Here is a 72,089-nt window from a genome sequence, read left to right on the forward strand (position 1 = left end):
AAAATTCGAGATACTTCTTTCATAGCCAGAGGACTGTGAGTCCCTCCTTGATGATTGATGTATGCCACAGTTGTGACATTGTCTATCTGAAAACAAATTAACAACTCTCTCTTCAGAAGAGGCCAAGACTGAAGAGCTCTGAAAATTGCACGGAGTTCCAAAATATTGATCGGTGATCTCACCTCCTGAGATTCCCAAACCCCTTGTGCCGTCAGAGACCCCCACACAGCTCCCCAACCTGTAAGACTTGCATCTGTTGAGATTATAGTCCAGGTCAGAAGAACAAAGAAGCCCCCTGAACTAAACGATGGTGATCTGTCCACCACGTCAGAGAGTGTCGTATAATCGGTTTAAAGATATTAATTGAGATATCTTTGTGCAATCCCTGCACCATTGGTTCAGCATACAGAGCTGAAGAGGTCGCATGTGAAAACGAGCAAAGGAGATCGCATCTGATGCAGCAGTCATAAGACCTAAAATTTCCATGCATAAGGCTACCAAAGGGAATGAATGTGACTGAAGGTTTTGACAAGCTGATATCAATTTTAGACTTCTCTTGTCTGACAAAGACAGAGTCATAGACACTGAATCTATCTGGAAACCTAAAAAGGTTACCCTTGTCTGAGGAATCATTGAACTTTTTGGTAAATTGATCCTCCAACCATGATCTTGAAGAAACAACACAAGTCGATTCGTATGAGATTCTGCGAAAATGTGAAGACTGAGCAAGTACCAAGATATCGTCCAAAATAAGGAAATACCAATACCCTGTTCTCTGATTACAGACAGAAGGGCACCGAGAACCTTTGAAAAAATTCTTGGAGCTGATGCTAGGCCAAACGGTAGAGCCACAAAACTGGTAATGCTTGTCTAAAAAGAGAATCTCAGAAACTAAAAGTGATCTGGATGAATCGGAATATGCAGATATGCATCCTGTAAATCTATTGTAGACATATAATGCCCTTGCTAAACAAAAGGCAGGATAGTCCTACAGTTACCATCTTGAATGTTGGTATCCTTACATAATGATTCAATATTGATAGATCCGAAACTGGTCTGAAGGAATTGACCTTCTTTGGTACAATGAAGAGATAGAATAAAACCCCAGCCCCTGTTCCAGAACTGGAACTGGCATAATTACTCCAGCCAACTCTAGATCTGAAACACATTTCAGAAATGCTGAGCCTTTGCTGGGTTTACTGGGACACGGGAAAGAAAAAAAAAAAAAAATCTCTTTGCAGGAGGCCTTAACTTGAAGCCAATTCTGTACCTTTCTGAAACAATGTTCTGCAACCAGAGATTGTGAACGGAATTGATCTAAATTTCTTTGAAGAAAACGTAATCTGCCCCATACCAGTTGAGCTGGAATGAGGGCCGCACCTTCATGGGTACTTAGGAGCTGGCTTTGGGTTTCTATAAGGCTTGGATATATTCCAAACTGGAAATGGTTTCCAAACTGATACCGCTCCTGAGGATGAAGGATCAGGCTTTTGTTCCTTGTTGTGAGGAAAGGAACGAAAACGATTATTAGACCTAAATTTACCTTAGATTTTTTATCCTTTGGTAAAAAAAGTTCCCTTACGTCCAGTAACAGTTGAGATAATAGAATCCAACTGAGAACCGAATAATTTATTACCCTGGAAAGAAAGGGATAGCAAAGTAGACTTAGAAGACATATTAGCATTCCAAGTTTTAAGCCATAAAGCTCTTCTAGCTAAAATAGCTAGAGACATATACCTGACATCAACTCTAATGATATCAAAGATGGTATCACAAATAAAATTATTAGCATGTTATAGAATAATAATAATGCTATAAAATTATGATCTGTTACTTGTTGCGCTAAAGCTTCTAACCAAAAAGTTGAAGCTGCAGCAACATCCGCTAAAAATATAGCAGGAGTAGAGACAGCCCCATTAACCTTAGGGATTTTGTCCCAAAAACTCTAATCTGTCAGATGGCACAGAATATTATTGCTTAAAACGTTTTAGAAGGAGTAAATGAATTACCCAAATTATTCCATTCCCTGGAAATTACTTCAGAAATAGCATCAGGGAGAGAAAACACTTCTGGAATAACTACAGGAGATTTAAAAACCTTATTTAAACGTTTAGATTTAGTATCAAGAGGACCAGAATCCTCTATTTCTAATGCAATTAATACTTCTTTAAGTAAAGAACGAATAAATTCCATCTTGAACAAATACGAAGATTTATCAGCATCAACCTCTGAGACAGAAACCTCTGAACCAGAAGAACCATTATCAGTATTAGAATGATGATGTTCATTTAAAAATTCATCTGAAAAAAGAGAAGTTTTAAAAGACTTTTATGTATACTAGAAGGAGAAATAACAGACATAGCCTTCTTAATGGATTTTAAAAATAAAATCTCTTATGTTATCAGGAACACTCTGAGAATTAGATGTTGACGGAACAGCAACAGGTAATGTAACAGTACTAAAGGAAATTTTATCTGCATTAACAAGTTTGTCATGACATGCAATACAAACAACAGCTGGAGAAACAGATACCAAAAGTTTATAGCAGATACACTTAGCTTGGTAGCTCCAGCACCGGGCAGCGATTTTCCTGAAGTATCTTCTGACTCAGTTGCAACGTGGAACATCTTGCAATATGTAATAGAAAAAACAACATATAAAGCAAAATTGATCAAATTCCTTAAATGACAGTTTCAGGAATGGGAAAAAAAAAATGCCAGTGAACAAGCTTCTAGCAACCAGAAGCAATAAATAATGAGACTTAAATAATGTGGAGACAAAAAATGACGCCCATATTTTCTAGCGCCAAATAAGACGCCCACATTATTTGGCGCCTAAATGCTTTTGGCGCCAAAAATGACGCCACATCCGGAACGCCGACACTTTTGACGCAAAAAAACGTCAAAAAATGACACAACTTCCGGCGACACGTATGACGCCGGAAACAGAAAAAAAAATTTGCGCCAAAAAAGTCAGCGCCAAGAATGACGCAATAAAATTAAGCATTTTCAGCCCCCGCGAGCCTAACAGCCCACAGGGAAAAAGTCAAATTTTTTAAGGTAAGAAAAAATGATTGATTCAAATGCATTATCCCAAATATGAAACTGACTGTCTGAAAATAAGGAATGTTGAACATCCTGAGTCAAGGCAAATAAATGTTTGAATACATATATTTAGAACTTTATAAAAAAGTGCCTAACCATAGCTTAGAGTGTCACAGAAAATAAGCTTACTTACTTACCCCAGGACACTCATCTACATGTTGTAGAAAGCCAAACCAGTACTGAAACGAAAATCAGCAGAGGTAATGGTATATATATAAGAGTATATCGTCGATCTGAAAAGGGAGGTAAGAGATGAATCTCTACGACCGATAACAGAGAACCTATGAAATAGACCCCGTAGAAGGAGATCATTGCATTCAAATAGGCAATACTCTCCTCACATCCCTCTGACATTCACTGCACGCTGAGAGGAAAACCGGGCTCCAACCTGCTGCGGAGCGCATATCAACGTAGAATCTAGCACAAACTTACTTCACCACCTCCATAGTGTATCTGCAAAGTTTGTAAAACTGATTTGTGGGTGTGGTGAGGGGTGTATTTATAGGCATTTTAAGGTTTGGGAAACTTTGCCCCTCCTGGTAGGAATGTATATCCCATACGTCACTAGCTCATGGACTCTTGCTAATTACATGAAAGAAAGCATTTGATTCTATAGTTTGGAATCATCTATTTAACTCAATGGAAAAATTTAGATTTAGTGGCAGCGTGAAGAGGACCTCCACATCGGATTGATGACATACCATATCTCCTCCATCCCTTATCCGAACCAAACTAATACATGAACTGCCTGACTCACTACTGCAACTACAACTGATGTAACAAGCTACCCCAACCTTATGTCTCTGCACCCTAAACCTGTAGACTGTGAGCTCTCTGGAGCAGGGCCATCTTCCTCCTGTACCAGATTTGTTTAGTTTTATGTTTTGTATTTTTATCAAAATGTTGTCATTGTATACCCCTATCATTGTACCCAGCGCTACGGAATTTGGCGGCGCTATACAAATAAATGATAATAATAATAATAATGGACTTCCTGCCTGGACCTCCACCTTGGACTTCCGCGCATCGACCACTCAACCCCCGCAGTGATGAAGATGCCGGTCCCGCGATGGATGAAGATGGAGCCGCCTGGATGAAGATGGAGCCACCGGGATGAAGATCGTTCAAGCGGGACTTCAGCAACTGTGAGTACCTAAAGAGGGGTTAGTGTTAGGTTTTTTAAGGTTTTTTGGGGTGGGGGTTTTTTTAGATTAGGGTTTGGACATTTCTTAAAAGAGCTGAATGCCCTTTTAAGGACAAGAAAAAGAAATGAATGCCCTTTTAAGGGCAATGCCCAGACAAATTCCCTTTTCAGGGCAATTAGTAGATTATGTTTTTTTTAGAGTTAGGTTTTTTACTTTGGGGGGTTGGTTGGGTGGTGGGTTTTACTGTTGGGGGTCTGTATTTTTTTCAGGAAAAAGAGCTGATTTCTTTAGGGCAATGCCCTAAAAAGGGCTATTGGTAGTTTATTGTAGGCTAGGGGGTGTTTTTATTTGGGGGGGGGGCTTTTTTATTTTAATAGGGCTATTAGATTAGTTGTAATTTTTTTATTTTGGATCATTTCGCTTGGTATTTTTCGTAATTTAGTGTTTTTAATTTTTTGTAATTTAGTAATTTTTTAGTTTTGGGAATTGTAGATTTAATTTTTTTGTAGGGTTAGTTTTTTTTAATATGTATTTTAATTAATTTTATTGATAGGTATTTTAATTTCAGTCTTATAGTAATGTTAATTTAATTTATAGTTTAAACTTATTTTTTTTTTTTATTTCACAGATAGGTTTTTATTTATTTTAAGATAATGATCTTGGAATTTTAATTTAAAGTGTCAGTAAACCTAAAAAATAATGTCTGACAGCAGGAGGGAGCTGCACTTAATGCTATGTCGCGGTTGGGCCGGGCTGTGACTATACAGCTGGCCCGATGTGCTGAGTAAAAAAAACAGACCCGCTCAGCAGAGAGCGAGTCTGTAAAAGCGGCATATTTTTAAAAAAATCAAAGGGAAAAAAAGCTTTTATAACAATAGCACTAAAATAATGTTAAATCATGCTGCACTATGTACAGAATTATATAACATTATTTTTTAGGTTTACTGTCCCTTTAAAGTTAGGGGGTTGTTAGGTTTAGGGATTAATAGTTTAATTTAGTTTTTGGGGATGTGGGGGGCTGGCGGTTTAGGGTTTATTAGGTTTATTTAGTTGTAGTGATGTGGGATGCCAGAGGTTTAGGGGCTAATAATTTATTTAGTGGTGGCGATGTCAGGGAGCGGCGGAATAGGGGTTAATATATTTATTATAGTGTGGGCAATGTTGGGGTGCGGGGGAATAGGGGTTAATAACTTTAGTATAGTGGCGATGATGTCGGGGAGCAGCAGAATAGGGGTTAATAACTTTAATATAGTGTTTGCGATGTGAGAGGGCCTCGATTTAGGGGTTAATAAGTAGTTTATGGGTGTTAACATACTTTCTAACAGTTTAGTTATGAGTTTTATGTAACAGTTTTGTTGCGTAAAACTCAGAGCTACTGCTCTCAGATGGTGGTACAGAACTTGTCGTTATAGGGTGTAACGCAAGCTTTTTTAGCCTCACCACAAAACTTGTAATACCAGCGCTATGGGAATCCCATGAAAAATACTCATTTTTTTAGAGTGCGGGACTGACGTTGCGTTACAGGCTAAAAGCCTTGCGGTACAGCTATACCGACAAGACTCGTAATTGCTGTGTTGCTGTTTTAATGCTGGCCATTTTTCCAGCATTAAAACACGAACCCAAAACTTGTAATCTAGGTGTCAGACTTTAAAGAAGTACATGACTATTTAGTTTATCTAGGGATAAAAAATTCAGTAGAACCCAAAAGATGTTATGACCTTAATTACAAGTCAATAATAAACCAGATGGTAGAGGAACTTAAAAGATGGAAAAAAACTGCCACTCAATTTAAATGGCAGGATTAGCATGGTTAAAATGGTTAGTTTTCCTAAACTTTTATATATTCTTCAAACTGTTTTTCAACTGATGAAAGCAAAATATATAAAACTAATAAATAAGAGCATCAACACTTTTATGTGGGGTGGTTGGAAAACTAGGGTCAGATTTAAGTCCCTGTGCCTGAAAAAGAGTAAATTTGGATTAGCAGTACCCAATATAGAAGTTTATAACTTGACTTTTTTGAATAAGATTATAATAGATTGGCTACTGGGAACAGATAATTTTACATTGCTGGAATTAGAGAACATTTTGATAGCACTATAGGATCTGAAAGCTCTTCCACATGTTAATATAAAAAATGTATGAAAGGAAATAAAAAATATTGATATTCTAAAGAACCCATTAATTGCAAGCACATAAATTGTAAACTACTGGACATTAAATTTAGGTTCTCCAGATACCTGCCAATCCTGAATTTAAAATTGGTATAACCTCAAAAACATTCCAAGTGTGGAAAGAAAAAGGTCTATAAAACAGTAAAAAGTGTAAATTTGAATTTGGCTTAATAAATAAAGTCTGTCTAACATATTTACAAATAAGAAATTATTGTATGGAAATAATTGGCTCTTCAGATTTGATAACTCAATTGCAACCAGTTAACACAGTATTTTCTAAATTTAAACAGAAACAATTATCTATTAGCTATTTTTATAATAATATATAATAAGCATAGAAGGTTAAGAGCAGGGATAGGCACGAGCCAAGGCTGTGGCGGACATTTTCTAAAGTAAAAACCTTTAGTGAAGGACACCAAGGTACATTTACAATTAAAACTATTATTTTATAGAGCTGAATTTTATTATACAGATGCAGAAGATACACATCCAGTATTTCACTCAGGCTTTATTTATTCCATATAATAAAGATAGGGATAGTGGTAATGGAAGTTGTATTTAATGATTCCCCGTCAAGTATTAGCTTACCACAATTTAACCAATAAAAGTAGTCACCCAAATTGGGGACAATAATACTAATATCTGATATAATGAAGTATAGACTAGTAATACCAGGGGAGGGTGCTCACTGTTCAAGTAAATGTAGAAAAAATAGGAGACAAGCGAACAGAAAGTAGAGCACAAGCAAAGGGAGACTAGTATAAGTGGCTATTCAGTGGGTATATAATATTAAAACTTAACATTTATTATTAAAAAAAATGATAAAAAACTACTATATAAGTAGTGATTAATACTTAGATTAAAACACAAACAAATAGTAAACGGCTGTATATCCACAATGACCCCAGAATGTATACCATAGAAACTCAGAATAGAGTAGGAGGGATTTTTAGGCAGATATACACCAAAAAATGGTTCACGGATTGCACCAAAATCTATCTAAAAAAGAGGATTGACCTCAAACAAAATTATCTAGTGCAATACTGGACCAGTGTAGGTCTGTCCAAAATATTCCCTATGACAAAATTAGTATAGTGACTAAGAGGGGAAGTGTAGGTAGCAAGATTCACATAGTCCATACATTCAGCATATTACACAGACCCATTTGTATAGGCAAGAGTGAAGTGTTCACAAACACAAATTAAACCAAAAATACGATCAATGAAAGGTAATATGGACAGACCTACACCGGTCCAGTATTGCACTAGATAGATTTTGGTGCAATCCGTGAACCATTTTTTGGTGTATATCTGCCTAAAAATCCCTCCTACTCTATTCTGAGTTTCTATGGTATACATTCTGGGGTCATTGTGGATATACAGCCGTTTATTATTTGTTTTTGTTTTAATCTAAGTATTAATCACTACTTATATAGTAGTTTTTTATCTTTTTTTTTTTTTAATAATAAATGTTAAGTTTTAATATTATATACCCACTGAATAGCCACTTATACTAGTCTCCCTTTGCGAGTGATCTACTTTCTGTTCGCTCGTCTCCTATTTCTTCTTCTTTATTTATTCCATAACTTATCACCCAATATTGCTAGCAGTCTCTTGACAAGCCACTAATTTTATTCTCACTAAATATTTTCCCTTTCCTATTATTTAATCAGAAAGAAAAGATATACTAAGGTTATGATTCACAACCTTACTATGACCTAGATTTGGAGTTTGGCGGTAGCCGTGAAAACCAGCGCTAGCGGCTCCTAACGCTGGTTTTAGGCTACCGCCGGTATTTAGAGTCACTGAAAATAGGGTCTAACGCTCACTTTTCAGCCGCGACTTTTCCATACCGCAGATCCCCTTACGTCAATTGCGTATCCTATCTTTTCAATGGGATCTTTCTAACTCCGGTATTTAGAGTCGTTTCTGAAGTGAGCGTTAGACATCTAACGACAAAACTCCAGCCGCAGGAAAAAAGTCAGTAGTTAAGAGCTTTCTGGGCTAACGCCGGTTTATAAAGCTCTTAACTACTGTACTCTAAAGTACACTAACACCCATAAACTACCTATGTACCCCTAAACCGAGGTCCCCCCACATCGCCGACACTCGAATAAATTTTTTTAACCCCTAATCTGCCGACCGCCACCTACGTTATACTTATGTACCCCTAATCTGCTGCCCCTAACACCGCCGACCCCTGTATTATATTTATTAACCCCTAATCTGCCCCCCACAACGTCTCCGCCAGCTACCTACAATAATTAACCCCTAATCTGCCGAGCGGACCTGAGCGCTACTATAATAAAGTTATTAACCCCTAATCCGCCTCACTAACCCTATAATAAATAGTATTAACCCCTAATCTGCCCTCCCTAACATCGCCGACACCTAACTTCAATTATTAACCCCTAATCTGCCGACCGGAGCTCACCGCTATTCTAATAAATGGATTAACCCCTAAAGCTAAGTCTAAGCCTAACACTAACACCACCCTAAGTTAAATATAATTTAAATCTAACGAAATAAATTAACTCTTATTAAATAAATTATTCCTATTTAAAGCTAAATACTTACCTGTAAAATAAACCCTAATATAGCTACAATATAAATTATAATTACATTGTAGCTATTTTAGGATTAATATTTATTTTACAGGCAACTTTGTAATTATTTTAGCCAGGTACAATAGCTATTAAATAGTTAAGAACTATTTAATAGTTACCTAGTTAAAATAATTACAAAATTACCTGTAAAACAAATCCTAACCTAAGTTACAATTAAACCTAACACTATACTATCATTAAATTAATTAAATAAAATACCTACAATTACCTACAATTAAACCTAACACTACACTATCAATACATTAATTAAATACAATTCCTACAAAAAAATACATTTAAATAAACTAACTAAAGTACAAAAAATAAAAAAGAACTAAGTTACAAAAAATAAAAAAATATCTACAAACATAAGAAAAATATTACAACAATTTTAAACTAATTACACCTACTCTAAGCCCCCTAATAAAACAACAAAGCCCCCCAAAATAAAAAATGCCCTACCCTATTCTAAATTACTAAAGTTAAAAGCTCTTTTACCTTACCAGCCCTGAACAGGGCCCTTTGCGGGGCATGCCCCAAAAAGTTCAGCTCTTTTTCCTGTAAAAAAAAAACATACAATACCCCCCCCAACATTACAACCCACCACCCACATACCCCTAATCTAACCCAAACCCCCCTTAAATAAACCTAACACTAAGCCCCTGAAGATCATCCTACCTTGTCTTCACCTCACCAGGTATCACCGATCCGTCCTGGCTCCAAAATCTTCATCCAACCCAAGCGGGGGTTGGCGATCCATCATCCGATGGCTGAAGAGGTCCAGAAGAGGCTCCAAAGTCTTCATCCTATCCGGGAAGAAGAGGCGATCCGGACCGGTAACCATCTTGATCCAAGCGGCATCTTCTATCTTCATCCGATGACGACCGGCTCCATCCTGAAGACCTCCACCGCAGACCCATCTTCCTCCGGCGACGTCCAACTGAAGAATGACGGTTCCTTTAAGGGACGTCATCCAAGATGGCGTCCCTCGAATTCCGATTGGCTGATAGGATTCTATCAGCCAATCGGAATTAAGGTAGGAATATTCTGATTGGCTGATGGAATCAGCGAATCAGAATCAAGTTCAATCCGATTGGCTGATCCAATCAGCCAATCAGATTGAGCTCGCATTCTATTGGCTGATCGGAACAGCCAATAGAATGCAAGCTCAATCTGATTGGCTGATTGGATCAGCCAATCGGATTGAACTTGATTCTGATTGGCTGATTCCATCAGCCAATCAGAATATTCCTACCTTAATTCCGATTGGCTGATAGAATCCTATCAGCCAATCGGAATTCGAGGGACACCATCTTGGATGACGTCCCTTAAAGGAACCGTCATTCGTCGTTAGTCCGTCGGGCCAGCAGGATGTTCCGCGTCGGAGGTCTGCAAGATGGATCCGGAAGAAAGAAGATTGAAGATGCCGTTGATAGAAGACTTCATCCAGATCATGGACCTCTTCAGCTCCCGCTTGGATGAAGACTTCATCCGGATCATGGACCTCTTCAGCTCCCGCTTGGATGAAGACTTCAGCCGGATCATGGACCTCTTCAGCCCCCCGCTTGGGCTTGGATTAGGACATCGGAGGAGCTCTTCAGGACGGATCGGTGAACCTGGTATGGTGAAGACAAGGTAGGAAGATCTTCAGGGGCTTAGTGTTAGGTTTATTTAAGGGGGGTTTGGGTTAGATTAGGGGTATGTGGGTGGTGGGTTGTAATGTTGGGGGGGGGTATTGTATGTTTTTTTTTACAGGCAAAAGAGCTGAACTTCTTGGGGCATGCCCCGCAAAGGGCCCTGTTCAGGGCTGGTAAGGTAAAAGAGCTTTGAACTTTAGTTATTTAGAATAGGGTAGGGCATTTTGTTATTTTGGGGGCTTTGTTATTTTATTAGGGGGCTTAGAGTAGGTGTAATTAGTTTAAAATTGTTGTAATATTTTTCTTATGTTTGTAAATATTTTTTTATTTTTTGTAACTTAGTTCTTTTTTATTTTTTGTACTTTAGCAAGTTTATTTAATTGTATTTATTTGTAGGAATTGTATTTTATTAATTTATTGATAGTGTAGTGTTAGGTTAATTGTAGGTAATTGTAGGTAGTTTATTTAATTAATTTATTGATAGTATAGTGTTAGTTTTAATTGTAACTTAGGTTAGGATTTCTTTTACAGGTAAATTTGTAATTAATTTAACTATTTTAGCTATTAAATAGTTCTTAACTATTTAATAGCTATTGTATCTGGTTAAAATAAATACAAAGTTACCTGTAAAATAAATATAAATCCTAAAATAGCTATAATATAAATATAATTTAGATTGTACCTATATTAGGATTTATTTTACAGGTAAGTATTTAGCTTTAAATAGGAATAATTTATTTAATAAGAGTTAATTTATTTCGTTAGATTTAAATTATATTTAACTTAGGGGGGTGTTAGTGTTAGGCTTAGACTTAGCTTTAGGGGTTAATCCATTTATTAGGATAGCGGTGAGCTCCGGTCGGCAGATTAGGGGTTAATAATTGAAGTTAGGTGTCGGCGATGTTTAGGGGTTAATACTATTTATTATAGGGTTAGTGAGGCGGATTAGGGGTTAATAACTTTATTATAGAAGCGCTCAGGTCCGCTCGGCAGATTAGGGGTTAATAAGTGTAGGCAGGTGGAGGCGACGTTGTGGGGGCAGATTAGGGGTTAATAAATATAATATAGGGGTCGGCGATGTTAGGGAACCAGATTAGGGGTACATAGGGATAATGTAAGTAGCGGTGGTTTACGGAGCGGAAGATTAGGGGTTAATAATAATATGCAGGGGTCAGCGATAGCGGGGGCGGCAGATTAGGGGTTAATAAGTGTAAGGTTAGGGGTGTTTAGACTCGGGGTACATGTTAGAGTGTTAAGTGCAGACGTAGGAAGGGTTACCGCATAGCAAACAATGGGGCTGCGTTAGGAGCTGAACGCGGCTTTTTTGCAGGTGTTAGGTTTTTTTTCAGCTCAAACTGCCCCATTGTTTCCTATGGGGGAATCGTGCACGAGCACGTTTTTGAGGCTGGCGGCGTCCGTAAGCAACTCTGGTATCGAGAGTTGAAGCTGCGTTAAAAATGCTCTACGCTCCTTTTTTGGAGCCTAACACAGCCTTTATGTGGACTCTCAATACCAGAGTTATTTTTATGGTGCGGCCAGAAAAAAGCCGGCGTTAGTTTTTCGGGTCGTTACCGATAAAACTCCAAATCTAGCCGTATATCTTTTCTTTCTATTTAAATACTACTTATAATAAACCTCAGGTGCTGGTTAAAGGGCTTTACCTTTGCATATAAAGCTCCAGGGACACAGTGGCTTCTTGAATCTTCCCTCCCTCTCTGTCTCACTCAGAGTCATTTTCTGGTACTAAGCGGCATCATGTAGGAGTGGCCCCAACCATGCAAAACGTGGCGCCGCGTGTGTTAAGGAGGAGTCAGGACCAGTATTCATCTGTCTTACTCCTCCCTCCCCACAGCAAAATGGGCGGCTAGTTACGGACACCAGTGTCTGTGTACGGACACCTTGCCTATTCCTGAGCTCGAGACAATGTAACTATTAGTTATATTGTAGCTAGCTTAGGGTTTATTATATAGGTAAGTATTTAGTTTTAAAGGAATAATTTAGTTAATCATATGAATTTTTATTTTTATTTCTTTTCATTATATTTAAGTTAGGAGGTGTTAGGTTTAGGGTTAGACTTAGGTTTAGGGGTTAATAACTTTAATATAGTGGCGGCGACGTTGGGGGCGGCAGATTAGGGGTTAATAAATGTAGATAGGTGGCGGCGATGTTAGGGCCAGCAGATTAGGGGTTAATAATATTTAACTAATGTTTGCGAGGCGGGAATACGGCGGTTTAGGGGTTAATATGTTTATTATAGTGGTGGCAACGTTGATGGCGGCAGATTAGGGGTTAATAAGTGTAGGTAGGTTATGGCAACATTGGGGGTGGCAGATTAGTGGTTAATAAATATAATGTAGGGTTCAGCGATGTTGGGGGCAGCAGATTAGGGGTTCATAAGCATAATGTAGGTGGCGACGGTGTCCGGAGCGGAAGATTAGGGGTTAATAATTATAATGTGGGTGTCAGTGATGTCGGGGGCGGCAGATTAGGGGTTAATAAGTGTAAGATTAGGGGTGTTTAAACTCAGGGTTCATGTTAGGGTGTTAGGTGTAGACATAAAATGTGTTTCCCTATAGGAATCAATGGGGCTGCGTTAAGGAGTTTTTTACGCTGCTTTTTTGCAGGTGTTTTTTCGGCCGGCTCTCCCCGTTGATTCCTATGGGGAAATCGTGCACGAGCACGTTACACCAGCTCACCACTAATGTAAGCAGCGCTGGTATTGGAGTGCGGTAATGAACAAAATTTTGTTCAACGCTCACCGCACAGAAAAATTTGCTCAACGCTCACCGCACAGCCTCTAACGCAAAACTCGTAATCTAGGTGAGAATATTTTCTTCTAGAAAAACTAAGGGGTAACTGGCAAAATATATAACGTGAGGATTGGGGTGAGATGGGAAAGATAGGGGTGAAGGTGCTTGGTGTAGGGGGGGGGGAGAAGAGAGAAAAAATGTATACATTTTTTTTTCTGTTTAGTTATAATGAGCCCATGAGGGTGGAAAGAAAAAACACAATTTCAGCATTAGAGTTAAATAGTTAAAGGGACACTGAACCCAAATGTTTTCTTTTGTGATTCATATAGAGCATGCAATTTTAAGGAAATTTCTAATTTACTATTATTATCAATTTGTCTTCGTTCTCTTGCTATCTTTATTTGAAAAAGCAGGCATCTAAGCTATTTTTTTGGCTCAGTACACTGGACAGCACTTGTTTATTGGTAGGTGAATTTATCCCCCAATCAGCAAGAACAACCCAGGTTATTCACTAAAAATGGGCCGGCATCAAAACTGGCATTCTTGCTTTTCAAAGAAAGATACCAAGAGAATGAAGAAAATGTGATAATAGGAGTACATTTGAAAGTTGCTTAAAATTTCATGCTCTATCTGAATCACGAAATAAAAAATTTGGGTTTTGTGTCCCTTTAAGGATGGTAGGAAGGTTAAAGGGAAGATTGAGTAGGGTAGAAAAGAGAAAAATATGTAAATAACTTGAAATTAACAGATATTGACACAAAGGATGGTCATGTATAAGTTTGTTTGAAAATGTGCTGTTAACCAATTATGTTGTTTGTTATTGAAAGGAAATGTTCAAAGTAATGATTGTAATGTTCTATATTTGCATCAATAAAAAAGAAAGTGGTGGTCCCTAAAGTTTATGCAGCAGAGAATGACTGCAGTCACTAATATGTACTTCTCTTATTTAGACATATCCAATTTACAGCCATAGCCTACATTACCTAAGCTCCCCTCAAATGAGAATGAAACAAATTTGATAATAGAAGTAAAATGGTAAATTGTTTAAAATGTAATTCTCTATCTGAATCATGAAAGAACCGTACTGAATGTGTTCTAATATTGTGATTATACTGTACCAATAGCATATTTGGTACAATGCAATCAAAATTTAGATCGATAGATAGATAGATAGATAGATAGATAGATAGATAGATAGATAGATCGATAGATAGATCGATGATAGACAGATAGATAGATAGATAGATAGATAGATAGATAGAGTACTGTTCAAAAGTTTTAGGCAAGTGTGAACATTTTTTGGAAAGTAAGAATGCTTTCAAAAATAGAAATGTTAATACTTTATTTTTATCAATTCACAAAATGTAAAGTGAGTAAGTAGAAAAAAAATCTAAATCAAATCAATTCTTCTAGGTACACTTACACACAGTTTTTTAAAGGAACTCAACTGGTAGGTTGTTCAAAACATCTTGGAGAACTAACAACAATTCTGTGAATTTAGGCAGCATCAGTTGATTCTGTCTCGTCATGTAATCCCAGACAGACTTGATGATGTTGAGATCAGGGCTCTGTGGGGGGCCATATCATCACTTTCAGAACTCCTTGTTTTTAATGCCAAAGATAGTTCTTAATTACTTTGGCTGTATGTTTTGTGTCATTATCATGCTGCAGAATAATGTTGAGGCCAATCAGATGCCTACTTGATGGTATTACATGATGGGTATGTATCTGCCTGTGCTTCTCAGCATTGAGGTAACCATTAATTCTAACCAAATCCTCAACTCCATTTGCAGTAATGCAGCCCCAAACTTGCAAGGAACTTCCACCATGTTTCACTGTTGCATGCAGTGAACAAACTGCCTTCTGTTACAGTCAAATATTTAAACTTTTTATTCATTAGTTCCTCCTGCCATTTTTCTGCACCCTTGTTCCTAGGTTTTCATGCATATGCCTTGCTTGCATGTCAGAGGTATGGCTTTTTTTAGACATCAGATGAGTGTACCAGAGTCACACTGGTTATTTGCCAAAACATCAAGAGAGCATGATGTTTATTTCATCTGCTGCACTGTTTCCTTGGCCGACCACAGCATCTTCAATCCTCAACATTCCCTTTTCTTTGTAATTCTTCAGAATAGCTTGGATAGCACATCTGGAAACCCGTCTGCCCTGACATTTCTGCCTGGGAGAGACCTTGCAGGTGCAGTATAACTATCTTGTGTATTGTTGCTGTGCTCAGTCTTGCCATGGTGTATGACTTTTGACATTAAACTGTCTTCAGCAACCTCACCTTGTTAGCAGAGTTTGGCTGTTCCTCACCCAGTTGTATTCTTCCTACACAGCTGTTTCTGATTCAATTAATTATTGTGTTTTAACTTGTTTAATCATGCACTTGACTAAATGCCTATAAAATCCCTGACTTTGTGCCAAGTGTACCTAGAAGAATTGATATTGTTTTGGAGACAAAGGGTGGTCAGACCAAATAATGAGAGAGAGAAAGAGAGAGAGAGGGAGAGAGACATATTTAAAATAAAAATAATATTTCTTCTGAGTGAATAACAATTTTATTTAAAGTATTTTTTAACAGTCCATTGGCTTTAGCAGACTAGGCTTAGCACACCTTAGGGCTAGAGCTGGAGCAAAAGCAAAAACAAGGTTTTGTAAAGCGCCCCATAGAGTTTTATGGGGAGACAAATTTAGCACAGCTATGTTATCCAAACTCCAGATGTTAGGTCACTTAAGGCTTAAACAAAAACCATTTACTTAAAACTTGTAATATGAACGAAAGAATTGGAGCTCGATTGATTAGTGCTTATATTTTTTAGCTCCCCGTGTAATTTAGCCCTAAAATTAGATAACCTCATATTTATAGAGGAACTAACTCAAGAAGTGTAGGAAGAGGAAAAACTATAATTTTCAGATTGCAATTACTGTAAAGATGGCAAAATAAATTAAAAAAAGTTATTTCGCTAGCTAAAATGAATATTTTATAGTTAACTGAATTTTGAGTTAATGTCCCGTTAATGTTGTGTTAAAAATTACACCATGGTTAGGTTTATTTAATTTATTTGTAGAATTAACATGTTAACATAACTTAAAAGAGTAAAAGACAACAGATAATAATGGTAATTATGCTTATTAATGTATGCATTGTTTAGTGTACATTAGTGTACTATACCTTGGTACTTATCATAAAATACAATGGGCCCCATTCTGCAATGTTTCCAGGCAGAGAACATTCAGAACTAGTAATGCAGCATCAGCGAACAGAAGAATAGATTACAGTAGAACACTCTTCTGCAATCCCGTCTCCTGCTTTCGCTCAACCAGTTATTTGAAAGCAGAGGTTATCAATCACCCCAGTCAAAACAGGCCGGGGTAATTTAACTCTACAACTTGCTTCTTAACGTCTTAAGTTTGGCTGAGCAAGCCTGTATTACATGGGCTCTGAATCTGTGTACACAAGTATACCTTAGGAAGGTAGTAAGATCAAATATTATATGCATGTTGTGGTTACAAACTACCTGCACGTTTAGAAAGTGCATGTACAGTACAAACACTCCAATCAGAATCCTGCATTCCTGCTGAAATAAGAATAAGATAAAGGCTAACCAGCATTTGTTTTAATGGCACATATATTGCAAAGTTGCACTGCAACCTACTGGGGCATTGACCTTAAAGACTTTATTCTGAAGTTAAAATTCCATAATATAACTGAAAACATTTATTATATGCCTATACATCTCATTTAAATGCTTGTTTACAATTTTTTTGAGTGTAAATTTGATCACAAATATACAATTTATTACCAGCTTAAATTAAATGTTGTATGCAAATTAAAGGCAATAAGGTAAACAGCTGATTAAACGTCATACACAAAAAAGGTCAGAGACCCGTAGAATTGATATAATTATAAATATGTAAGACTAATCCCAGGCTATAAAAGTTAAAATTTATGATATCTTTGGAATGTTATGGTCTGACTCTTGATCCTTATTCAGTGATGTTGGTTGCCAGATGGAAGTAATGGGCATAAACTAGCAAATCTAAGGATTTACAACTTTTTATTGCATCTTGAACAATTTAAATAAGACTCAGTGAAGCAGAGTCACTATATGAGTAAAACTTGAGTTGGAAGGAAACACCTTTATAGCAATTTATTTTTAGATTGTTTGCTGTGAGATTTACTATGGAACTACAGTCGTTGTCAACTTGTTCCATAAATTCTACCATTACCAAATGTAATGAAAATAGCATCATTTGTAATGGCACATCTTGTTTACAACCTATTGATAATTTCAATGCTATTCTTAATACTGTATTAAGTACTGTCATTACAATTATGTTGGCTTTGGTTATGTTTGCCATGGGCTGCACTGTGGACATAAAAAAGTTTTGGGGTCACATAAAACGTCCTTGGGGTATAGCAGTAGGCTTTCTGTGTCAGTTTGGAATAATGCCTCTTACAGCCTTTGTATTATCTCTTGCCTTCGATATCCATCCTGCTCAAGCTGTTGCAGTCTTAATCATGGGATGCTGTCCAGGAGGAACTAGTTCCAACATTTTGGCATATTGGGCAGATGGCGACATGGATTTAAGGTAAGAATTCTCAAACATGTTAATATGAAAAAGTAAAGAATATTTAATAAATGTTCAAGAGAGGCTTAACCATATAATTATTAGATTTGCTCCATTATATGCCCTATCTACCTAAAGAATATATAGATGCCGAACTCCATATAATTTTACAAGGCATCACAAGTATACATTTATATAGTTTGTTATTGTAAATGGATTTGCAGATTTAAAATGATGACATGATACTTAAAACATTTCTCTATTCCATCTAAAAGATGATCTTCAAAATGTTTTACAGTGTTTTGTTTTTTTGAATAATGTATATTCCTGTGTTGAATACACCAACCTTTTATGTGGGACATTGTTCCTTTCAGACAGTAAACAGCGGCGGTGGAGTCCCAGGACTTACCCGTGTATAATCATGCACTTCCTGTTAGTTACTTCCAATTTAGACAGTTTTTACTTTGTTCGTGGTAAAAAATTGTTAAACAAATTTTCCTGACATATTTTATTTATATGGCACAATAGTTCGGTTTGATATTTAAAGTGACATGAAACCCAAAAAAATTATTTCATGATTTAGATAGAGAATACAATTTTAAACAACTTTCTAATTTATTTCTATTATCTAATTAGTTTCATTCTCTTGGTATCATTTGTTGAAGGAGCAGCAATGCACTACTGGTTTCTAACTGAACACTTGGGTGAACTAATGACAATTGGTATATATATGGATCCACCAATCAGCAGCTAGAACATAGGTTCTTTGCTGCTCCTGAGCTTGCCTAGATAAATCTTTCAGCAAAGTATAACAAGAGAAGGAAGCAAATTAAATAATAGATGTAAATTGGAAAGTTGTTTAAAACTGCATCATCTATCAGAATCATGAAAGGAAAAAAAAATGTGTTTCATGTCCCTTCAAGTTTGCCCTCAAATACCACACATTACCCAATTGTATATACATTTCCTATAGTTTAAAAAAGTATAGATATGTTTGTGTATATATTTCCATAGGCAATACATTTTAAGTTAATGTGAAATGTAGCATATCAAAGTACTGAAGGTATTGTGTAAAAACACTGTCTGCAGTAGCTTACGACAAACTGTCCACATATGCACAAAGTAGCCATAAAACTTACTAATTTAGTAAAATATTTACAGATGTAGCACACTGGGTTATAGCTTCTAAAAATCAAATATGACTGCACTAAAATAGGGATATACTGTATATATATATTGTAACCTGAACCCTGACTATACAGCTGGATGATTCGCACTAATACATCAAAACAGTTGTTGACTTCTGGAGAATTTGAATGTGGCAGACTATCGAATGGCTGCAAAACATTTTATAACATCAAAATTAAAAGTAAGATATAAAAAAATAACTGCGCTTAATATTATAAACATTTGAGGAACAATTCATTTGTAAGTATTCAGTATGAATAGTGATAATTATTAAATGATATAGGCACATTTTATTTTTCTGCCTAGTTTTTTTCTGAACTTAAAAAATAAAGGTTTATTTCCAAAATATTCATTAGGCTGATTTATTTTGCAGCATAAGCATGACGACTTGTTCAACCTTACTTGCCATGGGAATGATGCCTCTGTGCCTCTTCCTTTATACCAAGAAATGGGTTGATTCTGATTCCATAGTGATTCCATATGAAAGCATAGGTAAGATATTAAATGTTATCTTTTATTGTGGTCTATGTCCCAATGGAAATGCTTTGATTGACAATGGTCTAATAAAGACCACTCTTGTTTATTTGAGAGAAAAAAACAATGATCTAATGCATGAGAAAATAATTGTGGTTTACACCAACCCTTATCTGGTCTTTTCATATTATAAAGGCTTTTTACATTGTGTTTGTATTACTTATTCTTTCAGAGAATAAAAATAACAATAACATATTTTTGCCTGCGATCTTAAACCACTTTAGGTAATAGTTGAGACTGCTTATAAATAAATGATAATAGCTATCTTCCATTTACTAAATGCCATTGGAATTTGTCAGCTGTTCTGGTGTTCACAGGTAATAACTATAACTCCAAAAAAAGAAACACGGCACCTAGTTAGCAACTATTTGTAGGAACAAAATATGCAGTGTATTATTGTACTTTAGGATATTATCTTCAAAACAATAGTTAAAACTCAATATACATTACACAATACCTTTAGGTAACACTAGGGTCAGGTAACTCTCTCGTTAGCCCCTCAGAATTCTGGTCATGTAGAGCTGTTCCTTCAGAATTTTAAAATTTACAAATAATAAAAAATACTCAGTCCCACTGTCACCAATGATTTAAAGTATAACAGAGGCGCCACTCCTTAGGATGGTGATGATTCCAAAAGAGAAGGGGTATGATGCCATGGTCAGCTCTTCAACAATAAATGGCGTCTATAGACATGGAAAAAAAGAAGAAAGAAGGTGCTCCAATGGCATAGTAACTCAGGGTGTGAGAGCCCCTCAGATGTCAAACCTCCCTCCACATGTAGGCTACTCACAATATGTTGACACTTATCAAAAAGTGCAAAATAGTGTAGTCTGGGTCCTCAGGAGCTCCCCAGCTAACTCATTCACGGTCACAATGACAGCCCAATGCATGCTTTCCACCAGTAATCAGGATAATGCAGGCTGAAAAGACTTACCAAGCTGGAACTTGTAAGTCAGTTTATTAAAATGTTAAGAACATATAAAATACAAGCTCCTTGAGGAAGCAAGGTATCCATGCAAAACGCATTCAGCTTGCATTTTATATGTATTTATTTATATTTTTACATCAATGGGTCAGAAAAAAAAACTAACACCTGCGATCATGGAATGAAACGGCTACTTTGCATTGAAGCTTCAGTGTACGACGGGGACTGTATGAAGAGGATGCTCTGCGCTGGATGTCTTATCCATTCCACGCCACCGAGATGAAGATAGAAGATGCCCCCAAGATGGATGAAGATGTTGCGGTCTGGATGAAGACTTCTCGTCGCCTGGATGTCCGGACTTCAGCAAACGTGAGTAAATATTCTTGCGTTAGTGTTAGGTGTTTTTTTTTCAGATTAGGGTTTGGGCTTTTGAAAAAGAGCTGAATGCTCTTTTAAGGGCAATGCCCATACAAATGCCCCTTTAGGGGCAATGGGTAGCTTAGGTTTTTTTTAGAGTTATTTTTTTTATTTTGGTGGTTGGTGGGTTTTACTGTTGGGGGGACTTTGTGTTTTACAGGTAAAAGAGATGTTTAACTTAGGGCAATGCCCTAAAATGGCGCTTTTAAGGGTTATTGGTAGTTTATTGTAGGCTGGGGGGTGTTTTATTTTTATAGGGCTATTAGATTAGGTGTAATTGTGTTTTTTTATATAATTTTGTTTATTATTTTTTGTAAGCTTACTCGGCTAGATTTTTTGCGGCCAAAGGGGTGCGTTAGCTACGCGTGTTATTTCCCCCCGCACCTTTTAAATAACGCTGGTATTTAGAGTTCTCTGAAGGGCTGCGTTAGGCTCCAAAAAGGGAGCGTAAAGGCATATTTACCGCCACTTCAACTCTCAATACTAGCGTTGCTTACGGTAGCGGCTAGCTTGAAAAACATGCTTGTGCACGATTCACCCATAAGAAACAATGGGGCAGTTTGGGCTGAAAAAAAAACCTAACACCTGCAAAAAAGCAGCGTTCAGCTCCTAACACAGCCCCATTGTTTCCTTTGGGGAAACAGTTTCTAAGTCTGCACCTAACACTCTAACATGTACCCGAGTCTAAACACCCCTGACCTTACACTTATTAACCCCTAATCTGCTGCCCCCGCAATCGCTGACCCCTGCATATTATTATTAACCCCTAATCTGCCGCACCGGACACCGCCGCAACCTACATTATCCCTATGTACCCCTAATCTGTTGCCCACAACATCGCCGACCCCTATATTATATTTATTAACCCCTAATCTGCCCCCCCCAATGTCGCCGCTACCTTACCTACACTTATTAACCCCTAATCTGCCAACCGGACCTTGCCGCCACTATAATAAATGTATTAACCCCTAAACTGGCTCACTCCTGCCTCGCAAACCCTATAATAAATTTTATTAACCCCTAATCTGCCCTCCCTAACATCTGCGACACCAAACTTCAAGTATTAACCCCTAATCTGCCGACCGGACCTCGCCGCTACTCTAATAAATGTATTAACCCCTAAAGCTAAGTCTAACCCTAACACCCCCCTAAGTTAAATATAATTTTATTCTAACTAAATAAATTAAATCTTATTAAAAAATGAATCCTATTTAAAGCTAAATACTTACCTGTAAAATAAACCCTAATATAGCTACAATATAACGAATAATTACATTGTAGCTATTTTAGGATTTATATTTATTTTACAGGCAACTTTGTATTTATTTTAACCAGGTACAATAGCTATTAAATAGTTATTTACTATTTAATAGCTACCTAGTTAAAATAGTTACAAAATTGCCTGTAAAATAAATCCTAACCTAAGTTACAATTAAAACTAACACTACACTATCAATAAATTAATTAACTAAACTACCTACAATTACCTACAATTAAATCACCTAAACTAAATTACAAAAAACAAACACTAAATTATAAAAAAATAAAAAAAGATTACAAGAATTTTAAACTAATTACACCTACTCTAAGCCCCCTAAAAGAATAACAAAGCCCCCCAAAATAAAATAATGCCCTACCCTAATCTAAAATAAAAAGTTAACAGCTCTATTACCTTACCAGCCCTTAAAAGGGCTTTTTGCAGGGCATGCCCCAAAGAAATCAGCTCTTTTGCCTGTAAAAAAAACATACAATACCCCCCGAACATTACAACCCACCACCCACATACCCCTAATCTAACCCACCCAACCCCCCTTAAAAAACCTAACACTAAGCCCCTGAAGATCTTCCTACCTTGTCTTCACCCTGCCAGGTACCATCCGATCCGTCCAGAAGAGGGTCCGAAGTCTTCATCCTATCTGGCCAGAAGAGGTCCTCCAGAGGGTCCGAAGTCTTCATCCAGGCGGCATCTTCTATCTTCTTCCATCCGGAGCGGAGCGGGTCCATCTTGAAGCAGCCGGCGCGGATCCATCCTCTTCTAACGACGTCCTAACACCGAATGAAGGTTCCTTTAAATGACGTCATCCAAGATGGCGTCCCTCGAATTCCGATTGGCTGATAGGATTCTATCAGCCAATCGGAATTAAGGTAGGAAAAATCTGATTGGCTGATTGAATCAGCCAATCAGATTCAAATTCAATCGGATTGGCTGATCCAATCAGCCAATCAGATTGAGCTTGCATTCTATTGGCTGATCCGCGCCGGCTGCTTCAAGATGGACCCGCTCCACTCCGGATGGAAGAAGATAGAAGATGCTGCCTGGATGAAGACTTCCGACCCTCTGGAGGACCTCTTCTGGCCGGATAGGATGAAGACTTCGGACCCTCTGGAGGACCTCTTCTGCCCAGATAGGATGAACACTTCGGACCCTCTTCTGAATGGATCGGATGGTACCCGGCTGGGTGAAGACAAGGTAGGAAGATCTTCAGGGGCTTAGTGTTAGGTTTTTTAAGAGGGGTTTGGGTGGGTTAGATTAGGGGTATGTGGGTGGTGGGTTGTAATGTTGGGGGGGTATTGTATGTTTTTTTTACAGGCAAAAGAGCTGATTTCTTTGGGGCATACCCCGAAAAAAGCCCTTTTAAGGGCTGGTAAGGTAATAGAGCTGTTAACTTTTTATTTTAGATTAGGGTAGGGCATTTTTTTTTATTTTGGGGGCTTTGTTATTTTTTAGGGGGCTTAGAGTAGGTGTAATTAGTTTAAAATTCTTGTAATCTTTTTTTATTTTTTTGTAATTTAGTGTTTGTTTTTTTTGTAATTTAGTTTAGTTGATTTAATTGTAGGTAATTGTAGGTAGTTTAGTTAATTAATTTATTGATAGTGTAGTGTTAGTTTTAATTGTAACTTAGGTTAGGATTTATTTTACAGGTAATTTTGTAATTATTTTAACTAGGTAGCTATTAAATAGTAAATAACTATTTAATAGCTATTGTACCTGGTTAAAATAAATACAAAGTTGCCTGTAAAATAAATATAAATCCTAAAATAGCTACAATGTAATTATTCGTTATATTGTAGCTATATTAGGGTTTATTTTACAGGTAAGTATTTAGCTTTAACTAGGATTATTTTTTTTAATAAGATTTAATTTATTTTGTTAGAATAAAATTATATTTAATTTAGGGGGGTGTTAGGGTTAGGGTTAGACTTAGCTTTAGGGGTTAATACATTTATTAGAGTAGCGGCGAGGTCCGGTCGGCAGATTAGGGGTTAATACTTGAAGTTAGGTGTCGCAGATGTTAGGGAGGGCAGATTAGGGGTTAATAAAATTTATTATAGAGTTTGCGAGGCGGGAGTGAGGCGGTTTAAGGGTTAATACATTTATTATAGTGGCGGCGAGGTCCGGTCGGCAGATTAGGGGTTAATAACTGTAGGTAAGGTAGCGGCGACGTTGGGGGGGCAGATTAGGGGTTAATAAATATTATGTAGGTGTTGGCGATGTAAGGGGCAGCAGATTAGGGGTACATAGGGATAATGTAGGTGGCGGCTGTGTCCTGTCGGCAGATTAGAGGTTAAAAAAATTTATTCGAGTGGCGGCGATGTGGGGGGGCCTCGGTTTAGGGGTACATAGGTAGTTTATGGGTGTTAGTGTACTTTAGAGCACAGAAGTTAAGAGCTTTATAAACCTGCGTTAGCCCATAAAGCTCTTAACTACTGACTTTTTTCTGCGGTAGGAGTCTTGTCGGTAGAGGGTCTACCGCTCACTTCAGCCAAGACTCTAAATACCGGCATTAGGAAGATCCCATTGAAAAGATAGGATACGCAGTTGGCGTAAGGGGATCTGCAGTATGGAAAAGTCACGGCTGGAAAGTGAGCATTAGACCCTTTCCTGACTGACTGTAAATACCAGCGGGCGGTAAAAAGCAGCGTTAGGACCCCTTAACACTGGTTTTGACGGCTAACGCAGAACTCTAAATCTAGGCGACTGTTTTTTATTTTTTGTAATTTTAGATTTTTTTATTTTTCTCGTAGTGTTAGGTTTTTTTTAATTTGTAATTTCGATGTTTTAATTGGTAGTATTTTTTATTTTATTAGAATAGTAAGGTTAGTTTAATGTTAGGTTTATTTTTATTTCACAGGTAAGTTTTTATTTATTTAAATATAGTTATATTGTAATTTTTATTTAAAGTTAGGGGGTGTTAGGTTTAGGGGTTAGAAGTTTAATTTAGTGTTTTGCAATGTGGAGGGCTGGCAGTTTAGGGGTTAAAAGATTTATTTAGTGGTGGAGATGTGGGAGTCCATAGGTTTAGGGGTTAATAGGTTTATTTAGTTGCAGAGATGTGGGAGTCTAGAGGTTGAGGGGTTAAACACTTTATTATAGTGTCGGCGATGTTGGGAGCGGTGGAATAGGGGTTAATAACTTTATTATAGTGGCGGTGATGTCGAGGAGTGGCGGATTAGGGTTTAATAGCTTTATTATAGTGGCGGCGATGTTGGGGAGTGGTGGAATAGGGGTTAATAACTTTATTATAGTGGCGGTGATGTCGGGGAGTGGCAGATTAGGGTTTAATAGCTTTATTATAGTGGCGGCGATGTTGAGGAGCGGTGGAATAGAGGTTAATAACTTTATTATAGTGCCGGTGATGTCAGGGAGCGCCGGAATAGGAGTTAATCATTTTTATTAGTGTCAGCTATGTCGGGAGCATCACATTAGAGTTTGACCCCTTAGTGCCCACAGCACTTTTCCATTTTCTGACCGTTTGAGACCAAGGCTATTTTTACATTTCTGCTGTGTTTGTGTTTAGCTGTAATTGTCCTCTTACTCATTTACTGTACCCACACATATTATATACCGTTTTTCTCGCCATTGAATGGAATTTCTAAAGATAACATTATTTTCATTATATCTTATAATTTACTATAAAAAAAATCTATAAAATATCATGAAAAAATGGAAAAAAAAAACACTTTTTCTAACTTTGAGCCGCAAAATCTGTTACACATCTACAACCACCAAAAAACATCCATGCTAAATAGTTTCTAAATTTTGTCCTGAGTTTAGAAATACCCAATGTTTACATGTTCTTTGCTTTTTTTGCAAGTTATAGGGCAATAAATACAAGTAGCACTTTACTATTTCAAAACCACTTTTTTTCAAAATTAGCGATAGTTACATTGGAACATTGATATCTGTCAGGAATCCCTGAATATCCGTTGACATGTATATATATTTTTTTTATAAGACAACCAAAAGTATTGATTTAGGCCCATTTTGGTATATTTCATGCCACCATTTCACCGCCAAATGCGATCAAATAAAAAAATTGTTCACTTTTTCACAAACGTTTACAAACAACTTGTGCAATTATGGCACAAATGGTTGTAAATGCTTCTCTCGGATACCCTTTGTTCAGAAATAGCAGACATTTATGGCTGTGGCATTACTTTTTGGTAATAAGAAGGCCGCTAAATGCTGCTGTGCACCATACTTGTATTATGCCCAGCAGTGAAGAGGTTAATTAGGTAGCTTGTAGGGAGCATGTAGGGTTAATTTTAGCTTTAGCGTAGTGTAGTAGACAACCTAAAGTATTGATCTAGGCCCATTTTGATATATTTCATGCCACCATTTCACTGCCAAATTCAATCAAATAAAAAAAAAAGTTCACTTTTTCACTAACTTTGGGTTTCTCACCATATAACAAGTATGCACCACCCTTGTAATATGCCCAGCAGTGACGGGGTTAATTAGGTAGCTTGTAGGGAGCTTGAAGAGTTAATTTTAGCTTTAGTGTAGAGATCAGCCTCCCACCTGACACATCCCACCCCATGATCCCTCTCAAACAGCTCTCATCCCTCCCCACAATTGTCCCCGCTCTCTTAAGTACTGGCACAAAGTTTGCCAGTACTAAAATAAAAGGCTTTTTTTCATTTTTTCTTTCATTTTTTTTTTTTTTATATATTCTGCTGTGTATAATGTCTCCTTAGCCCCCAACCTCATTGATCCCACCCAAAGAGCTCTCTAACCCTCCCCCCACTAACTATTCCCCACCATTTTGGGTACTGGCAGCTGTCTGCCAGTGTCCACTTTGCACTTAAATGTGTGGGGGGTTTTTGTTTTTTTTAAATAACCACTTTTTGCTGTAGTGTAGCTGCCCCCCCCCTGCATAACCTACCCCCTCCCCCTCCTAGATCTATTTAGAAATTATTTCCCCCCTACTCTCCAACCCACCACCTTGTCCCACCACTTTGAATTTGTAAAGCCAGATCGCGGGTGCGCACCTGCACACGCGCACACCCGGCGATCTTTTCCGACTGCTGGCCGGAAGATTGCCAGCAATGGACCGCCCACCCGCCTCCCTGTAGCTGCTCCCACCCACCAACGATCGGCACCATCGCTATCAATATTGAGGCATCACTGCAATACCTTAGAAGCTGCTGGAAGCAATCAGGATTGCTTCCAGAGCTTCAAACACCAGAGAACGTGCCAGGCATGCCCTTGGTCGTTAAGTGACCTCCAATGGAGGACATGCCTGGCACGTCCTTGGTCGTTAAGGGGTTAATAAATTTATTTAATAGTTGCAATGTGGTTGGGCGGCAGATTAGAGGTTAATAGGTTTAATATAGTGTTTGTGATGCGGGAGGGTGGCGGTTTAGAGGTTAACAGGTAGTTTATGGGTGTTAGTGTACTTTTTTAACACTTTAGTTATGAGTTTTGTGAAACATTTTTGTGGCTTAAAACTCATAACTACTGCTTTCAGATGGCGGTAAGGATCTTTCGGTATAGGCTGTAACGCAAGCATTTTAGTGTCACCGCACAACCTGTAATACCGGAGCTATGAAAATCCCAGACAAAAACATAATTTTTGCGGAATGGACATTGCATTACAGGCTAAAATGCTTGCGCTACAGCTATACCGACACGACTCGTAATATGCGTTACTGGCCATTACACTGAAATTACATTTTAGAGTTAAAAGCCATAACACAAAACTCGTAATCTAGCTGTAAGAGAATTAAATTAAATATTTAGACAAATGTTGGAACAAAAGGAAAGGAGCAGCAGTAAGTATATCTTTATATAAAAAAAAGTCTAGAATTATATCGAAAACATTCTCAGTTTATAATCTAAAATCTGAGACATTAGGAAAAAAGTGTGAAAGCTCACAGACTAGGGCAGTATGCTGAATGTTTGAGTATGAGAATGTTTTTGGAGTGAAAAACAAAATAACAATCTCAGAGAAATGTAAGCAGTAGAAGAAGGAAAACGAGGGAATGACTTAGCAGTGGGAGATGCAGGTGTACTTCAGAGCAGTTTTATAATAGTAAACCTACAAGTAATGGATGGGATGATAGATAAAAATATAAATAAGGGCATCATTCTTCCTCCTCACTGAAGTGACCTTCATTACCATTGGTGGTTCAAGATAAAAGCAAAATATACCCATGAAACAAACATTCTGTTTCTGGAAAAACATAATTTATGTTAGAACTTACCTGATAAATTCATTTCTTTCATATTAGCAAGAGTCCATGAGCTAGTGATGTATGGGATATACATTCCTACCAGGAGGGGAAAAGTTTCCCAAACCTCAAAATGCCTATAAATACACCCCTCACCACACCCACAAATCAGTTTAACGCATAGCCAAGAAGTGGGGTGATAAGACAAAAGTGCGAAAGCATAAAAAATAAGGAATTGGAATAATTGTGCTTTATACAAAAAAATCATAACCACCACAAAAAGGGTGGGCCTCATGGACTCTTGCTAATATGAAAGAAATGAATTTATCAGGTAAGTTCTTACATAAATTATGTTTTCTTTCATGTAATTAGCAAGAGTCCATGAGCTAGTGACGTATGGGATAATGACTACCCAAGATGTGGATCTTCCACGCAAGAGTCACCAGAGAGGAAGGGATAAAATAAAGACAGCCAATTCCGCTGAAAATAATCCACACCCAAAATAAAGTTTAAATCTTATAATGAAAAAAACTGAAATTATAAACAGAAGAATCAAACTGAAACAGCTGCCTGAAGTACTTTTCTACCAAAAACTGCTTCAGAAGAAGAAAACACATCAAAATGGTAGAATTTAGTAAAAGTATGCAAAGAAGACCAAGTTGCTGCTTTGCAAATCTGATCAACCGAAGCTTCATTCCTAAACGCCCAGGAAGTAGAAACTGACCTAGTAGAATGAGCTGTAATCCTTTGAGGCGGAGTTTTACCCGACTCGACATAAGCATGATGAATTAAAGATTTCAACCAAGATGCCAAAGAAATGGCAGAAGCCTTCTGACCTTTCCTAGAACCGGAAAAGGTAACAAATAGACTAGAAGTCTTTCGGAAATTCTTAGTAGCGTCAACATAATATTTCAAAGCTCTAACTACATCCAAAGAATGCAATGATCTCTCCTTAGAATTCTTAGGATTAGGACATAATGAAGGAACCACAATTTCTCTACTAATGTTGTTAGAATTCACAACCTTAGGTAAAAATTTAAAAGAAGTTCGCAACACCGCCTTATCCTGATGAAAAATCAGAAAAGGAGACTCACAAGAAAGAGCAGATAATTCAGAAACTCTTCTAGCAGAAGAGATGGCCAAAAGAAACAAAACTTTCCAAGAAAGTAATTTAATGTCCAATGAATGCATAGGTTCAAACGGAGGAGCCTGAAGAGCCCCCAGAACCAAATTCAAACTCCAAGGAGGAGAAATTGACTTAATGACAGGTTTTATACGAACCAAAGCTTGTACAAAACAATGAATATCAGGAAGATTAGCAATCTTTCTGTGAAAAAGAACAGAAAGAGCAGAGATTTGTCCTTTCAAGGAACTTGCAGACAAACCTTTATCCAAACCATCCTGAAGAAACTGTAAAATTCTCGGAATTCTAAAAGAATGCCAGGAAAAATGATGAGAAAGACACCAAGAAATGTAAGTCCTCCAGACTCTATAATATATCTTCCTAGATACAGATTTACGAGCCTGTAACATAGTATTAATCACAGAGTCAGAGAAACCTCTTTGACTAAGAATCAAGCGTTCAATCTCCATACCTTTAAATTTAAGGATTTGAGATCCTGATGGAAAAAAGGACCTTGCGACAGAAGGTCTGGTCTTAACGGAAGAGTCCACGGTTGACAAGAGGCCATCCGGACAAGATCCGCATACCAAAACCTGTGAGGCCATGCTGGAGCCACCAGCAGAACAAACGTGCATTCCTTCAGAATCTTGGAGATTACTCTTGGAAGAAGAACTAGAGGCGGAAAGATATAGGCAGGATGATACTTCCAAGGAAGTGACAATGCATCCACTGCTTCCGCTTGAGGATCCCTGGATCTGGACAGATACCTGGGAAGTTTCTTGGTTAGATGAGAAGCCATCAGATCTATTTCTGGAAGTCCCCACATTTGAACAATCTGAAGAAATACCTCTGGGTGAAGAGACCATTCGCCCGGATGTAACGTTTGGCGACTGAGATAATCCGCTTCCCAATTGTCTATACCTGGGATATGAACCGCAGAAACTAGACAGGAGCTGGATTCTGCCCATACCAGTATTCGAGATACTTCTTTCATAGCCAGAGGACTGTGAGTCCCTCCTTGATGATTGATGTATGCCACAGTTGTGACATTGTCTGTCTGAAAACAAATGAACGATTCTCTCTTTAGAAGAGGCCATGACTGAAGAGCTCTGTAAATTGCACGGAGTTCCAAAATATTGATTGGTAATCTCACCTCCTGAGATTCCCAAACCCCTTGTGCTGTCAGAGACCCCCAAACAGCTCCCCAACCTGTCAGACTTGCATCTGTTGAAATTACAGTCCAGGTCGGAAGAACAAAAGAAGCCCCCTGAACTAAACGATGGTGATCTGTCCACCACGTCAGAGAGTGTCGTACAAACGGTTTTAAAGATATTAGTTGAGATATCTTTGTGTCCGATGCAGCAATCATAAGACCTAGAATTTCCATGCATAAGGCTACCGAAGGGAATGATTGTGATTGAAGGTTTCGACAAGCTGAGATCAATTTTAGACATCTCTTGTCTGTCAGAGACAGAGTCATGGACACTGAATCTATCTGGAAACCTAAAAAGGTTACCCTTGTCTGAGGAATCAATGAACTTTTCGGTAAATTGATCCTCCAACCATGATCTTGAAGAAACAACACAAGTCGATTCGTATGAGATTCTGCTAAATGTGAAGACTGAGCAAGTACCAAGATATCGTCCAAATAAGGAAATACCACAATACCCTGTTCTCTGATTACAGACAGAAGGGCACCGAGAACCTTTGTAAAAATTCTTGGAGCTGTTGCTAGGCCAAACGGCAGAGCCACAAACTGGTAATGCTTGTCTAGGAAAGAGAATCTCAGAAACTGATAGTGATCTGGATGAATCGGAATATGCAGATATGCATCCTGTAAATCTATTGTGGACATATAATGCCCTTGCTGAACAAAAGGCAGGATAGTCTTTATAGTTACCATTTTGAATAAATATGAAGATTTATCAGCATCAACCTCTGAGACAGAATCCTCTGAACCAGAGGAACCAATATCAGAATCAGAATGATGATGTTCATTTAAAAATTCATCTGAAAAATGAGAAGTTTTAAAAGACCTTTTACGTTTACTAGAAGGAGGAATAACAGACATAGCCTTCTTAATGGATTTAGAAACAAAATCTCTTACGTTAACAGGAACACTCTGAGTATTAGATGTTGACGGAACAGCAACAGGTAATGTAACATTACTAAAGGAAATATTATCTGCATTAACAAGTTTGTCATGACATTCATTACAAACAACAGCTGGAGGAACAGATACCACAAGTTTACAGCAGATACACTTAACTTTGGTAGATCCAGCACCAGGCAGCGTTTTTCCAGAAGTATCTTCTGACTCAGTGTCAATCTGGGACATCTTGCAATATGTAATAGAAAAAACAACATATAAAGCAAAATTGATCAAATTCCTTAAATGACAGTTTCAGGAATGGGAAAAAATGCCAGTGAACAAGCTTCTAGCAACCAGAAGCAATAAATAATGAGACTTAAATAATGTGGAGACAATAGTGACGCCCATATTTTTTAGCGCCAAAAAAGACGCCCACATTATTTGGCGCCTAAATGCTTTTGGCGCCAAAAATGACGCCACATCCGGAACGCCGACACTTTTGGCGCAAAAAAACATAAAATGACGCAACTTCCGGCGACACGTATGACGCCAGAAACAGAAAAAAAAAATTGCACCAAAAAAGTCAGCGCCAAGAATTACGCAATAAAATGAAGCATTTTCAGCCCCCGCGAGCCTAACAGCCCACAGGGGAAAAAGTCAAATTTTAAGGTAAGAAAAAAATTGATTTATTCATATGCATTATCCCAAATATGAAACTGACTGTCTGAAATAAGGAACGTTGAACATCCTGAGTCAAGGCAAATAAATGTTTGAATACATATATTTAGAACTTTATATAAAAGTGCCCAACCATAGCTTAGAGTGTCACAGAAAATAAGACTTACCCCAGGACATGTAGTAGAAAGCCAAACCAGCACTGAAACAAGAATCAGTAGAGGTAATGGTATATATAAGAGTATATCGTCGATCTGAAAAGGGAGGTAAGAGATGAATCTCTACGACCGATAACAGAGAACCTATGAAATAGACCCCGTAGAAGGAGATCATTGAATTCAAATAGGCAATACTCTCCTCACATCCCTCTGACATTCACTGCACGCTGAGAGGAAAACCGGGCTCCAACCTGCTGCGGAGCGCATATCAACGTAGAATCTAGCACAAACTTACTTCACCACCTCCACAGGAGGCAAAGTTTGTAAAAACTGATTTGTGGGTGTGGTGAGGGGTGTATTTATAGGCATTTTGAGGTTTGGGAAACTTTGCCCCTTCTGGTAGGAATGTATATCCCATACGTCACTAGCTCATGGACTCTTGCTAATTACATGAAAGAAAAATGTATTTATGGCCAATTTAGCATCCCTTTAGCCTCTCATACTAAAAAATGCAATGTCTCTTTCAGGAATATCGCTAGTAACTCTTGTGGTACCAGTTGGAATTGGGATGTTTGTAAATCATAAATGGCCTAAACAAGCAAAGAAAATTCTCAAGGTGAGAGCATATTTTCCAACTTTTCCCAGTCTTCTAACTATAGACAAAATATCTTTCCAGTCATCTATTCAGTCATATATTCAATTCATATGTATTATTCAAGTGTGTGTGTATATATATATATATTTATATCTACTGTATATATATATATATATATATATATATATATATATATATATATATATATATATATATATATATATATTATAGCAACCACTTAAGTGCTTTGTTCTCCTGTATAGGTTGGTTCAATTACTGGAGGCATTCTCATCATTATTATAGCTGTGATTGGTGGTGTTCTATACAAGGGATCCTGGGCTACTTCGCCTAAATTATGGATTATAGGCACAATTTTCCCAGCTGCTGGATACACATTGGGCTTTTGCTTGGCCTGGTTATCTAACCAATCCTGGAGAAGGTATACATTGCACTTACAAATAAAGAGTATACATTAAATAACATAACAAATTAAAAGAGCATGTATAGTTGTATACAGGGATGGAAGGTATGTAAAAATGTACCTTCAAGAACTGTATAATGCCATTATATCCTATTATATTGGTAATGTAAGATTTTAAGTTCTCTTTTTGCACCTAAAATAGTGCAGGCTTTTGGTTTATGTAGGTGACAAATTAAACATTTACTCAAACAAGTTCTTTATGGAAATAATCTTTGTATTTTGCATTTGCTTTAATTATTAATTGAAACACAGTTTAACCCATATTTAAAGCTTCTAATTCACAAATGTCTACTTTTCCACATTTAAAATAAGAGGCATTTGTTACAGAAAAACACTTGGCTTTCTCTGACATTTATGTTTAGGGGCAAGAAAATTGACCCAATTGTAAGCCAGTAAGTCAAGCCTTAAAGGGGACAGTAAACATCTTGTAATAACAAGACATTTCTGTTGTCTTCCTATAGAATAACATATAAACCAAGTTAAAACAATTTTTACTCCAATTGTTTTCAATAGCCCCGCCACACACACAAACACACACAGTTTAGAGGAACTAGTTTTGGCTTTAGTGTGCAAACAAAAAGGTTAGCCACAGTCATAATAATAGTATAAAGTACATTGTTCTGCAGTTGTTATCAATTGAAGCCTATTTGGGAAATATATGTAGCATGCTTAGTCTTGAAAAGGCAGCAGAGATTTTAAGTTATAACATTTCGAAAATCCTCAATTTTCAGAGCTAATAAAATAAATTACTGTATATTGTAAAGTTATATTATTACAAATAACTAAACATTATGGGGCTGATTTATTAATGGCTAAATGCATCTTTATGCATCTGTTTCCGCGTGAGCCTTTAGACCGCTGCTCCTTAACTCGTCCACCGCTACTGAGGTCATATACGATTGGGTTGATTGGCACCCCCTGCTAGCAGCCGCAAATCTGCAGGGGGCGGCATTGCAAAAGCAGTTCACCAGAACTGCTTGTGTAATGAAAAATGCCGTCAGCATATGCTGTCCGCATTTATCAATGTGTGGCGGACATGAGCAGGATAATAAATCTGTCCCTTTATATTAAAATAGCAAGGTGTTTACTGACCCTTTAAATATAAAGTTTGAGGTTAACAGCTAATCACTGCTTTTATATTCAGTCAAATTAGTTGTATCTCTACATATTTATAACTATTTTAAAAATAAGACTTATAATTGAATCTTTGATCTTTTAAACTGTTATGTGAAACTTACAATGAAGAATACAGAAATGGTTGATTTTAAATCATTTTGCTTAACAAAATAGAACAATAATTTGCAAGTACATAAATTGCACTGATTCCAAAAAAAGAGACTATGCTTTATTCTATATCTAGGTGTCGTACGGTGGCACTGGAAACTGGCATGCAAAACACACAGCTCTGTACTACCATAGTACAACTTTCGTTTACTCCTGAACAACTTAACTTGATGTTCACATTTCCACTAATCTACAGTATTTTCCAGCTTGTATTTGTGTTTGTACTATTATTAGGTAAGTAATAATGGTAAAAGGTAACATCTTTAAATCCATTGTGTTGGTTGATATGTTACATTATGAATAACTAGAGCAGGGGCTGGCAGTTTTTCATGAGTGCTGTGCCAAAGAAATACTATAATGTGACCATTTTTCTGAAAAAATGGCAAAACCAGGTTTGCCCTGTGCAATGTCTTTAGTCCCTTAGCCACAATAACATAAGTTGCAGTGTGTTATTCCCCTTTATATAGCAAGCTTAATATGAACTACAGGTACAGGTTGCTAAATGCGGTTAGATGCACTCTCACTCACCCCGCTCTTCATGCGGCAGCCTCACTTGGTCTGTCCTCCCGGATCTGACTCCTTTCAAAGCAGAAGGAAGAGGTCTTACCTGGTGTAGAGTGTCCGCTTGCAACCTCCACAGTCGCGGTTCCTATTGCGTCCCAAATTTCACAGCTCGCCTGGTCACAGCTGCACCTGATGCTGCCTTCCAATTTGGGATGTGATCCTGAGAGCAAACTCCTTCCTGTTTGCAAGTTACATGAAGTAGAAAAGAAGAGGCGGATCCATCCAATACTTCCAAACACTGTGAATTTATTGTAGCAAATTTCTTTCACAAACAATTGTTGCAAAAAACTTCAGAGACACACACTTAAAACCATAGGAGCTGATGTGATGTCCGGTTTCAGTCTTACATGTTTCAGCAGATCCTGACCGCCTTAATCAGAGAACAATGATTAAAGCGTTCAGGATCTGCCGAAACATGTAAGACTGAAACCGGACCTCACATCAGCTCCTATGGTTTTAAGTGTGTGTCTCTGAAGTTTTTTGCAACAATTGTTTGTGAAAGAAATTTGCTACAATAAATTCACAGTGTTTGGAAGTATTGGATGGATCCGCCTCTTCTTTTCTACTATAATGTGACCATGTGTGCCAGCCTTATTTTTTTTTTATAAGAAAAATAGAGACTGAACATTACATTGGACTCGTGGCTCGGCAACCATTATGTTAGTCACATATCCACATCAGATCAGACCCTTGTTCCCTATAGCTCCTCTGTCACCCTATAGCCATATCATATACAAGTCTTAGTCAGCTGGCCCTAAAGTTTCTGTTTCAGCCACTAAACTTAATTTACCCCAAACCTGCCCAGTTGCAGTCTGTTGCTTTGGGTCACCAAGCATGTAGTATGCTTTTTCTCAAGTAATGTGCATGGTGCCTTTGTTGGGGAGTAAATAAGAACAGCACAGTTGTGCAAAGTATCCATGGGCAGTGTTCAAATATTTGCATCTATCTACATTTTACATAAATGTTTTTTTTTTACATATATCCAGAATGTGTGGCTATTCTCTTGTGTCTTCCTCTACACTAGTTAATGCAAATAGCAAATTTATTTTGGACTGATCAAGAAAGGGAAATATATTTATGAATGATCCAAGAAAAATATAAATTACATGACCAAAAGTATGTGGACACCAGACCTTGTTGTGAGCTTGCTGGACATTCCATTCCAAACTATTGCTACAAAGTTGCGAGCGTCCAATTGTCGAAAATGCCTTTGTATACTGTAGCATTAAGATGACCCTTGACTAAGGGGCCTAACCCAAACCCTGAAAAAACAACCACAGACCATTATGCCTCCTCCACCCAACTTTACAGTAGGCACTACGCAATCCAGTATGTAGTGTCCTCCTGGCATCCATCACACCCATATTCTTCAATCGGACCGCCAGACAGTGGCATAATCACTCCAGAGGACACAATTCCACTGCTCCAGAATGCAGAAGCAGTGTTGATGTGAGGCTGGTGTACAGTTGATTGGCCATGAAAACCAATTTCATGAAGCTCCTGATGCACAGTTTTTGTGCTGATGTTGCCTGCAGAGACAGTCTATGTAGAGAGTGATACAACAGAGGATAGGCTATTTTATGGCCTACATGCTTCAGTACTTGGCAGCAGTTTGTATGGTTTACCACTGTGTGGTGGGGATGTTGCTCCTATGCACTTCTACTTCACAATAATAGCAGTTACAGTTGGCCAAGACAGATTGTAGAAATTTCCCAAACCATAGGGTGACATCCTATGACAGTGCCATGTTTAAAGTCCCTGATTTTCTCAGTATGACCCATTTTATTGCCAATATTTGTGTATGGGGACTTATGGCTGTGTGGTAGATATTATGCATATGTTAGTAATGAGTGTGACTGGAACATCTGAACTCAATCATTAGTAGGGGTGTCCACATACTTTTTTTGCCATATAGTGTCTATAGTTCAAATAATTGGTCAAGAATGAGATATTCAAATACAAATCAAAACTCATAAAATGATCAATGCTCTTTTCAAATCAAAATGGTCTGTGATAACAGATTAGATAGACAGACGGGAATACAGACTGATAGATAGATAGATAGATAGATATGGACAGATAGATAGATAGAGATAGATAGGATTTGTATTGTGTATAACTGGTTAACTGTAAATCTTTTTTTCTCTAACAAAAAATACTTTTTGCACAGGATACCAACTATACTTAAGATACTATGGGAAAAAATCAGAAGATGACATAAAAGAAATAGAAGAAAACAAACCTGACTCATCATACGAAAATACAAATGGAGGGTTTGAAATTGATGAGAAACCTAGCGCTAGCAATGGAGACATCACTGCAAATTCCTGAACTAACCATTGACCTCTTAAACTTTTACAGGACAAAAAAGGATCAGTTGGTGGCAATTTATGTTCTGCCTAATGACATGTACTACATATCAATTATCAAAACCAGTATATTTTGTTAAAGGGATATAATGCTGCTTTAAGGAAATGCACAAATGTGTTAAGCTCACAGTTAAAGCCATCAAGATTGACAGTGAATTGCTATTCTGGAGCTAACTTTAAAGGGACATTTTATCATGTCATTTAAAATAGCTGATTTTACCAGTTGAATAAACCCAATATACAGCCATAATTAGCATTTCAAAACCTAACTATTAGGTATTTGGTCTATTTAAATAGGTGTGTCTTTGAGAACACAAGGTAATGGATTTAATGAAAAAATCAGATATTTAAAATACAAAAAAAGACATAAATTGTACATACATTGTATACTCTGCAGAATTTATAACGTAATTTGAAACACATTGTACAGTGTAGTGTCCCTTTAATATTGTGCTTAACACTCTTGCTCTGGTTCAAAACATAGGTATAGGCAAATAACAGGGCAATAAGAAAATGTTCTAAGGCATTATTGCCTTTAACTTTTTGTAACTTTATTTGTCTTTAATATACAAAGAAAAAAAAACAAGCTTATCTTCTACTTATTATGTAAATATTGTAAGAAAGTGTATTTGAATTTAATTTATGTTATTAGTCTATTAAACATTTAATTATTTTATCACTAATACTAGTCAAGTTTGCTCCTTTGTTCTTTTTAAAAAGTACATTTTTTTTAAGTACATTTTAGTTTTCCTGTCTTAATTAAACGGAAATAGAAGTGTAACATTAAACAAAATCAATTTACTGATATAATCAAATGTACTTATTTTATTTAGCATACCTAGGTAGGCAACAGTTTTGGCTACAGCATTTGTAATAATATTAAAGGCCAAGGCCAAGAGAAAGAGGAATATAATAGAAGTCAATTATCATTTTGAAAAATTGTACACTCCATCATAAAAGTTTAATGTTTGACTTCCATGTCACTTAAAACGGACATTGTACACTAGATTTTTCTTTGCATAAATCTTTTGTAGATGATCCATTTATATAGCGCATCTGGGAGTGTTTTTTGTAACAATGTATAGTTTTGCTTATTTTTTGATAACATTGTGATGATTTTCAGACTCCTAACCAAGCCTCAGATGTATCAGTATCAGATGTAGACGGAAGTCTTCAGATTCCTGCTTCTTCCTGTTTGTGTCATATTTTTTTCATATGCAGGGGAGGGGGGGGGGTGTCTTTTCTTCTTGCTTTCTCATCCTCTTTCAGTGGGTGTCCCAGCCTAACCTCATCAACAGTGCTAAACTGGGAATGTCTAAGTAAGTTTTTAAAAGGTTTTATACTGGATTTTTAGATCAGTATCTTCTTTAGCTAGAGAACATATCTCCATAAAAGATGTTTTAAATAGCCAGTCATCAATGTTTCACTTGGAACAAGTCATCCTGGCACTTGCATTTCTTGTGAGTTTCAATATCAATTTAATTAAAGGGACACTAAACCCAAACATTTTCTTTCATGATTCAGGAAGAGAATACAATTTTAAATAACATTCCAATTTAATTCTATTATCTAATTTGCTTCATTCTTTAGATATTCTTTTTTTTAAAATTGCAATGCACATGGGTGAGCCAATCACACAAGGCATCTATGTGCATCTACCAATCAGCAGCTACTGAGCATATCTAGGTATGCTTTTCAGCTAAGAATATCAAGAAAATGAAGCAAATTAGAAAATAGAAGTAAATTAGAAAGTTGTTTACAATTGCATGCTCTTTCTAAATCATGAAAGAAAAAATTTGGGTTGCATGTCCCTTTAACTTATTTCCTATGAATAAACATTCTAGTATGTCTAATCACTTCATTTTTATATGTCCCTTTAACAAACTGTAGCCAACAAGCTTACAAGCACAAATTAGTAAAACTGCCCAGCGTCATGTTCTCTTTCAGTATTGACCTCCTTTATGAAATGTGTCTTTGTTTTCCAGTGTTATTAAAATTGTTTAATGAAGCATAGTCTTAATATAGCACAGTTGTGTTACCCAGATTAATGGAGCAAGGTTTCACATTTACTGCTAGATATTTCATAAAAGTTATCAGATTTTCCGATCTAGCAAAGTGTCATTTATTGTAAGGATAAAAAATTTACAGTAACATTTAATCAAAACAGATTAAATGACCAACATCATATTTTTTAATGTGCATTAATTTGTGCACTATTATAAGGATAAGGATTGACAAGGTCATTCATTATACCTGCATATAAAAGTAGCAGCCAAGTATTAAAAGGACATTAATTAAAAGGGAATTAGGTATATCAGCAATTATGCACTGCATTGCAAAAGATTTGCATAAAAAATAAGGGTCAGATTACGAGTGGCGCACAAACAGTTACATGCGAGAGAAAAGGGGTATATTGCGGGTGTTTGCACGCATTGGATGTAGCACTTGTATTGTATATATGCGATCACTTAAGCAAAATTTAAGTTAACACGCCATAGGATAGTTTGTCCTCAAAGCTCTGGTTTTCTGTTTCACGAAACAAAAAAGTGTCATAAAAAACATCAAAAATAAGTTTAAAAGTAGTTTATATCGGCTGTTTGCGCACATCGGGTTTATCGCTCATATTACAAGTTGAAAATAAATGCGATCACTTGAGTTAATGCTTGTCGGGATTAGTTCCAGACCCAGTCAAAATACTTTAAGTGTTGTGTCAGCAAAAAAAAAAAATCTTTCTGTTGTCAATCTATCTAATGTTTAATGACTTCACCTAGATTTTTTTTCTTCAATTTTTGGTCCTGATGCACGCAATATTTATAGCTAGGCAGTGTCTTGCTATGCACTTACCTGGCTATGTACAGATAATGAACCTTGTTCTATGGAATATTCTAAAAAAAAAAAAAAAAAAAAAAAATGACGGGATTACACAAGAGATTCTGGCAGTTACGTAGCATGAAAGATCAGTGTCCACTTCCATCATTTAACTGCGGAACGCTGACAGCTGACTGACATGCAAAATATCCATAATGCAGTCTGCAGCTGCCTGGCCAGTAGTCCCGACTTCCTTCCCGCACAGCAGCGCACGCTATGGTAGGCGGAGCTTGGACTCCGGAGACAGACTGATGTCATACAGTCCTGATCGGGCACAACCCGGCTTAAAAAATAAATAAAACAGAACATTAATGAATTGTTTGTATGTCAGCATTGCCAGTGGGGCGAGTGGGGTGGGGGGAGGGGGCACAGCATTCCATTTGGGTGGGCATTGCCCCCCAATGCCCCCCCTTGGAGCCGACCCTGTCGGGATAGCATCTCAGCTATGGTTGACTGTTTTGCAAAACAAAAAAATGTCACAAAACAAGTCAAAAATAATTACAAAGTATAGTTACACTCCTAGTAACACCATGTAATAAAAATTATTAAAAATATTATTGCACAAAAAATTTATAAGGGCTCACAGATATGAGGACTCACGTGTTAGGAAAAAAGGCAGGAAAAGGGATTTAACATAGAGATACATAGATATACCTATATATATATATATATAGAGAGAGAGAGAGAGAGAGAGAGAGAGAGAGAGAGAGAGAGATATTATATATAATATATGAATACATATGTATATATATATATATGAATACATATGTATTTTTGTATTTATATGTGTATATATGTATTTACAGACATATATACACATAAAAACACACAAATACATATGTACACACACACATATATATATATATATATATATATACACACACATATATATATACTCATATATATATATCTATATGTACACACACACATATATATATATATATATATATACAGTATAGATAGATAAGATAAATATGTATATATATATATGTGTGCATTGGATCTCTTTGCTGTTAAGTAGATGAAAACATGTAAACACATATTTATTTAATATTCATATTTCATAAAGTGTTATAGTGTGTATTTATTGTAAGTATTTAACATTCCAATGTCCTGCACAAATAAACAGAGTTTGAATAAGACAAGTGGTGCTGCTTTCTGGATATTTGTATAGCTATATTGTACCAAATACCATCATATATATGTAGAAATATGTATTTATGAATAAGTAAAATATATTCTGCTTTGTGAAGAACATTAGAATGTGAAATATTAATATTTTCATGTCAGGTTAGTGCACTTGAGAATATGCTATCAGGTTTGCTCACGAGTAGGGTTTTAGGTTTTTTTTCCACTTTTTTGCACCATTGACTTCTAGGGGGAATATGTGAATGCAATCACAATATTCAAAGTTCAGCTTTTTGCACGCATTTTGCTAGAGCGCAAGCAAAAACGTTTCACTTGTCACATACGAGAGCTATCTGATATGTGCAAAAACCTTACTTCTAGCGGAGTTAGGGCGCAAGCAGTAGTGTTAAATACTGCTCCACTTGCAATTTGGACCTAAAAGAGCAATTCAAACTGTAATCTTGCTTTGGAGTGCAGGGATATACTACTTGAAAATCCTCTAGAATATGCTTATCTTCTTTGATGTGGTTAATTACAAAGAGATATAAATAAGATCGGATTGAGATGATTGCACCCCAACTCCTAAAGTGTCACAGATTATGTAGCAGTGATCTTATGACCTCTACTACTTAAAAAGACACTGAACCCAAATATTTTTTCTTTCGTGATTCAGATAGAGCATGCAACTTTAATCAACTTTCTAATTTACTCCTATTATCAATTTGTCTTTGTTCTCTTGCTAGCTTTATTTGAAAAAGAAGGCATCTACGCATTTTTTGGTTCAGACCTGTGGACAGCATTTTTTATTGGTGGATGAATTTATCCACCAATCAGCAAGGACAACCCAGGATGTGCACCAAAAATGGGCCGGCATCTAAACTTAAATTCTTGCATTTCAAATAAAGATACCAAGAGAATTAAGTAAATTTGATAATAGGAGTAAAATAGAAAGTTGCTTAAAGTGCCAGTAAACCTAAAAAAATAATGTTATATAATTCTGCACATAGTGCAGAATTATATAACATTATATTAGTGCAAGTTTTTAATTATAATATCTCCGGTGATTTTTATAAAAATAAGAGGGTTTTCCAGACCCGCCCATGCTCGCTCCTGTTCTGTCTGACAGCAGGAGCGAGCTGCATTGAATGTAATGGCGCAGTCGGGCCGGGCTGTGACTAAACAGCTGGCCAGATGCGCTTTGAGGAAAAACCAGACCCGCTCAGTAGAGCAGAGAGGGCGGGTCTGGAAAATCCTCTTATTTTTATAAAAATCACTGGAGATATTATATAATAAAAAACTTGCACAAATATAATGTTATATAATTCTGCACTATGTGCAGAATTATATAACATTATTTTTTAGGTTTACTGGCCCTTTAAAATTGCATGCTCTATCTGAATCACAAATGAAAAATTTTGGGTTCAGTATCCCTTTAACTACCTGTTCTGAGTGAGATTGAAACAATGTGGCTCTGAAGCAACTATCACTGCTTTTTAAATGGAGCCCTGTGAATAGGCACTACCTCTTACACAGAGTGCAAATAAAACCGTTCTCAAAGATGGAAACACCCTGTATGAAGATGTGAAGTTTCACCCTCCAGCACTTGTAGGCAGTTAAAACAAGAGAACAGATCTGAAGAAAGCTACAGGGTAAAGCAGCAGTACTGTTAGTAGTAATTATTTTGTTGTAGCTGTGCCTGTTAATTGTTAAAAAAAACTACATAGTTCTCCCCTCAAAAAAGATTGATGTATAAATATAATATAGACTGTTATGTCTGTGTAAATATGTCTAAATATGTATAAATGTTTAGCAATAGAAAAAAATGTAAATTATAATAAAAATGTTTTACATAACTTTGTATTTTCTTTCTATTTTGTGGGTCATTCTACTTAAACTAAACTGATATGTGAAGTTTGGCAGGGCCCACTACCCACTTGCTCTCTTTAAATGCTTATTTGCATGTCCTATACCTTTGTTTAGAGCAATGCAGAATCTGTTGGCACACTACAAAAACTGATAATAATAATAATAATAATAATAATAATAATACTTGCCTGTGTATTGAAATACATGAAACTAGGAATCAGGCTCTGTGCACATCCCTTTAGAGTATGTGTTGGAGCACTCACTGTATTGCAGTAAATACTTTTATATAAAATGTTTAGTTATGCATAATGAAATAAATTTGCAATATGTTTTCATTATTTATTTTGCCTCTTTTTATATAATTTAGTTCTGAAAATTTCTAATTGTTACAAATTTAAATGCATCCACCCTGCCGACTTCTCAATGCTAACTCTGCTACATATTTTTCCCTAATTGCCTTTATCAGATAAAAACTGCAAAACAACTCACTTTTATACTAACTTTATTAGTAGTTAGCCTTGTTGCCTACAGACTAAAGCCCTGTATGGCTCCTCCAAATAAGACAAATGGTTTTTAAAAATAATTGCAGTATAAAGGATGTTAGTTTAAAAAAAAAACCTTTGGCTGATGTGTTATTCTTTAGCAACACAACCAGTGGAGGCTTCTTTATAGGGTCAGGTGGGGCAACGCCCCACTAGTATATAGAAAAAAAATATCTTTTAACATAAAATTAGATTGTAAATTGGGACTAATAAATTACAGTTTTGTGGATGGGTGATTTGTTTAAAAGAATGATACAAAAATAAGCTAAAAATTGAAGAGATGTATAATATTTATATTATAGTTATAAGATTTAAGGGCGCTTTTGAAATGTCCCCTGTTTTGAAACCCTTTTACACATGTGCACTTGGTCCTTATAAGGCATTTCTGACATCACCCCATTTAGTTCCTTTATGGATGTCTTGGCTCAGACGAACTAGGAAACACCCATTGGCTGCCTAATAGCACTGCCGGAGGATTATACATGAGGAGGAGGGCCCAAGACATGAAGGGAGCAGAAATAGTGCGCTAAAGAGCTGCAGCAATAATTAGCTTGCAGCGGCAGCACTCAGTTTAGCTAGGAGAATGGCGAAGTAGTCCTGCACTTAAATCATCAGTGATGGTATCAAGAAGTACAGGGGCAAGTCGTTAGAAAAACATTCAGAATCAGTGTATTGATGCAGACTCATGACTGATAGACATGCAAAAACCTCTTACTGGCTCCTGCTTCTAGCTCTGAAACCTCCGGCTTTTCTTCTAACTACACTGAAGGAACATAGCTATGCCAGTTCTCACAGAATTTAGTTAATCTGCTTGCAAGTAGATTAACTAAACTATGTTAGAATTTGTAGAGCTATATTCCTTCAGTGTAGCCAGAATTGCAGCAGGAGGTTTCAGAGCTAGAAGCAGCCTATGGAGCCGGTAAGAGGTTATTGCATTTCTATAAGGCATCCAATAACCGGTGAGAGGTTCAATCAATACACTAATTCTGCCTTTATTTGCATAGGGGCTTTTTATGCAGGCAGAATAGAAACTTTAAAATCACTGCACTGCATGATCTTCAATCCCCTCCCCCCACATTCTTTCTGCCTGAGAGCCGTGCCGAAACCCAGATTGAAAGCAGTGAAAGCAAAGTACAGAGGTAAGGAAAGCCAGGGGTTTGCTAAACTAATTTATGTTATCAGCTTGAAGTTTCTCTGATGTGCCAGCCTGGGCAAGTGCTGTCAGCCTCCTTCTCTGCAGCTTAGAAAGTTGCACAGTTTATACAGAATTTATAGGAGCAAACGTCAGGTAATATTTTTGTGTGAATACAGCTTCCTAATAATACTAATATACATACATATAAATATAATCATACACACACACACATATATATATATATATATATATATATATATATATATATATATATATATACAGTATATATATATATATATATATATATATATATACATATATAGTAACTATAGGGTGTATGTGTGGTGCTCTTGTCTCTCACTATACACAGGTTATGTGTAACAGACTATAACAGCACACAGTGATACACATCACACACTGCCTTCACCTTGTACATAAAGATGTGTTATCATGACCAATAAGGTAACTGCAGGGTGTATGTGTTGCTCTTGTCTCTCACTATAATAAGGATAGTTATGTACTTACCTCACACACATACTATAACAGCACACAGTAATACACATCACAAACGGACCTCATCTTGTACATAAAGATGTGTTATTATGACCAATAAAGTAACTGCAGGATGTAGCATAAAAGCTTGTTCTATGGCTAGTTACCACCCAAGAAGCAGACTCTTTTTGCTCAACATGTGCCTTTCACAGAGAAGAACTTTCCTTAAGCATATCAGTCTGATCCTTACTATATATATATATATATATATATATATATATATATATATATATATATATATATATATATATAGATAGATAGATAGATAGATAGATAGATAGATAGATAAATATAGATATAGATATATAGATAGATATATGCGCACACACATACATATATATATATATATATATATATATATATATATATATTCTCTCTTTTTATCAATCTAGATCAAGATTTACATAAGAAATAAGAAACAAATAAAGCTAATACACTACAAATTTAATCTATATTGTATGATCAGATTACAAAAGCAATGCTGTGATAAAATGGTTTCAAAAGATTTAGAGTTAATATAACTTTAATTGATTGGGATGAATTCATTACTTTAAAATAAACATTGTTACTTGATATATAAATGTATCCATATAATGTCCATACTAGCTTTAGCTGCATATAAGTATTGTTCTCCTTAACATCTATCATAAAGTCAGCACTTCTCAAAAGATTAAAAATGATTTGTTAGTTTAAATTAATCACACTAGCTAAAATTATACCTACTTTTTTATATGTATATTATTCTATGCACTAACAAATAATTATACATAATTAGTTGAAATAAGTCACATTTTTTTCAAACACAGTATATATCTTTTAATAAAAATAAGTAAAATGTTGCACTGTTTTATAAATGTCATAAAAGGAAATATAAAAGTGTTGAATGTTGTAAATAGCATTGTTATAAAAAGAGAGAGAGATGCACTCTTTAAAATGTAGCATTGTCTCTTTAAAATGTAACTATTGGCATGTTTTGCACCTGTGTTTTGCTACACTTACAGCCTATAAAAGGTAGGCCTTAATTATGTGTTTAATCACTTGACTTCAGAAAGGGCAAAAGCCCGAAACATTGCCTATGTCTTACTGCTTGTAATAAAATCACAAAAAAAAGAAACTTGGAGTGCTGCAGCTTATTCTACATTTCTATAATTTACTCTCTCTTTTGGGACAGAAGCAGCTTGCACCCATCAACTAAGGAGAAATTGGTGCTGGACTTTACCTTTAATTTGATATATATATGAATACAAAAAGAGGCCTGGATGGCGCTTATATGCAAATATACGTAAAATTGAGAAAATGTAGCAGGTAGTGATAAAAAGATTAATATACACAATCCTGAATTATATGTGCAAAGTACTAAAGCAATTGAAATACACAATTCATATATATTATAACAGATGAAAAGTTCATATAAAGTATAATATGTAGAAATATAAGATGGTGTAGTCAGATGTGGGATCTTCTCCTATATATCCCCCACTCAGATGTACACTCACATTTAAAACCCTCAATGTATGAGGTATCAAGCAAACCAAAAGAAATATAGACACGGATTGCATCCAATGTTATCCACAAACAGGAAGACCTCTGAGGAAGAAGGGGATTTTACTTACATACAGCCCTTTGAAATGCATAAGGTCCGGTACTATACGGCATTGTGTTTTGCCTGGTAATATTTTATGGACTCAATTGAACTCTGGACTTTATATTGATTTATCTATATGAACTGCACTTTTATATCTATATACATAAGGCGGTCTTCCTGTTTGTGGAGAACATTGGATGCAATCCGTGTGTATATTTCTTTTTGTTTGCTTGATACCTCATACATTGAAGGTTTTAAATGTGAGTGGTATTCCACTAGTTTTTAGATGTTGGATTTAAACATTAAAGTATACAGTGTTGCACTATGAATCTCTTTCTGGTTCTTTTCTCTGTATATATATGACCGGGAGTTTTCATTTGAATCTGCACACAAGCTGTGAAGCAAGACAGACAACTAGGTGCTGATACAGAGTTCTCTACTACTGACATCAGGGGGAGATACAGCTCCGGTGATCAAGTTTTCCATACTCCAGGAGGTGCCATTCTTTCGCTGACACGAATCATCCTTACCTCATATGATTGAGGGTTTTTGAAGTAAGTGTACATCTGAGTGGGGGATATATAGGAGAAGATCCCACATCTGACTACACCATCTTATATTTCTACATATTACACTTTATATGAACTTTTCATCTGTTATAATATATATGAATTGTGTATTACAATTGCTTTAGTACTTTTTCATGCACATATAATTCAGGATTGTGTATATTAATCTTTTTATCACTACCTGCTACATTTTCTCAATTTTACGTATATTTGCATATAAGCGCAATCCAGGCCTCTTTTTGTATTCATCTTTTGATAATAAGCCTGAGGGACTTATTTGTGTTTAATTATCTGGAATAGGCAGCTATATACAAATATTATTATGCTACTTTTCAGAGAAATATCTGGATTTTAAAGGTAGTTTGTGGTTGATTTTTTAAGATAGCGCTGGGAAGTCTTTCAGTTGATACTTGTCTCTGATTGACTGTGAATATTCCTTTTTGTTGCTATATATATATATATATATATATATATATATATATATATATATATAGATAGATAGATAGATAGATAGATAGATAGATAGATAGATGTATATATATATATATATATATATATATATATATATATTTATATATATATATATATATATATATATATATATATATATATATATATATATAAACAAAAGATACAGGACAAATTGTTGATTTAAATAAATGCAACTCTACTGTTTAATGATACTAATATCTAAGGTGGTGCAGACCCTATTAAATATTATCAATCTAAAGACTATAAGAAAAGAAATGGGATATATAAATAAATGGACCATGCAAAAGATAGGGAATCAAGCACTCTTTTATAAATGATCGAGCAAAATTTGCAAATGAATAAAAAAGCAGAAATTCTGATTATAATATTACACAAGGTTACCATATAAAGCCATAGATAATCAATAAATATTTATCACAATGTAATATACCTTTAAGTCACGTGACCAAACACAGTACCCTTTAAGGTGTGCTCATTGTTCACTGATTTTTTGTCTGAGGAAGGGGTGAAAGCCTCGAAACGTCACAAAGTAAACTTGAATTTATAAATCCAGAGAGTGCATTTTCTTCATATATCTATCTATCTATCTATCTCTCTATCTCTCTATCTATCTCAATCTAAAGACAATAAGAAAAGAAATGGAACATATAAATAAATGAACCATGCAAAAGATAGGTAATCAAGCACTCTTTTATAAATGATCGAGCAAAATTTGGAAATAAATAAAGAAGCTGTAATTCTGATCATAATATTACACAAGGTTACCACATAAAGCCATAGATAACCAACAAATATTTATCACAATGTAATATACCTTTAAGTCACGTGACCAAACACAGTACCCTTTAAGGTGTGCACACCTTTAAATCTTGCTGTATTAATTATCAAAATAGTACCCCACTCATACTACACCCATGCTGCACACAGTACCCAAGATCATTCAAGGGATGTTACTGGGAAGGATGATAACTGGGATCTAAGTATTGTGGAGTGCTATTGATGTACAAATGTACAGTAATATCACACATATTTATAGCATGGTCAGCAATATGATAAATTGTGGCAACTATTGCGGAGCATATAATGTTATAGACAACCAAATACGATGATAGTTCCCAAAATGTAAAAGGTCTCTGAGCAAGCAAAGTCAAACCAGGATGACCCTCCACAAATAGCGGACTTGCTCAAACATCGAAAATGAACAAAATTTATTCAGTGTGGCAATACACTTATCTGTATCCTCAATTTGGGATTGTAATCTAAGTAGGGTCGTTCTGAAATCCAGAGTAACACTCCTTAAACTCCACCAACTGCTGCTAGATGCGCTATGAACTGAAACGCCAAAAACACATGGCATGAATGAACAGCGTGCCTTCACTTCCGGGTATGTCACGTGCTTAAGAGATCCAATGCCTATGGCCGTTTCATCCCCAACCTCACATGAAGGACGGGGCTTCCTCAGGGCTGATGGATCTTGGCCCTGCTATTGGTGATTATATTGGCAACAAAACTCCTCCTACAATCAGCATTTAAAATACTTGAGCAACTCAATAAACGCAACATCTATATACAAAGTGATACTACTTGCAAACGAATATCAACATGCATAAACATTGTTATAATAACTGTTTTGTACTTTTTGGATTGGTATTTACCTTGTACAACACTAATAAAGTGGACGATTTTTATATGCATACCATACAAGTGTGAAGTGCCTGCCGTTTTTTTCTGTTCACATTGTTATACAAATGTTGACTAAGAAAATATTGGAATAAGTAACACATGTTTTACTTGTTTAAGTGCGGCGTTCTAATTCTAAATCTAATAATGGGCTAGAAAAAATAATAAAAAAGGTTTTCTAAAGTATCAAATATTCTAATTATTTGAGCAAGAATCAGAGAGTAAAGAAAACGGGGAACAAACATATAGATCCTCTTAGGATCATAATACAGGGAGTGCAGAATTATTAGGCAAGTTGTATTTTTGAGGATTAATTTTATTATTGAACAACAACCATGTTCTCAATGAACCCAAAAAACTCATTAATATCAAAGTTGAATATTTTTGGAAGTAGTATTTAGTTTTTTTTTAGTTTTAGCTATTTTAGGGGGATATCTGTGTGTGCAGGTGACTATTACTGTGCATAATTATTAGGCAACTTAACAAAAAACAAATATATACCCATTTCAATTATTTATTTTTACCAGTGAAACCAATATAACATCTCAACATTCACAAATATACATTTCTGACATTCAAAAACCAAACAAAAACAAATCATTGACCAATATAGCCACCTTTCTTTGCAAGGACACTCAAAATCCTGCCATCCATGGATTCTGTCAGTGTTTTGATCTGTTCACCATCAACATTGCGTGCAGCAGCAACCACAGCCTCCCAGACACTGTTCAGAGTGGTGTACTGTTTTCCCTCCTTGTAAATCTCACATTTGATGATGGACCACAGGTTCTCAATGGGGTTCAGATCAGGTGAAAAAGGAGGCCATGTCATTAGATTTTCTTCTTTTATACCCTTTCTTGCCAGCCACGCTGTGGAGTACTTGGACGCGTGTGATGGAGCATAGTCCTGCATGAAAATCATGTTTTTCTTGAAGGATGCAGACTTCTTCCTGTACCACTGCTTGAAGAAGGTGTCTTCCAGAAACTGGCAGTAGGACTGGGAGTTGAGCTTGACTCCATCCTCAACCCGAAAAGGCCCCACAAGCTCATCTTTGATGATACCAGCCCAAGCCAGTACTTCACCTCCACCTTGCTGGCGTCTGAGTCGGACTGGAGCTCTCTGCCCTTTACCAATCCAGCCACGGGCCCATCCATCTGGCCCATCAAGACTCACTCTCATTTCATCAGTCCATAAAACCTTAGAAAAATCAGTCTTGAGATATTTCTTGGCCCAGTCTTGACGTTTCAGCTTGTGTGTCTTGTTCAGTGGTGGTCGTCTTTCAGCCTTTCTTACCTTGGCCATGTCTCTGAGTATTGCACACCTTGTGCTTTTGGGCACTCCAGTGATGTTGCAGCTCTGAAATATGGCCAAACTGGTGGCAAGTGGCATCTTGGCAGCTGCACGCTTGACTTTTCTCAGTTCATGGGCAGTTATTTTGCGCCTTGGTTTTTCCACACGCTTCTTGCGACCCTGTTGACTATTTTGAATGAAACGCTTGATTGTTTGATGATCACGCTTTAGAAGCTTTGCAATTTTAAGAGTGCTGCATCCCTCTGCAAGATATCTCACTATTTTTTACTTTTCTGAGCCTGTCAAGTCCTTCTTTTGACCCATTTTGCCAAAGGAAAGGAAGTTGCCTAATAATAATGCACACCTGATATAGGGTGTTGATGTCATTAGACCACACCCCTTCTCATTACAGAGATGCACATCACCTAATATGCTTAATTGGTAGTAGGCTTTCGAGCCTATATAGCTTGGAGTAAGACAACATGCATAAAGAGGATGATGTGGTCAAAATACTCATTTGCCTAATAATTCTGCACTCCCTGTATACACTTTTAATTATATATATATCCACAAATGAAATCCTTATTTCATCTTGAAGAATACATAAAGAAAGTATTGTATCAGTGATACAAATATTAAAATGATAACCTACCACTAATATTTAGATGAAACTGGCCATATCTAATTTTTCATTGAGACCCAATGGGGAAAGAGTATTGAGGGTATATATCTATTTACATTCTTTTTGGAGGAGACACTTGTCATTGTCCCCTCCTCTTCCATGTAAAATACCCTTGTCAATTCCTGAAAATCTAAGACAACTGGGATTGCTATTATGTTTTTCCTGGTAATGTCTTGCTACACTACTTGTTTGTACTTCACCTTTAATGTCATCACTGTATTCCTTGATCCAATCTTTAAAGAACCTCTTTGTTTTGCCTACATAGAATCTGGGACATGAGCATTCGAGTAGATAAACCACTCCTTCCGTGTTACAATTAAAAAAAAGTGGTTAATACGGTATTCTTTTTGACAATTACCAGAAAATAATTTCGTCCTTTATATAAATTCACAGGTTACACAATTTCCACAAGGGAAGTTGCCATTTGGTATATATTTATGCAGCCAGTTCCCTTTAAGGGTAAATGATTTAAATTGGCTTTTTACCAGGTTATCTCTTATATTCATGGCTCTTTTAGCAGTCAAATTTGGAAATCTCCCCACCTCATTAGCAATATCATCATCACTTAGCAAAATTGGCCAGTGTTTTTGTAAAATAGACTTAATGGACTGCCAATGACAATCATAGGTACTAGTCATGCGTATGACAGAATCTGTAGCTCTAGTCTTATTGAACAATAAATCCTCTCTATTCGCTTTTTTTGCAAAATTCTTAGCTTGGTAAATCTTCCTTTTAGAATACCCACACTCCAAAAATCTATTCTGCATCATTTTTGCATGTACATCAAATTTCTCTTTGGAAGAGCAGTTTCGCCGAAAACGTAAAAATTGCCCTTTGGGTATTCCTTCAATAAAATGCTGGAGTGGTGACTGCTTGCAAGTAGCAAACTGTTAGTTGAAGTGGCTTTTCTAAAATTCTCAGAAACCAAGAAGTTATTCACATTTCTTATCTTAATATCTAAGAAATCAATTTCAGCTTGACTGTAACTCATCGTCAAACGTATATTAAAACTGTTATGATTTAATTCATTCAGGAACATGAGTAATGAATCACAGTCACCTTCCCAAATCAGAAATATGTCGTCCACATATCTCAACCAGAAATTAACATGTTTCATAAACAAATCGTTCTGGTACACAATATCCATCTCCAATTTGCCTAAATGTAAACACGCGTATGTGGGTGCGCAAGCAGCCCCCATGGCAGTCCCTCTTAGTTGTTTAAAGATTTTGTTATCGAACATAAATACATTATTGTTCAAAATAAATCTCAAAAGGTTAACAACCAACTCAGTATGCTGCTGAAACCTTGTACCTCTGCTGGACAAAAATTCCTCGCAGGTCTTGATACCAATGTCATGGAGAATAGAGGAATACAACCCTTCCACGTCCAGTGTAACCAAAATTGAACCCTGTTCAACTGGCATATCATTTATTTTTCTTAGAAAATCATTAGTGTCCAAAACAAATGATGGTAATGTTACCAGGAACGGACGGAGGGCATGATCAATATATCTACCAATATGTTCAACAAGACTACCAATGCCAGAAATGATGGGGCGACCCGGAGGGTTCCTTAAATTCTTATGTACCTTCAGGATACAATAAAAAATAGGCATAACTGGATTATCTACCAATTCAGTATTTGTTATGGTCCCATCATTTCTGGCATCATTGAGAATCATAAAAAGTTTTGATTGTAAATCAGACATTGGATTGAAACCAAGTTTCAAATACTGGTCCTTATCAGATAATTGACGCATTACTTCTTTATAATACATAGACTCATCCCACAACACAACATTGCCCCCCCTTGTCGGCCGATTTGAACACGACATTAGGGGCCTCTTTAAGATCCTTCAAAGCTTTTCTTTCCTTTTTCGTTAAATTGTCATTGACAATACCAGTAAGTGTCAAACTCTGGATATCTCTTTCCACTAATTTTACAAATAAATTGACTGGAGGCGAGAAAGACAGCTAGGGCATATAAGTAGACCTTTTCTTAAAATGAGGATGCTAAAAATGAAGCATCTTGAGAGTTAGATTCTAGATACAGTTCATTCAAATCATGTAATGCTAGTTTGTCCTCAGTTGTTAGGCTCAAATCTCCAATCACATTTTTTGCTTTGTTTTTAAACATTTGAGAGAGAACCACTCTTCTAGCAAATCTGTGAAGGTCTTTCAAAAATGTAAATTTATCAAATCCATTAGTTAGACAAAAGGAAAGTCCTCATTTGAGAACACTTAAATGACAATTATTTGGGGGGCGGAGCCTGACTGTGCTCAGAGATGGCAGCGTAATCTCTGAGCTCCAGGAGCTAAGAATACAAAACAGGGATTTTAAGCTGTCTGAACAGTAGCCCTGAGACGAAAAACCTCAGCTTATGAACCGGAGATATAACCCTTGCTGATGGAGGGCTGATAAGCTGCAGAGGACACCTAATACCTCAAACACAGAGACGGGCATATGAGGCCTAACTAGGTGCTCTCACACGGAGCCACGTCCGGTACTACAGAGACGGAGATGCAGGGACGCCTCTGATAGGACTTAGCCGCTAACCCAGGCCACCGGACATCACAATAAGAGATGAGCACCCCCGGAGGGTAGTGGACACTAACCGGTTAGCCTGGGGTTTGAAGTGCAAAATAAATGTGACATGAAATCTGGCGGCAAATGGCGGTCTGACGCAGCCACTTTTTTACACAAGCGTCTGCCATAAAACAACAATAAAACAAACCACATGTAAGAAGGGAATATAGATAGTTAGAAAACTGCAAGAGTAACTCACAGCGAACAGCAGGCTAGAGAATCTGAGCCGAAACTAATGTAAGCAAATACGTATGTGATTCATATTTTGGAGGGCTCTAGTGTCAATCACGGCCCACATATATAATTATTGGGACATAAAATAAAGCAACAACTAAGTGAGGCTGCGGTACAGAAATTAAAGGAAAGGAAGATTTGAGCCGATATAACTAAGATAGGCTATGTGCACCACTTCTAAAACGTAAGGCTCTGGCTTCTACAATATTCCACACACGCAGCTACTGGGATACAAAACAGAGTGATGCAGCATTAGAGCTACTGCTCACTAAGTATTAGAGGGAATTGCTTTATACAACATACCACAGTACCACCTTTCAAAGTTAAATACATAGATACCACTACAAGTGGAAGGCAGTAAGACATCTATCAAAATCTTTAATTATATAAGATGGCGGCTAAAAAACTGACAAAAGCAGACAAAGTTTCTAAGTCTCAGAATATCAACCCATATTTCAGACCCACCAAACTTAATAAATCTACAAATGACACTATAAGAGATGAAGATGGTGACTCTGAGCAGGAGACAGATACTGTGGGGACTGAGGGAGACCAAACACCAGCAACAAGAGCAGATCTACGCCTACTAGTCTCAAAACAGGACATAGCAGCTAACTTTGAACGTCTGTGGGAAAAGATAGACTCTATGCACACTTCTGTTACCGACAGTCTCACTGATATTAAGTCTGACATTACTGAATTAGGAGGCAGAATTGAAACTCTGGAAGAACAAAGAGAAGCTATATCAGAAGATCTCTCCTCAGTAACTGAGGCTGTCAACTCCCAACAACAATCTATCAATGAGCTTCAAGATAAAATAGAAGATCTTGAAAACAGGGGCAGGCGAAATAATATTAGAATGAAAGGCATACCAGAAGTGGTCCTGAACAAAGACCTCCACATATACCTGCAACAACTGTTCAGAGCTATCACTGGCGACAAAGATGATTCTACATATAACATTGAAAGAGCCCACAGAGCTCTCAGAGCAAGACCTAAAGATAATGACCCACCAAGAGATGTCATTGTGAAGATGGCGATCTTTCAAGAAAAGGAGAAAATTATGTCTGCATCCCGACAAAATCCAACGTTTAAGTTTCAAGGTACAATTGTCCAATTCTTTCAGGACTTGAGCGTCAGAACCTTACAGAGAAGATTCCAGCTACGACCACTCACAGCTATGTTACGGAAGCACCAGATCCAATACCGCTGGGGGTTTCCCTTCGCTTTACACATTGTCAGAGATGGCAAAACCTTAACTGTAAAAGAGGAAGAAGAAATTCCAAATACCTGTAGGCTGTTGGGCCTGGATCCTCCATCAATCCCAGCGAACATACCGGCTAAACAACATAAAAGCCTTCAACTTTCACAACAAGACACTCTACAATCAAAATGGCAGTCTCCTAATAAGAAAAGACTGAAAAACAGATGACTCTTGCCGATAGGCTTTTGGGTACCATCTTAGAACTAGGGATACATACTGAACTTTGAGGTTCGCTTCAAAATTGTATACATCGAATTCCATAGCACTAATGTCCAAGATTGGGTAAAGTATAATCTACACTGTTTTACCAACCATATTAGAGTTTACTGTTCACAATTTCTAACTGTAAAATCCACTGTTTAAAACACTAGTTATATTTCTAGATGCCGCTCCTTCAAGACGAGTTATCATGAGATTTGTTATCTCTCTATCTAAGAGAGACTTGGTTAATGTATTTCTTTTTTTCTACTTATTATGCATATTGTTTTTTTTTCTTATTGTCTTTTTTTTCTATCAATACTTTATTATGGTTCTGAGTCACATATTATATTGGGGTGTGTGAGAGCGAGGCCTGGGTGGAATAGGGGGAATGCTACAGGACACCAAATAAAGGTAAAACTCTCTTATATGTCGGGAGATGTAACCACATGGCTTGCAAATACTACTAATGCCTAAAATATACTTAGTTTCTCACAATGTGAGAGGATTAAATTCAGACATTAAACGCAGGGTAGCTATGGCTCATTATCTTAGACTGCGCGCTAACGTTCTCTTCCTGCAGGAGACTCATTTAACACATACAAATATTCCTAAATACTGGTCTTGGGCGTTCCCGCTTCACTACCATGCCAACACAGAAACAAAAAAAAGAGGTGTGTCCATACTCATTCATTCTTCTTTAAACTTTATACATGAATCCACTCTAGCAGATCCAGAGGGCAGATATCTAATTGTAAAGGGACAGCTGGATGATTCCGATATTATCTTTTGCAATATATATGCCCCTAATGACAATCAGCACACATTCTTTAAGGATATTTCCCACTTACTAACAGACTGGTCGCAATATAAAGTAGTGTTAGCTGGGGATTTCAACATTAATATGAAAACTATTACTTCCGATAAGAATCTAAAACTAAACAATAAACAAATCCGGCACAACAGGATTATTAAATCAATTCAAGACACCCTCACACCTCATACTCTTATTGACACTTGGAAATTCCTGTACAGGGAGACTAATGACACCACATTTTATTCAGCCGCACACAAGTCATATACGAGAATTGACTACATATTAGTTAGTCAGATTTTACTCCCACTAGTGCTATCATCAGAAATCCATCCATGCACCTGGTCTGATCATTCCCCAATTTCAATCCAACTGAATGAGGTTCTAGACCCTAAAAGATCTAGAACGTGGACCTTTGACCAGTCCTTGCTTAGAGACAAACACACCCTAGCTAATATAAGCGAGCTGCTGAGTGAATTTTGGAGGTTTAATAGCGATTCTACTAAAAATCTGATACACACCTGGGCAGCACACAAAGCGTTCCTCAGAGGTCTACTAATCCAGTTTAAATCTCATTCTTTAAACCATAAAAACACCTTAATAATTCAGCTTCAGAATGATATAAAACAGCTAGAAACTCAACATAAACGTACCCAAAGCAAATCTATTCTAAAAGAGCTGAATATGAAAAAAGATAATCTAAATAGCATTCTAAACTCTATTGCAGCCAGAGCGATACTGAAATTAAAGACGCAATACTATGTGTTCGCTAACAAGCTGGACAAATTTCTTGCACACAAAATACGTGAATGATGTAGAGCTTCTGCTATACCAAACATAATTAATTCACAGGGAGTGTCTGTGTCCCACCCCCAAGAGATTGTTGATACTTTTGCAGAATTTAATGGGAAATTATATGATGGTAAAAAAGTTAGTCACACGCCACAAATCGAGTCAGACACTATAGACTTTCTTGCCGGTGCTAACCTAAACAAAATTTCAGAGGACGATAGAAAGTTACTAAACTCACAGGTTTCCCCTCAGGAGGTATCATTAGTCATCAAAGACCTTAAAAAAGGTAAAGCCCCTGGTCCAGACGGATTTGCGGGGGAATATTATAAACTATTCAATTCTATAGTGATTCCCCATTTAACTAACTTATGCAATCACATTCTAGAGGGCCATCCAATTCCACCTGAACTTTTAATGGCGAAAATAGTGGTGATTCCCAAACCAGGTAGAAACTCAAAGTACTGTTCAAACTATCGCCCCATCTCACTTATTAATCAGGATCTCAAAGTATTTACGAAAATTCTAGCTAATCGTCTCAAAGCAATACTACCCAACCTGGTCCACCCCGATCAGGTGGGTTTCATAAAGGATAGGGAAGCCCCAGACAATATTAGACGCATAATAGACTCCATACACTACTTGTCTGTCACCAAAACGCCTTCTCTGCTCCTATCATTGGACGTGTAGAAGGCGTTTGATAGAATAGATTGGAAATACCTACCACAGGTGCTCCGCACCATGGGATTCAACGGCCCTTTTGTAACAGCGATTGAAAGGATATACTCGAACCCCACAGCACAAGTCACAGCCACAGGTTACAAATCCAAAATCTTCCCCATCCTCAACGGAACTAGGCAGGGATGTCCTTTATCCCCCCTCCTGTTTGCCCTTTGCATAGAACCTCTAGCAGCCCAGATTAGGAATTCCCCAGACATTTCAGGTTTTAAAATTAAATCCACTAAATACAAATTAACATTGTTCGCTGATGACATTTTATTAACAATTACCAAACCTCTGATCTCATTACCCAACCTATACCAACTCCTAGACAATTTCTTATTGATCTCGGATTACAAAATTAATCTAGAGAAATGTGAAGCCCTTCCTGTCACACTGCCGGCCCACACACAAAAACTAATTGAACTAAACTTCACCATGAAATGGGCTAAACGTACTATTAAATACTTAGGTGTTCACTTAAGAACCCAATTCAGCCAACTATACAAAGCCAACTACACACCACTGTTCAAAGAGATCCGTCAAGATCTTCAGAAATGGACACATTACTTCTTTTCCTGGTATGGCCGTAAAGCCGCGGTCAAGATGAATATCTTGCCACGCCTGCTCTACCTCTTCAGAACACTTCCAATCAAAATCCCAACCCCAGAGCTAGCTCAGATTCAATCAGAGTTGATTAGATTTATTATAGGGAAAAAATCTCCTAGAATTCCAGCCACTTGTTTGACGAAACATAGAACATTGGGGGGAGTGGGAGTCCCCAACCTTATCGACTATTATAAGGCGGCAAGATTAGCTCAAACAACCTTATTAGATAACCCCAATATTGATACTATATGGCCAACTCTTGAAGCTGAAATGGGGGGCTGGAATTACCCAGCAGACGTTCTATGGGGGAGGGAGACACAGACACTCACCACACAACAGATCAGACCTCCTACCCTAGACTCAACCTTTATATCCTGGAACAAAGTAGCTAAGACGACCAGACTAAGACCCACATATTCTAAAAACATACCAATTAAATACCTACTACCGCAAGAATCTTGCCTGACAATATACAAATGGCGTAATAAGGGGCTCTACAGAGTAGCTGACTTTCTAAGCGGAACGACAATTTTACCATTTACCCAGATACAGGAGAAAATTACTCCTTTAATACTAAACTGGTTTTTGTACCTACAAATAATATCGGCCCTTAGAAAATTCCAACAACACTACACAACCCAGAACATCACAATACTAGAGATCATATGTAAAGCACCTCACAGACCAAAACACACCATCTCAAAGCTGTACTCTGCTATACAATCCGCACAGACACAGACAAAATCCAAATTAATGTTAAACTGGGAAAGAGATGTAGGAATAGAGAAAGACCTACAGGAGTGGGTCGACATATTTAGTGAAATAGACAAAGGACTATTAAGCGCAGACCTAAGGGAAAATGCACTTAAGACGGCCTATAGATGGTACTTGACCCCAGTACAGACAGCACATATGTCCCCTGCGGGAACTAGACTATGCTATAGAGGATGCAATGTGTTAGGAACCTACTCACACTTATGGTGGGAATGTGACAAAATCAAGCAAATTTGGGACAACCTCTCTTTACTAATAAGTAATACTTTACAGGGAGTGCAGAATTATTAGGCAAGTTGTATTTTTGAGGATTAATTTTATTATTGAACAACAACCATGTTCTCAATGAACCCAAAAAACTCATTAATATCAATGCTGAATAGTTTTGGAAGTAGTTTTTAGTTTGTTTTTAGTTATAGCTATTTTAGGGGGATATCTGTGTGTGCAAGTGACTATTACTGTGCATAATTATTAGGCAACTTAACAAAAAACAAATATATACCCATTTCAATTATTTATTTTTACCAGTGAAACCAATATAACATCTCAACATTCACAAATATACATTTCTGACATTCAAAAACAAAACAAAAACAAATCAGTGACCAATATAGCCACCTTTCTTTGCAAGGACACTCAAAAGCCTGCCATCCATGGATTCTGTCAGTGTTTTGATCTGTTCACCATCAACATTGCGTGCAGCAGCAACCACAGCCTCCCAGACACTGTTCAGAGAGGTGTACTGTTTTCCCTCCTTGTAAATCTCACATTTGATGATGGACCACAGGTTCTCAATGGGGTTCAGATCAGGTGAAAAAGGAGGCCATGTCATTAGATTTTCTTCTTTTATACCCTTTCTTGCCAGCCACGCTTGGTTTTACTGGATTCTACAGGGGAGGCCTCAAATCACTCACAACCCCACATAGGTACTTGATCTTCTGTCCAGCGCTTGGTCTCTACACCCACGCCACTCACAATACCATGATGTGTACACTTTTATCTGAACTGTCATAAAGATACTAACATTATTAATAATTGACTCACACAATTGATGTTTTATGTACTTCTTTTTTTCTTTTATTTATGTTTTTCTGTTACTTCATTCCTGAGTTTGATGATGTTTATTATCACATTGTACGAATGTAAATGTACGACAAATACTGTTCAATAAAAAAAATTCAACATAAAAGACAATTATTCAATTTAAAAGTAGACAAATGTATTACTTGTAAATTGTAATCTGGAACAGCAGAATTCAGTAAGGCCTTCTGCCCCTCCGACCCCTTGGTGGAAAGTTCTGTGGTCTCTCTGAATTCTGATTGAATTCCCTGTATCTGGTCTGACTGTATGGATACCGTCTTCCTCCAGTATCTGTATTTATCCCTATTCCATCTATTCCTGCCCCCTCTCCTTCTTGCAGGGGAGTTGGGCCAGAACGTGCATCATTTTTTGAAAGATGAATATCATGTTCTAAATCTGAACATTCAGTTCCAGAATCATACGACCCACGAGTCTGTCTATAAGAGTAAACATGCTTTTTTCTATAATCTTCCTGGTCTCTTACCAGCTTTCCGCCTTTCCATAGTTTAATCTCAGATTGCAATCTGGCAATTTGTTCCTTCATTTCACTATTTAATTTCTCAAAATTTGAATTATGTTCAAATCCATTAACAATAGTAAGAGCCTCATCTACCTCTAATTTAGTTTTCTCCAACCTTTCTTTATTTCTTACAACCATTTTTTTCATCAGAATAATGGAACACTCCGATAGACTGGTGTTCCAATCTTCCAAAAATGCATCACCACTCTCATCATTACTTAAATTAGTTCCAGGGTCAAGTTTTAATCTTAGTCCTCTTGGAATAATTTCATTTTGAATATAATTCTCCAAACTAGAGGACTCAGCCCTCAACCTAATCTGTTTCATAACAAGCTGTTTATCATTTTTAAAAGCTCCAAAAATATTAACAGTTTCTCCTTCCCCATCTTTACTCTCAATAGTATTGCTCATAGAAAACGTTGCATAAAGTTCTGCCTTCCATGTCTCATCAGACATTTTTTTATTATTTTTTTCTAGCTCATCATTAGATTTAGAATTAGAATGCCGCACTTAAACGAGTAAAAAATGTGTTTACTTATTCCAATATTTTCTTAGTCAACATTTGTATAACAATGTTTATGCATGTTGATATTTGTTTGCAAGTAGTATCACTTTGTATATACATGTTGCGTTTATTGAGTTGCTCAAGTATTTTAAATGCTGATTGTAGGAGGAGTTTTGTTGCCAATATAATCACCAATAGCAGGGCCAAGATTCATCAGCCCTGAGGAAGCCCCGTCCTTCATGTGACGTTGGGGGTGAAACAGCCGTAGGCATTGGATCTCTCAAGCACGTGACATACCCGGAAGTGAAGGCATGCTGTTCATTCACGCCATGTGTTTTCGGCATTTCAGTTCGCAGCGCATCTATCAGCAGTTGGTGGAGTTTAAGGAGCGTTACTCTGGATTTCAGAACAACCATACTTGGATTACAATCCCAAATTGAGGATACAGATAAGTGTATTGCCACACTGAATAAATTTTGTTCATTATAAATGTTTGAGCAAGTCCGCTATTTGTGGAGGGTCATCCTGGTTTGACTTTGCTTGCTCAGAGACCTTTTACATTTTGGGAACTATCATCGTATTTGGTTGTCTATAACATTATATGCTCCGCAATAGTTGCCACAATTTATCATATTGCTGACCATGCTATCAATATGTGTGATATTACTGTACATTTGTACATCGATAGCACTCCACAATACTTAGATCCCAGTTTTTATCCTGCCCAGTAACATCCCTTGAATGATCTTGGGTACTGTGTGCAGCATGGGTGTAGTATGAGTGGGGTACTATTTTGATAATTAATACAGCAAGATTTAAAGGTGTGCACACCTTAAAGGGTACTGTGTTTGGTCACGTGACTTAAAGGTAAATTACATTGTGATAAATATTTGTTGGTTATCTATGGCTTTATATGGTAACCTTGTGTAATATTATGATCAGAATTACAGCTTCTTTATTTATTTCCAAATTTTGCTCGATCATTTATAAAAGAGTGCTTGATTACCTATCTTTTGCATGGTTCATTTATTTATATGTTCCATTTCTTTTCTTATTGTCTTTAGATTGAGATAGATAGATAGATAGATAGATAGATAGATAGATAGATAGATAGATAGATATATGAAGAAAATGCACTCTCTGGATTTATAAATTCAAGTTTACTTTGTGACGTTTCGAGGCTTTCACCCCTTCCTCAGACAAAAAATCAGTGAACAATGAGACAATATAAAGACATACATAAGCCCCTCCCCACAGTGCTCCATCAATAACATGTTAACCAATTAACATATTAATCAACATCATAATAATCACAATGATCATGTGTAAACAACCATATGTTGTCCCATAACAAACCTAACTATTAATAATCTAGTCAATTAGCAAGGAAATGCACCCTAATCATATTCATAAGTGCACAGCTACTCAATTATATACATATATGTACAAAACTTAACAAATAGTGTGTAAAGTGCATGTGTTTAACTATATACCTGCATTACCTAAAAACAAGACTTACAAAAGGCTAGGATAAAGGACAAAGTAATTCATCAGTATCCTAATTAGTGATGGGAAACCATGTTCAGTAATGCACATGCTATGGATGGCGCCCTGCGGTAGAAACGGATCTGTATATGGTCTGTAAATAAACACCTGATTGATAACATAATTTATGTAAGAACTTACCTGATAAATTCATTTCTTTCATATTAGCAAGAGTCCATGAGCTAGTGACGTATGGGATATACATTCCTACCAGGAGGGGCAAAGTTTCCCAAACCTCAAAATGCCTATAAATACACCCCTCACCACACCCACAATTCAGTTTAACGAATAGCCAAGAAGTGGGGTGATAAAAAAGTGCGAAAGCATATAAAATAAGGAATTGGAATAATTGTGCTTTATACAAAATCATAACCACCATAAAAAAAGGGCGGGCCTCATGGACTCTTGCTAATATGAAAGAAATGAATTTATCAGGTAAGTTCTTACATAAATTATGTTTTCTTTCATGTAATTAGCAAGAGTCCATGAGCTAGTGACGTATGGGATAATGACTACCCAAGATGTGGATCTTTCCACACAAGAGTCACTAGAGAGGGAGGGATAAAATAAAGACAGCCAATTCCTGCTGAAAATAATCCACACCCAAAATAAAGTTTAACGAAAAACATAAGCAGAAGATTCAAACTGAAACCGCTGCCTGAAGTACTTTTCTACCAAAAACTGCTTCAGAAGAAGAAAATACATCAAAATGGTAGAATTTAGTAAAAGTATGCAAAGAGGACCAAGTTGCTGCTTTGCAGATCTGGTCAACCGAAGCTTCATTCCTAAACGCCCAGGAAGTAGATACTGACCTAGTAGAATGAGCTGTAATTCTCTGAGGCGGAATTTTACCCGACTCAACATAGGCAAGATGAATTAAAGATTTCAACCAAGATGCCAAAGAAATGGCAGAAGCTTTCTGGCCTTTTCTAGAACCGGAAAAGATAACAAATAGACTAGAAGTCTTACGGAAAGATTTCGTAGCTTCAACATAATATTTCAAAGCTCTAACAACATCCAAAGAATGCAACGATTTCTCCTTAGAATTCTTAGGATTAGGACATAATGAAGGAACCACAATTTCTCTACTAATGTTGTTGGAATTCACAACTTTAGGTAAAAATTCAAAAGAAGTTCGCAACACCGCCTTATCCTGATGAAAAATCAGAAAAGGAGACTCACAAGAAAGAGCAGATAATTCAGAAACTCTTCTGGCAGAAGAGATGGCCAAAAGGAACAAAACTTTCCAAGAAAGTAATTTAATGTCCAATGAATGCATAGGTTCAAACGGAGGAGCTTGAAGAGCTCCCAGAACCAAATTCAAACTCCAAGGAGGAGAAATTGACTTAATGACAGGTTTTATATGAACCAAAGCTTGTACAAAACAATGAATATCAGGAAGAATAGCAATCTTTCTGTGAAAAAGAACAGAAAGAGCAGAGATTTGTCCTTTCAAAGAACTTGCGGACAAACCCTTATCTAAACCATCCTGAAGAAACTGTAAAATTCTCGGTATTCTAAAAGAATGCCAAGAAAAATGATGAGAAAGACACCAAGAAATATAAGTCTTCCAGACTCTATAATATATCTCTCGAGATACAGATTTACGAGCCTGTAACATAGTATTAATCACGGAGTCAGAGAAACCTCTTTGACCAAGAATCAAGCGTTCAATCTCCATACCTTTAAATTTAAGGATTTCAGATCCTGATGGAAAAAAGGACCTTGTGACAGAAGGTCTGGTCTTAACGGAAGAGTCCACGGTTGGCAAGAGGCCATCCGGACAAGATCCGCATACCAAAACCTGTGAGGCCATGCTGGAGCTACCAGCAGAACAAACGAGAATTTTCCGATTTTCAGAATCTTGGAGATCACTCTTGGAAGAAGAACTAGAGGCGGAAAGATATAGGCAGGATGATACTTCCAAGGAAGTGATAATGCATCCACTGCCTCCGCCTGAGGATCCCGGGATCTGGACAGATACCTGGGAAGTTTCTTGTTTAGATGGGACGCCATCAGATCTATTTATGGAAGTTCCCACATTTGAACAATCTGAAGAAATACCTCTGGGTGAAGAGACCATTCGCCCGGATGCAACGTTTGGCGACTTAGATAATCCGCTTCCCAATTGTCTACACCTGGGATATGAACCGCAGAGATTAGACAGGAGCTGGATTCCGCCCAAACCAAAATTCGAGATACTTCTTTCATAGCCAGAGGACTGTGAGTCCCTCCTTGATGATTGATGTATGCCACAGTTGTGACATTGTCTGTCTGAAAACAAATGAACGATTCTCTCTTCAGAAGAGGCCAAAACTGAAGAGCTCTGAAAATTGCACGGAGTTCCAAGATATTGATAGGTAATCTCACCTCCTGAGATTCCCAAACTCCCTGTGCCGTCAGAGATCCCCACACAGCTCCCCAACCCGTGAGACTTGCATCTGTTGAAATTACAGTCCAGGTCGGAAGCACAAAAGAAGCCCCCTGAATTAAACGATGGTGATCTGTCCACCATGTTAGAGAGTGCCGAACAATCGGTTTTAAAGATATTGTTTGAGATATCTTCGTGTAATCCTTGCACCATTGCTTCAGCATACAGAGCTGAAGAGGTCGCATGTGAAAACGAGCAAAGGGGATCGCGTCCGATGCAGCAGTCATAAGACCTAGAATTTCCATGCATAAGGCTACCGAAGGGAATGATTGTGACTGAAGGTTTCGACAAGCTGCAATCAATTTTAGACGTCTCTTGCCTGTTAAAGACAGAGTCATGGACACTGAATCCATCTGGAAACCCAGAAAGGTTACCCTTGTCTGAGGAATCAAAGAACTTTTTGGTAAATTGATCCTCCAACCATAATCTTGAAGAAACAACACAAGTCGATTCGTATGAGATTCTGCTAAATGTAAAGACTGAGCAAGTACCAAGATATCGTCCAAATAAGGAAATACCACAATACCCTGTTCTCTGATTACAGACAGAAGGGCACCGAGAACCTTTGTAAAAATTCTTGGAGCTGTAGCTAGGCCAAACGGCAGAGCCACAAACTGGTAATGCTTGTCCAGAAAAGAGAATCTCAGGAACTGAAAATGATCTGGATGAATCGGAATATGCAGATATGCATCCTGTAAATCTATTGTGGACATATAATTCCCTTGCAGAACAAAAGGCAAGATAGTCCTTATAGTTACCATTTTGAATGTTGGTATCCTTACATAACGATTCAATATTTTTAGATCCAGAACTGGTCTGAAGGAATTCTCCTTCTTTGGTACAATGAAGAGATTTGAATAAAACCCCATCCCCTGTTCCTGAACTGGAACTGGCATAATTACTCCAGTCAACTCTAGATCTGAAACACATTTCAGAAATGCTTGAGCTTTTACTGGATTTACTGGGATACGGGAAAGAAAAAATCTCTTTGCAGGAGGTCTTATCTTGAAACCAATTCTGTACCCTTCTGAAACAATGTTCTGAATCCAAAGATTGTGAACAGAATTGATCCAAATTTCCTTGAAAAAACGTAACCTGCCCCCTACCAGCTGAGCTGGAATGAGGGCCGCACCTTCATGTGGACTTAGAAGCAGGCTTTGCCTTTCTAGCTGGCTTGGATTTATTCCAGACTGGAGATGGTTTCCAAACTGAAACTGCTCCTGAGGATGAAGGATCAGGCTTTTGTTCTTTGTTGAAACGAAAGGAACGAAAACGATTATTAGCTCTGCTTTTACCTTTAGATTTTTTATCCTGTGGTAAAAAAGTTCCTTTCCCACCAGTAACAGTTGAAATGATGGAATCCAACTGAGAACCAAATAATTTGTTACCCTGGAAAGAAATAGAAAGTAAAGTTGATTTAGAAGCCATATCAGCATTCCAAGTTTTAAGCCATAAAGCTCTTCTAGCTAAAATAGCTAGAGACATAAACCTGACATCAACTCTGATAATATCAAAAATGGCATCACAGATAAAATTATTAGCATGCTGAAGAAGAATAATAATGTCATGAGAATCACGATGTGTTACTTGTTGCGCTAAAGTTTCCAACCAAAAAGTTGAAGCTGCAGCAACATCAGCCAAAGATATAGCAGGTCTAAGAAGATTACCTGAACACAGATAAGCTTTTCTTAGAAAGGACTCAATTTTCCTATCTAGAGGATCCTTAAACGAAGTACCATCTGACGTAGGAATAGTAGTACGTTTAGCAAGGGTAGAAATAGCCCCATCAACTTTAGGGATTTTGTCCCAAAATTCTAATCTGTCAGACGGCACAGGATATAAATGCTTAAAACGTTTAGAAGGAGTAAATTAATTACCCAATTTATCCCATTCTTTGGAAATTACTGCAGAAATAGCATTAGGAACAGGAAAAACTTCTGGAATAACCACAGGAGCTTTAAATACCTTATCTAAACGTTTAGAATTAGTATCAAGAGGACCAGAATCCTCTATTTCTAAAGCAATTAGAACTTCTTTAAGTAAAGAACGAATAAATTCCATTTTAAATAAATATGAAGATTTATCAGCATCAACCTCAGAGACAGAATCCTCTGAACCAGAGGAGTCATCAGAATCAGAATGATGATGTTCATTTAAAAATTCATCTGTAGGGAGAGAAGTTTTAAAAGATTTTTTACGTTTACTAGAAGGAGAAATAACAGACATAGCCTTCTTTATGGATTCAGAAACAAAATCTCTTATATTATCAGGAACATTCTGCACCTTAGATGTTCAGGGAACTGCAACAGGCAATGGTACTTTACTAAAGGAAATATTATCTGCTTTAACAAGTTTGTCATGACAATCAATACAAACAACAGCTGGAGAAATAGCTACCAAAAGTTTACAGCAGATACACTTAGCTTTGGTAGATTCAGCACTTGACAGCGATTTTCCTGTAGTATCTTCTGGCTCAGATGCAACGTGAGACATCTTGCAATATGTAAGAGAAAAAACAACATATAAAGCAAAATTGATCAAATTCCTTAAATGACAGTTTCAGGAATGGGAAAAAATGCCAAAGAACAAGCTTCTAGCAACCAGAAGCAATAAAAAATGAGACTTAAATAATGTGGAGACAAAAGCGACGCCCATATTTTTTCGCGCCAAATAAGACGCCCACATTATTTGGCGCCTAAATGCTTTTTGGCGCCAAAAATGACGCCACATCCAGAACGCCGACATTTTTGGCGCGAAATAACGTCAAAAAATGACGCAACTTCCGGCGACACGTATGACGCCGGAAACGGAAATAGAATTTTTAAGGTAAGAAAAAATGGTCAAATCAAAATGCATTATCCCAAATATGAAACTGACTGTCTGAAAATAAGGAAAGTTGAACATTCTGAGTCAAGGCAAATAAATGTTTGAATACATATATTTAGAACTTTATAAACAAAGTGCCTAACCATAGCTTGGAGTGTCACAGAAAATAAGACTTACTTACCCCAGGACACTCATCTCCATATAGCAGATAGCCAAACCAGTACTGAAACGAGAATCAGCAGAGGTAATGGTATATATAAGAGTATATCGTCGATCTGAAAAGGGAGGTAAGAGATGAATCTCTACGACCGATAACAGAGAACCTATGAAATAGACCCCTTAGAAGGAGATCACTGCATTCAAATAGGCAATACTCTCCTCACATCCCTCTGACATTCACTGCACGCTGAGAGGAAAACCGGGCTCCAACTTGCTGCGGAGCGCATATCAACGTAGAATCTAGCACAAACTTACTTCACCACCTCCATCGGAGGCAAAGTTTGTAAAACTGAATTGTGGGTGTGGTGAGGGGTGTATTTATAGGCATTTTGAGGTTTGGGAAACTTTGCCCCTCCTGGTAGGAATGTATATCCCATACGTCACTAGCTCATGGACTCTTGCTAATTACATGAAAGAAATTTTGTTCAGTTAAGATTGTGCATTACTGAACACGGTTTCCCATCACTAATCACGCACTTTACACATCATTTGTTAAGTTTTGTACATATATGTATATATTTTTGAGTAGCTGTGCACTTCTGAATATGAATAGGGTGCATTTCCTTGCTTATTGACTAGATTATTAATAGTTGGGTTTGTTATGGCACAACACATGGTTGTTTACACATGATCATGGTGATTATTATGATGTTGATTAATATGTTAATTGGTTAACATGTTATTGATGGAGCACTGTGGCGAGGGGCTTATGTATGTCTTTATATTGTCTCATTGTTCACTGATTTTTTTTGTCTGAGGAAGGGGTGAAAGCCTTGAATTGTCACAAAGTAAACTTGAATTTATAAATTCAGAGAGTGCATTCTTTTAATTTATTTATATTATTCTTGATGCACCCTGGTATGAATATGTTTGATAGTCTGTGAGAGTGCTGCTTTTTCCAATTTGAATATATATATATATATATATACATTTGTTTCTTATAAACAACACACTCAAAAAGAAAGTCCTAACAATTGAAGAACACAGATTTCTGAAGATTGATAATCCTAAAATATCTACATTTTATCATCTCCCGAAAATCCACAAGGACCAAAAAAATCCTCCAGGTAGACCAATCATTTTGGAGATAAACAACTTGACTAGCAGCCTTTCACAATACGTGGATCATTATTTACAACCCCTTGCTCCAGAACTTAAATCACATATAAGGGACATACCCCATCTGTTATCAATACTCGAAGATATAAAATGGGAGAGAGAATTTTCTTTCGCAACACTAGATGTTACCGCTCTATACACCTCGATTTCGCACAAAAAAGGTGTCAAAGCAATTGAATAGTCATTGAAAAATAATCTGAATAAAGAGCAAACAAACTTCATCTGTGAAGCCATCAAGTTCATTCTTTCAAAAACTATTTTAGCTTTCAGAATAAAATTCGCTCCGAACTTTGCGAACCTATATATGAGACAATTTGAAGAAAATAAAATTTGGAGAATAATTTTTTTACCCTATATAGTGAAGTGGTATAGATTCATTGACAATATTTTGGTTACATGGAAAGGAGAACAGCACATCTTCCATGACTTTGTCGTCTGGATTAATAAAAATGAATTTAATCTCACCTTCACAAAAGAGTGGAATCAACAGACAATAATTTTTTTGAATATAACTATATAGATTGATGAAGATAAAATACATACAAACTATACACAAAAGAAACTGACACGAATGGATATCTAGATGCCAGAAGTGGACACCATCCTCAATGGATTAAAAACATTTTGTTCGGTCAATTTCAGAGGATTAAACGAAATTGTTCAAAGAAAATAGATTTTGAACAAGCAGCAACAACACTAAAAGATAAGTTTAAGGAAAAAACTTTGACCCTATAAATATAGAAGAAGCCTATGGAAGGGTTGAAAAATTGGATAGAAAAACTTTAATCTAGCAAAACAAAGAACATAAATTATTGAAAACTAAACACAATGATCCTCGTTTCATCACTACATACAACAATGCAGCACCTAAAATTGAGGATTTTGAAGACTCGCTGGCACATTTTAAAAGAGGGCCCCATACTAGGGACAGGCTTATCCAACAAACCAATAATAACATACAGGAAAAATGTGTCTTTAAAAAATATCTTAGCACACACAAAATTGAAATCTAGCAAAAAGACAAAGTTTACCACTATGAATCCAATTAACGGATTTTTTAAATGTGGTAGAAAAAACTGTGAGTGCTGCAAATATACTAACCATAAAAAAACTGAAAACAAATGGATCCGAAATGAGGAAAAACTACAGATTCCAATACAAAGTTTTATGAACTGTAAATCAAATAGGTAATATATCAAATTCAGTGCATTTGTAAGAAGTTTTACATAGGAAGAACTAGACGCACCCTTAAGACTAGGCTCCTTGATCACATAAAAAATATTGAAGGGGAGTCCTCATAATATGGTTTAAGCAGCCACTTCGAAGAACACCATAACAAAAACCTAAAAGGACTATACATAAAAGCTATTGAACAGATTCCACCAAGTTGGGGAAATGAATGAATTAAGGAGAAGGGAAAGGTAATGGATACATCGTTTAAATACTAGAGCTCCATACGGTCTAAATAGAGACATTGATTTGGCAGCCTTTTATAATGTCATCACCTCATAAGTGTGGAAAACAATATTTTCAATGCATTTACAATATATTCAGGTTATATTCAGTTTTTTGTTTTTTAAATACAACTTCTCTGTATCACAATCTGCACAATCT

General features: G+C 36.8%; 1 protein-coding gene across 1 annotated transcript; it reads left to right on the forward strand.

Annotated features, from left to right (window-relative positions):
* Nucleotides 1–17,601: 17,601 nt before the first annotated feature.
* Nucleotides 17,602–37,812, forward strand: LOC128652542 (ileal sodium/bile acid cotransporter-like). The gene is made up of 6 exons (XM_053705472.1): nt 17,602–18,011; nt 19,552–19,670; nt 33,085–33,173; nt 33,416–33,591; nt 34,994–35,151; nt 37,652–37,812. The coding sequence occupies exons 1-6, from the start codon at nt 17,602–17,604 to the stop codon at nt 37,810–37,812; spliced, it is 1,113 nt and encodes a 370-aa protein (XP_053561447.1).
* Nucleotides 37,813–72,089: the final 34,277 nt, after the last annotated feature.

The sequence above is a fragment of the Bombina bombina genome, chromosome 3 (genome assembly GCF_027579735.1).
Source record: "Bombina bombina isolate aBomBom1 chromosome 3, aBomBom1.pri, whole genome shotgun sequence".
Taxonomy (NCBI): domain Eukaryota; kingdom Metazoa; phylum Chordata; class Amphibia; order Anura; family Bombinatoridae; genus Bombina; species Bombina bombina.

Excerpts from the sequence above, each read along its gene's own strand:
- LOC128652542 (XM_053705472.1), top strand. The coding sequence starts at position 17,602 with ATGGAACTACAGTCGTTGTCAACTTGTTCCATAAATTCTACCATTACC. Across the intron at positions 19,671-33,084 it reads GATTCCATATGAAAGCATAG|GAATATCGCTAGTAACTCTT; the intron begins GTAAGATATTAA and ends TGTCTCTTTCAG. Across the intron at positions 33,174-33,415 it reads AAGCAAAGAAAATTCTCAAG|GTTGGTTCAATTACTGGAGG; the intron begins GTGAGAGCATAT and ends TCTCCTGTATAG.